General features: G+C 40.4%; 2 protein-coding genes across 2 annotated transcripts in view; both read right to left on the bottom strand.

The window, feature by feature from the left end:
- Window positions 1-4,669, bottom strand: part of LOC103458061 (mucin-2-like) — a 16,348-nt gene extending 11,679 nt beyond the window's left edge. The window contains exon 1 of the mRNA XM_008398609.1: window positions 4,618-4,669. Within this exon, the coding sequence (XP_008396831.1) occupies window positions 4,618-4,669 (52 nt within the window). The remainder of the gene's footprint in view (window positions 1-4,617) is intronic.
- Window positions 4,670-12,869: 8,200 nt separating this feature from the next.
- On the bottom strand, window positions 12,870-53,181 carry tnfrsf21 (tumor necrosis factor receptor superfamily, member 21). Its single transcript, XM_008398608.2, has 6 exons — window positions 52,844-53,181; window positions 42,367-43,063; window positions 37,217-37,795; window positions 24,883-25,148; window positions 16,888-17,158; window positions 12,870-15,284 (listed from the first exon to the last, which is right to left on the bottom strand). The coding sequence occupies exons 1-6, from the start codon at window positions 52,871-52,873 to the stop codon at window positions 15,055-15,057; spliced, it is 2,073 nt and encodes a 690-aa protein (XP_008396830.1). The 5' UTR covers window positions 52,874-53,181; the 3' UTR covers window positions 12,870-15,054.
- Window positions 53,182-63,087: the final 9,906 nt, after the last annotated feature.

Here is a 63,087-nt window from a genome sequence, read left to right as displayed (position 1 = left end):
CCCATAAAAGTCTTTTTATTTTTGTTTACGTATTTTGTAGCATCGTCTGTGGGTTTGTAATATAGTAAAGTAATAATCCCAGAGGTTTGGGGGCCATGGTGTGGAAAAATCTGGGAATCCCTGAACTAAATCAAATAAAAACGTATAATGCTGGGCCAAAGTTTTCTAATGAGCATTAGAAAACTAGACAAAGAGATTTATATCAACTCCGAACAAATTCTGTTAAAAAAAAAAAAAAGAGTTTACAGACTACTTATAAGAGTCAAATGTTAGACAGTGCAATAAAGAAAGCAAAACCTAAGAATTCTCCTGAGAAAAGGAGCATTTCATTTGTTTTATCGTTTTGATCTCTGTTGCTGGACGTATAAACTGGTTTYAGGAGGAAACAGATTACTGATTGGGTTTATCAAATGTGTGCCACATTCCAACTTACGTGTGCTCTGACACAATGGCTGATTTTTATCCTATCTGCTCTTCATTTGCATTACATTGGGTGAAGAGAAAAAAAAAGATTCACTGACTGACATTAAAATATGTTGAACATTTCTTGTTTCAGGTCATTTGGATTAACTGGAATTATTGTATTTGGCTAAGTATAAGAATAAGAAGACAGAAACAAAAATTACRGCGCATATCAAAAGTCATCTACTGTATGATTCCTTTAGCATTTGGGACAAAAGCTCTTWAAGCTTATGAATTGGATCAAACATTTCAGGTTACCTTCCACACTCTTCTTCAAACAGCTTGCTGGAATTTTGGCCAAATCCTCCAGAGGGAACTCCTGTAACCCAGAGGGTTTTCTAGGTCACCTGGCTCACACACCTTATTTGCTCTGCTCACATATTTCCTGTGGGACTGAGATCAGACATTTATGATGACCACTTCTGAACACGTCACTAGTTTGGTGATGTACAGGGAGTCATTCTGTGTTTAAATGACCCCCTTCCACTTGTAAAGTTACACAGTAAACGATTAAGAGCAATATTTTGGTATATTTATCCTGTCAGAGARCRAAAAAAAATATGAGTGTTTGTTTTTCAGTCATATTTTCACCATGTTATTCACACATTTTTAGATTTCAGAGTTTTGCATATTAGCTAATTTGCTAATTAGTGTTAATATTAATATTGGACCTAAATATTCRGTTAGCATGCTATCCTGCTAGCTACGTCTTTATTTAGTAAGATAAATAAAGTCTTAGGTAAATATTTAGCTTGAAAAATATATAATTTGGAAAAGAAATATTGAATTTGGATCTAAATATTTAGTTTGCAAACTAAGTCATTAACTAGCAAAATGTTCATTTTGGGAGCTATAAAATAAACATAAGCATGTGAATTAGTGGTTTAGGGATTCTTTAAAAARAACATCTCTCTAACATTCACTGCACAAACTTTGGAAGTATTGCACATTCTGTCTGCCTTTAAGCTGGCCTGAATGTCTGTMTGTCTGCACATCAGAGCCAGTTTAAATATCTCTGTAATTGTGAAGCTGCTGTTGCAAGAACAAATCTAACTGCTCCGGAGTGCAGCCTGGCAGAATTAAAATATTACACTCTGATCCACACCTGAGACTTTAAATCTGCTTAAACTGTAAAATCTCTGTTGTAGATGTGAGGACAGACATTTAAAATCAAGTTAACAAACAACTGGACTAAGTTCTTCATTTCATCAATGTAAGCGGACRGACTTTGTGCAGTGGATTGAGGTCAGCTGGATTGTGTCATCAGAAAATTCTCATTGTAAGACTTTTATGTGAGAGACGGGACTTGATGTTTGACAAAATGCAAACATCAAGTCATATTTGAACCACTTCTGTTCCAAGCTGCTCCAAGAAAAGAAGAACCAGTACTGAGGTACTAAGTTAACGCAACTAAACCTGCTTAGTTTCATCATTATGTGGAAGCTGGAACAATTTAAGATAATGGGTTTATTCAATTTTCTAGAAAAGTCAATTTGGGTTAAGAGTACCCTAACAAAAAAACAAACAAAAAAAAAGATCTAAAAGTTTTTCTAACTTTCTACTAAAAGCCGTATAAATACAGAAACAAGACCCAAAGCAGTTGTGAATATGAATTTTTATCAGTTTTCAGTTTAGCAACTACATAGTCCTTCCATTATTCAAATTTTAAACAGGCCTACAAAAATGCCTGTTTATGTCATCCWTGCCAGAAACGACGGCATGGATGTTTTCAATTCACATTTTCTTAAATTTTCAGCAACAAAAATAACCAAAGATCCCAAAGATGATCTGAGCTGAGACAACAGGTGTCTATCATGAATCATTTCCCAACAATATTTAATATTTATGTCATGMAATCTCATCCTAGTTYACGATTTTATTTGTAACAGKCTCAACAACAAGKTTATTTGCTTATGTCACCCAAACTTTCACAGGTTGTCTTAGTTATCCCCCTGATACTGTCAGTGAAGATATCAATGACATATCTTTATATTTTTGAATATTAAAAAGGTTTAAATTCTCGCTGCATAGTTTGGTTCGGTTTGCAGGTGTATTACAGCTAAAGGTAAATTAAACTGATTTCAAAACGATCTGAGAAAAGATCACAGAATACACTTGATAACATGACAAACAAGTGACAGAGAAAAGATAAAGAGTCACTTTTCTGAGAAGTATACCATCACCCGCAATACAAAAAGAAAAAAACATAGGTCAGACAGAGTGAAGAAAAGCAGTTTGACAAAGAACAAAAACGTCGCTTGGAGCAGAAAATAATGGGCCTTCTTACCACMACTCTCCTGCCGTCAGCGTTAGAGCAATATGCTGAATGCTGGCAAAAGAATGTCAAAGCATTAAAATCCAAGAACCACAGGGGGGAAAAAAAGTTTTTTAAAAATTTCCTCAACAACCACTAGCCACAAACTGTACAGGCACTGACTCAACRGGTTTAATCATTTCACTCAGTCTCTTAGTCTGGTTCTTTTGTTCAACACCGTGGGTKKWTGTAACACAAGTCTTAAAATCTGAAAGGTCAGCTATAGCATAATGGATTATATTAYCACATTTTCCTTTTTTTATTTTTTTAGTGGTTTTTTAGTGGTTAATTTGGTTTTAGTGGTTTAGTCTAGGTGGACTTCATGGAGGATTATCAATAGAACAGGGTGGAAGCGATTAGAGGTAACATGATGATGAGTTMCAGTCGCTACAGTGTGAAAACTGCTTCAAGTGAGAAAWATGTTAGCATCACCCAAATGATGCTAATGTGGGTTAATAATGTCTATCATGTTCAACTTGGTAATAAAAAAGAGGCCGACGCTGTGTAAAAAAAAAAAAAGCAATAGTCTCTGAACCTGAGCCAGACTTGCTACAGCTAATCACACACCAGATCAGGTCAGTGATTAGCTGACCTGATCTGGATCCATATGTAGTTATGCTGAGTGTGTCGTAACTTTCAGCAAAACTGAAGTTATAATCATGAAGAGAAATGATCTAGAGTCAGCACACAGCTTCAGTTATTACAGATAGAAACCAGAGATCAGGCTGAAATCTGGGAGCAGTGATGAACTCTGACCTGAACCCTCAGAGACACGTAAAGACGGTTATAAAATCAGCCTTTCACCACCTGACAAACATTTCTAATGCCATGTCAGGCTCAGCAGGTAGAAAATAACTTTAGAATAACAAAGCTTGTGCAGAAACAAGATGTCTCACTTTAACGTAACCTGTAGGTAGGACTGTATCCCAATCATTTTTTTGTTTGTTTCTTGATTTAGTAAAATTACTCACAGTATTTAGCCCTTTCCTGCATAGTGGTCACTGCAGTGGACGGCTATCAAAAACCATTTTATTGTGTTTCTTGTGGATTTTTCTGTTATAAATGCATACAGAACTCTGAAGTGGCACTAGTGCATCATACAATACACTATCAACTTCTGGTTGTCCACTGCTAGTGCCAGAAAATATTTGTTAAATCCAACATGGCAAACAACCGAAAAATCATGCCGACAAACTCCAGTTCCTTCCTCTACTGTAGAAGCTTTTGCAGGTAAAAATAAATTATTGTGATATCGAGAAACCCCTGCAGACTAACTCTACTGATGTATTTTCTGAATAACTTTGCATTTGGAGCACATTTCAACTGATGACCTGGAAAAACATCCTAGAATTTAATTATTGTATTTATTCTTTTTTACAATTTTTTAAAAAGAATTTCAAAAACACTTTGGAAAAAATCCTGACATAAATGATCATAATTCATGCATGACAGGGTTAGAGTATTCACAAATTTTACTCAAGCAGTCTATTTTATAAAACATTATTTAAGTTAGAGTAAGGAGTATGATGTAGTAAAACTATTCCTAAGAATATATTTGTCCCAAAATGTTATTAAAGTAAATCTGCCTCTGATCGTTTTATATGGATTTTACCACAGAAGTGCATAWAAAAAGGTTTTCTAAAAAACATAATTTGGCCATTATGTATAAAATCGGTAGATGTAGAAAGTGGTACCAGTCCATTTGTTGAGTCATTGACTCACTTTGATCACTTTGATGGATTATTTGATCTCAAAAAGCACATAGCAGTCTTTGTCTTTGTCTGGCTGCATATTCTACACACTTCTGTGATCTCAGGGATTATTAGATATGAGAAACTTACCTGCATTCTTGTTAAAGATCATTTTGGGRTTGTTGGTTCCACGCTGCATCATGWCTCGGCAAATCARGTAAATTAGTTTAGTTGAATAGAAAGTCGAGGATTTTTCTCCACTCACTTGTTGTAGAATGGTACCAGCAGGTTTGTACAAGTTTGTATCCTGTGGAGCTTTTTTATTGACATCACATACATTAACCAACAGAGCAATTGGATTATGCAACTTAATAATTGCTGCTAGTTACAACAGAGAACAAATTCTATTGTCCATCCAGCTGCTTTGTCTTGCATCATGTTTTTCACACTCAAAACAAAATAACTTATGACACAACATGTATATTCCTTCAAAGCTGAGACTCGGATCAGAATAACAGGACTGGGARGCAGGGAAAYCTGTCTTTAGTCATTTGGAAACTAAACACTCAAGTTACTTAAACATAACTAATAGATGTGAATACAGAACACCTCTGTCATTGTGGGAACAATTCATATACTGTCTTTTGTTCTGTGGCCTGACATTTACAGAGAAAAAAAACTTGTTTGGTAACTCGAACTTGAAACAAGTTCAAGTGTCTTGCTGAAGGACAYGAACAACTGTGATGTCACAGCATGTATGAGAGGAAAACCTGATTCTCAGAGGAAAAAAAGTGACCCTGATGGATCAGTCTACATCAAAATATTCTCACTTATTGCATAAAGCTGCAGTATGTCACTTCTACAAACATGTTTACAAAGTTGTTAAAACTGCCACTATGTYCAGAGAGCATAGCATGAGGCAGGTAATCTGTCCCCCTGTGGTTCCACTGCCATCTGCACAAATACGCCACTCTGTTAGAAACAACCRATCAGAGACAGGGGGAGGGCCTTAGCACTTCTCACAGCATGTGTCTTGCTCTCTGCTCGGCTACAGCTRGTTCCCCACATGAATGCTAATGCTAGTTAGCATAGCCACTSATGATGGCGGATAAAGGTTGTCACTTTGACCGGCGGAGGCTCTGCAGTCAGTAAGGAGGCGAGGCAACAGAATGTAGTTGAGGTGGGTTTATTTGGGAGCTCCAGGTCACCATTACACCGACACCCTTCACTCAGTGAAACAAAGAAGCTGACATTTATACCTGAGGCAAGTTCCAACACTTACACCAGGTAAAAAGACAAACAAGAAACAGACACTACTTACACAAACCTAGCAAATAAATGATCCAACAAATATTTACATGCATGCGAATTATTAAAACTAAACTAATCTAAGGTCAATCAAMAAGTAAATGTAACTAWATATAAATCCTCAGAGTATTACCCCTCTTAATGGAAGATRGTATGCTCCAGGAGCATTTGTCTCCCTTTCTGAGACACAYCCAGAAAGGGTCAAACAATTAACTCAAATTGAACCAATCTAAATCAGAAACAAACTGACATTTCTCCCCACATTCTCTGAACAGCAAAGATGGCCAGTGTCCCTAGCCAAAAATAATCACTAAATGTCACAATGTAACTGAAATAAAGAACTGATACAAAACACCGTTGGACTGTAAATAAATAATATAATAGCAATAATCAATATGGGATGGAACCCCTGGTCTCCATCACAAAGATTTGTCTGTAACGGTACGTTGTATCTCCGACGTTAGCACATTGACCAGCAGCAGTGTATACACCAGTRTGATTGGCAGCACTAAGACCCTCCTCCTGGCTCTGATTGGTTGTTCCTGACTTGGAGCGTCATGTTTCTCCWATGGGAGGAGGTGGAGAAGWGTTTTCATGAATTATCTCATGTTGTATTTTATGTCAAACAAAAAGGAAAAATATAATACCTGTAGCTTCAAAAACAATTAAAAAATGATTTAACATATTTCACAGCTCTGTGGCTGTTATAAAGCTCCGTGCTCACGAGAATAAAGAGAAATGTGTTTCATTAATTCCACTTTGTTTGTGTACTTCATCTTTATGCTACATTGTGAAYTATTAGTTCCCAAACCAGGAGCGTTAATGCAATTGTTTCGATTTGGTGAATTATTATTGAGCATCAAGAACTTTTTTAGTGTTGAAGTACTGAATTTATATACATTTATATATATGTATATATATCAGTGACGTGTGGTCAGGATGACAGAACCTCACCTGTCATCATGGAAAAATAACACATAATAATAAAATAATTTATAAAGATATTTTCACCCTGTGGTTTGTACTATAAAGTAGGCTACCTATTTTTAATTTAATTTAACCAAATCTGATCATTTTTTTCTTTAAAATCGCTGAATTTTTTGCATTTTCCCATTCAAATCGTCAGGAGTGAAGCCGGTGAGGCAGCAGCGAGCCGAGCCTCACCTGGGATTGCGCAACCTCTCGCTAACTGCACTGCCTGCCATTATATGACAGCATGTTCGTCCTGTCCGTACGCCGGAAATAAAATGGCAAAGAAACATTTAATATATGGACTGATTTTCCATAATTTCGCTCATGTACAGTGTTTTTTGGTCACTAACTGTGTGTGTATCATGTTTTGTGTGCGGAGGAGCGATCAGAAACGGCAGAGAACAGACTCAAGGTGTAGGCAGTTCTCTTGCCTCACCGCTGGGGGCGCTCATGATCCCAGATATAGTGACTGCACAACTGCAGAGTAAGACATACTGAGCTAGCCATGGAGCTAGCCACACAGTAAATAAGTAAAGTGCAGCGATATATTTGTTTTCTTCTCTCTTCCGACGTCAACATGAAAAACTACATTTCTACACTTAAACAGTTTTCTAAAGTGGATTTTCAATAGAAGCCGGAGATAATAACTAAAGGAAGACCAACACCAGAGCTGAAAGTTTTGCTTCGAAGATATCTTATTCCTGTTGCTGTGCATCATAATGTTGAATCAGGATTCTCCCAAATGTCCACAAATGTAAACAACTCTCATTACATAGCTCACAAAGCAGCATATTTCTGTCTGACACAGTGTCTGATGTACTAACAAATGAGGAAGAGAAAAAGAAAAAAAAACTCCTGTTTTTTTTTACTTTACTGACAATCCTTACAGTCAAAGATTTAATCAGTTTTTAAGTTTGTAAAATAACTATCAGTAAAATAAATCTCATCAGAAAAATCCCTAACTCTGGAATTTGTGTCATTAGGACATGTAATCTTTTTTTCTTTTTCTATGTTTGAGGCATAGGGAGGTTAAGGTTTTATGTAACTTGAACATGATAACCATTCTTCAGTTTAAATAAAAAGTGAGGATTATTGYGTGTCTCTAACAGGTTGGTCCTAGAACAGCATTTAAACGAAGCTGCTTCCTGTTCAGTAACTTTACTAAAACACACAGCAGTGGTTTTGTCCAGCCTGTTAGTACGGCAGGTAATAAAGGCAAACTGGCTTCACAYTGTGTGCACAATTATTCTGCAAGTTTTAATTTTGAGCACATCATCATTTTTATGCATATTTTCCAACTCCTAATTGTATAAACTTGAATGTTTACTGAATATAAACATGTCAGCTGATGTCTATTTGTTTAGTAAGGGATGGAGAGATTAACACTCTATGTCAAGATGTGCAGTATTATCAGTCAGCTTCTTTCCTCAGGCAAAATGGGCCAAAAAATGTATGTAAGTGACTCTGAAAAATCTAAAAAAAAAGTTTTTCAGAGGAATGCAGCACTCTTGAAATTGCTAAGATATCAAACCATCAAACGTTTTGCTGCAAATAGCCAACAGGGTCGCAGGAAATGTGATGAAAAATAAAAAGACATAACAGCTTCACGTTTGAGAAGAATCAAACGTGAAGCTGCCAGGAAGCCGTCATCTTCTGCACAGCAAATTTGGAAGTGTTCCATCAACTCCTACAGAGTTACATTTTACACTTTTAAGGTGTCTATTTAGGTCCACACTGGATGGTGTAGAAGTTACACTTTTGAATGTGTTATTTCTGATAGAGTTGATTCAACACTCACAGTAGTTGAAATCAAATACACTTCAGTGTTAACTTACCCAAAAACTAGTGTATATTGTCAAAMGTTACACTATAAATGTGTTAATCTAACACAGAACACTGTAAATAGAACAACATAGAAATCTGAGTTTTAAAATTCTACTGGCAGGGTATGCTGTGGTGGTGCAGGGGTTAAGCACTGCCCACATATGAAAGCTCTAGTTTTCAATGTGGCTGTTGTGGGTTCACTTCCCAGTCTTCCCCTTCCCCACCTTTCTGTCAATTTACTCTGGGAATTGAACCTGTGACCACTGGTATGAGGACTGAGGCCTCAGTACATGGGYTGTGCYTTGCCCCTGCACCAACACAGCACCCAACCTAGCTAGTTTAATATTTGTTGCCAAGTGACTGATGATGATGTTGGTGAAAAGCTTTACCCAGAATGCACCTGGAGAAAATAAGGACGATTAATTTGTAGTTTTGTGTGTCATAAAGTCAAATATAAGGGTGAAAATAAAGCCAGTCATGTGGCACAACATTTTATTCAATATTTTACACCCACTATGTCACTAAAATCAGTCAGTCTGGTGAAGTTTTTAGCAACCATGAGTCAACAATGGGGCCCCTACTATATAAGCTATCTAAATCAACACTAGGCTGAGTGTTAGAAGTCAGTAGTTAGAAGTCAACACTGGTCTGGACTATCTCTTTGGAACACTTAGGAATCTAACACTCACCAACACTCATGTTGCTGAATTAACAATGTATTCTTATCCTTCCACACTTTCACTGGAAATCTGACACTTCYGAATTTGCTGTATGGTGCTGTCGTATTCCAGAACTGCAACGTTCCCAGAGTTCCAGAAGTACAAGATGTTCAAGGCTCAGAGACATGGCCAAGGTGACGAAGGCTGAAACATCAAGACTGGGCCAAGACATCGGAAGACAGATTTTTCAAAGGTTTTATGGGCTGATGAGATGAGAGTGAATCTTGACGGACCAGATGGATGGATGAACCTGTGACTGGATTAGTAATGAGCACAGAGCCCCACTTCACATCAGACAGCAAGGTGGAGGCAGGGTACGGGTTGGTATCACTAAAGATGAGCTAGTTAGACCTTATCGAGTTGAAGATGGTTTCAAAATCAACTCCCAGRCCTACTGTCAGTTTTTAGAAGACACTTTCTTCAAACTGTGGTTCAGGAAAAAGTCTGCAKGATTTTTATGCAGGACAATGCTCTATCACATGCATCAAAGCACTCCMCTATGTGGCTATCCAGTRAAAGCCTTAAAGATGAAAGAATAATGAAGTGGCCCCTTCCTCACCAGACCTGAACCCCACTGAGAACCTGTGGGTCCTTCATAAATTGGAGATTTACAGTGAAGGGAATCAGTTCACATCTCTGAACAGARTCTGGGAGGCTGTGACTGATACTGCACAAAATGTTGATCATCAGCAGATCAAGAAACTGACTCCATGAATGTAGGTAGGGCTTAAAACCGTTATTGAAAAGAAGGGTGGTGATAATGGTCAGTGATTTATATTTTAAATGTCAGAAATGTTCATTTGTCAGTTTTGAGTTGTATGTTTATTATTCTCACACAGATGATAATAAACAAGTGAGATGGGAAAAATTTTCAGTTTTAATTCAGTTGCATAATAATTCTGAACACTAAAGTGGCCCAATAATTGTACGCACATTGATATTGTCCTAAGAAAGTCAAAATTTCACTATTAGTTTCTTAAATAATCAGTCATTTTGAATTGACAGAGAGCACTGCAGTTGTTCAAAGATATAATTAACCCTCAAAACTCCAACTTGTATAACAATGGTGCACACAGTTTATTTGTGGCTTCATGTCTGGAGAACATGCTAACATTCCTTAGCTTGGTTTCATCTGTCAACTGTAATAGAAAATTTCATTTTTAATCTTATTTCTATTTTTGAAGAAACTGATGATACTTTGTCTCATTTATTTACAGATTTGTTTTTGTATTTCTGCAAGGTGTGTTTTTCCATTAAATAAGTTTGCAGATAATGTTTAGATGTTTCTACAGCTGTGATAGCAGAAGAGACCTGAAGACATCTTTGGTAAAATGCTTGATCTGATAATTGTCTTAAAGGACCGATGTGTGGAATGTAGTTTGTACCTTATTTGACCTGAACCCATGACTGACAAAGAAGAATTATAAGTTTCTCCTGAAATCCTTAATAGCTCTCTTTCCTACCATAAAATCATCTCCTCTAAGAGGTGAGAGATAATTCATGAGCTGGGGGTCAGGCTGTCTGTCTGACAATAGAGATAACATCAGACGATATGAGGTCAAAGCTAGTTTACATAAGAGCTGAGTGTAACAGCAGCTTTAGCTTTAGCTATCTTTTACTAATGCATGACTTCCTGTCAGGAATGCTGCCCTGCATGTGTGAAACATGAGGATGTGGAGTTTACTGCAGTCTGATTACAGCTTACCGGACTTTACTGGCACGTATCAACCACTTCACACCATCCAGGGTCTACTCTTTCTCTTATTTTTGTTTACTTATTTTGCACTGACGTTAAAAATAACAGCAGAAAAACAATAAAACAAATAGTCATGCCGACTGGCATGTAATTTTACTCAATTTGTTCAAAAAGGAGCAGGTAGAAGATAAAAGATCTTCTGACTGCGTGCAGCTCTCACACTGATCAACATGCAATCATTTAAATCTCCTCACATCAGTTAAACCTTTCAAGTTTTCCCACATTAAATGATGCTTAAACATCACATTATTGTCATTGACTGTACACATATGTCAACAATAGCATATTTGGCCTTTGAGACACCCATCCTAATATATTTACCAATTAGTTTTGTTTTGTGCAGTTGTTTAAAGCTGGTTTGTTCTGATTTTACATATCATCACACTCCTAAAATAATGGGCTATGTATTTTCTTTCTTTTCTTTTTTTTTTTTAACCAAAAGGGAATTTTTTGCAATAAAATAAATATATATRTACTTTTATATTTAAAATTATTTCTACAAATTTCAATGTATTTTATTATTATACAAGCTAGCTCATAGCTATAAAATGGAATATATCTGTGTATATGAATCACTTTTCACATAACCTCTTTCACTAGACATTTGATTGGGTAGCTGGCTGTTGAATTGCTGCCATCTGCTGGTTGTTATGAGTCTTTTTTGACTCAGGTTAAGTCCAATAAAAGGTCACAAACAACCAATCAGAGCTAGGAGGAGGGGCTTAGCACTTTGCTGTCAGAACAAAAGGCAAGAGATATCCCAAATTATACCTGTTTGAGATATTTCCACTTACATTTTGACAAGTATATATACTCAMTCAGAGTAAGTGAGAAGGAGAGACGAGGGGAGGGAGCAGTGATGAGAGAGAGGCAGCTGGGAGGTTGAATGCTGGAGCAGAAGGACAGATTGATCAGGTAACAGGTTACAGGTGAGGTAGGAGAGCAGGAGGGAGGCATTAAAGGGGCAGTATTATGTAAAATAAATGTTTTTTAACCATTACGTCATGTCATAATGTTATTCTTTCACCAAAATCATACCTGGTGTTGCTTTGATTTTTTTCATGCTGGTTCGAGAAATCTTTTAATCTCCATGGCAACCATTCAGCTGTGTAAAACACCTAGGTGGACTAAGCTCCTTGGAGCTGCAGTTTCCAAGCTTTCACCTCACAGAAACCCCTCCCCCAAAACCCCCCAATTCAGCTCCTTCAGACTAGCCAGCAGCAATTAGCAAACACCTGGAACCTCATTATATGAGCTACTTCTCAGTGAAACTCTAATCTGCATAATACTGTATAATAATGCCTCTTTAATAACTGTAGGCTTGTATACATAATTGTATGGCTGTAAATGATAACCAACAAGTAAAACGTTTTCTATATCTTGGCACATATGCATGAAAGAAAAATCTACCTGAACTTATAAAAGAAACTATAGTGGAACAGGATTTATTGGCTTTGCCTGGTTTAATTCAGTCCTGTTGGTATTATTTTGATTCCTTTTAATTTTCACAAACTTTTCTCTGTCCTTCCAACTCTCATTTAAAATCTAAAAGGCTCAAATGTTTTAAGCCGTTTCTCTTTTCTGTAACTTGGTTCTGAGCAGCTGCACCTGCAGTCAGATTCCCAGCTGGCAGAATGAAATTCTCATTTAGCAGCCGACCAAATGCTGAAACGACTAAGGTTAGTTATTCTGTACTATTGTTCGTATTTGTGCTAAATTCTGTTCAGATGAGTTAGTTTAAATAACCCCAACACACATTACAAGACAAACAGAAGTATACCRTACTCCCAGGAATGTAAATGAAAAAATTCTGCACAAAAATCTGAAAAAGAAAAAAAAAATCAGCTTTATTTAGTTAATCTGAAGAGTAAACATACTGGTTACATTTGAGTTGTGAATTTGATTAAATCATCTCCTCAGACACGTCCACTCCACTTGTACCCCACAGGTCACTTCTACCCCACAGCGCAGTGTAGAGCCACTTCACACTTCCTCCCCGCCTTCATCCTGTCTGCAGTCCACAGCAGCGCCGTCTTCAGACACATCCATCCAAGCTGCAGTACCTGAAGCAGCCGTTCTCCTTCCATCATGTCCTAGTTCTCTACTGCCAGGCCAAAAGGCGAGAGTCCACACCACAGAGGTTCTGGCAGAACGTCGCCTCCTTGTTCCGTGATGCGTTGAAGACGGAGGGGGTTTATGAGGTTCAAGATGCTTTTGCAAACTGTTTAAGGTGAAAGGAATCGGTAGACTGCACTCTGTTCATTGGTGAGCTCAAGTAACAGACTTCAAGTAGAGTACAGAGTATGCATATGTTACAGCCCAGCCAGGGATGGAGGGGGTCAAAAACATACGAATGCCCAGGACAGAGAAACCCACATGCTACAATAACTAATAATAGTAAATCAAAGTGAGTATGGAAAACAAAACAAAACAAAAGCACATACAGAAATTACCATTAGTGCATGAGTATTACATTGGAATATCAAGAACATAAAACATCTAGAAAATTGGACTGAGTTATTTCCCTTGATGCTGCCAGGAAGCTCTGAAATGAAAAATGGATCAGGAACGCTTTCTCAGCGCTGCACTGGGGGGGGGGGCATTTCTTCTACTGGCAGGTGAACTAAAATAATGTTTAAGTATTGATATCCTCTGAGCTTTGTAGCAATTTGTCACCTTACAACCAGAACCTGTGATGCATTTTTCTGGGATTTTATGGTCGTTCTTTGCTTTTGCGGTTACTTTTCACATCTAAAAACTGAAAAGGTTCTGCCTGTTGGAAGGAGAGTGTGTCTCAAAATATAATTTGAAGTGGAGCTGGAGATGTTCGACTGGATGTAGGTCTGGACTTTGAGGAGTGTGGTAAATGTGACGGTCAGACAGCGATGAAGCGTAGGGAGGTGGGCTGTTGTGCCATCAGACCGTCAATTCCAGAAACCACACCAAGAAAACCTCGTAAAACACATGTGTGGTCCAAATGATCCCATCTGTTAAGACTGCCGGAGGAGGTAAAAAAAATCTGCCCACACGTGGCCGGGTCAGAAAATTCAACAGAACAGCAAACTATGCTTTTCAAATTTTGATTTGTATATTCTTCCATTCACCTCATAGCAATACCCTACTTTGAGTTTGGCCTTTAATATAAAATCCCATTGAAAGAACATAGGGTTTGTGGTAGCAATATGACCGAATGTGGAAAAGCCTGAGGTGCTTTATGAGGCACTGCAGTCCTTCAGTCTCGAGTCATTTTAATCGATGCACTTGGTGTCAGACTGTTGAAATGATGCTACTACCTGCTGGTGGTCACAAGCTACCAAAAACCACCCATCCCCCCTCAGGATCAGGCAGCAGGAAGGAAACAAAGCGAGGATCTGTGGAAGGGAACAGGTTTAGGCACACGACTCAGAAATCAGCCCAATCCGTTTGATTTACAAGAACCTTAATCAAAGAATAATACCAGTGTTGTTTAGAGTTATAGCTTATATACCATTGCCTGTTGTGTTAATAATAAATATGACTTTTACACTGAAATATTAGTAAAGGCAAGAAGAGCCTAAATGATTGGCACAAACAAGAAAAAACACCGGTATTGTCCTTTAAACAAGAAGGCGTTGGCCGTTTCAGATAAATAAAGTGCTAGTTGAGTGGAGTCTGTACATAATTCACGCCGTTTGGACTCAACTCTTTAAAACCCAGAAGGCCTTGGAGCCTCACGGTTAGCATCACCGGTGGTCCTGTGATGCGACAGAGGGGGGGGTTTATACAGAAGGAACGAAGGAGTGGTCAGAATTGACCGGACTCATCAGAGGGAGCAGACCAAAGGTAAATAACCTGCTGGAGCCGTGTTACACTAGTGGCTTCATGAGTCCAACTCCACCAGTTTGAAAAAATCAACTCAAACTAAGTCTCAACTACACCCCATCCCTTTGCCTTTGAACATCTGTGTGCTTTTTTTTTCTTCTCTTTTTTTTTCATTATTTATTTTTCCCTCTCCCCCTACCCTCTCCACTATAACAGGTCGGGCAGGTGGCTGTAGACGGAGTCCAGCAGCGTCTGGCTGGCCTCCTGGCTCTTCACTCCGGCGATCTCAAACATCCGGTCCAGCTTGTCCTCAGCGGTGGGGATCTCCTCGAGGACGTGCAGCTCCTCAGGGTTCAGGATGTGCAGCATGTCGTCGAAGATCGGCTGAAGGTCGCATGGGTCCAGGCGAACCTGCCGGAGAACCGTGTCTTTCTTCTCTGCAGGGGTCACAAGAAAAAGATTAAATTATATTATTCTTGTATTGAGTGCAACAGCTTTTGCAATTATACTTCACCTGAGAACTACCCAAACCTGTCATTCTGAAATTAGGTAGTGAAACATTTCTATTTCCAGCAGCATGTTCATTCAATAATGACTATTATCTTGAATAACATTAAAGACAACCTTAAAAAGTTTTAAACCTTCATTGCTTTATGTAAGTCACCGCTGACATTGTCTTGCTAGCTAACAAGCTGAATGCTTATTTATCGTCAGTTGGCTGGACGAAGTCGGTACCTTTCTTTGGAGGTATAAATCTTACATTACATTCATAATGTTCTTTATAAGAAATAAAGTTGAGTTGGTGAATCTTACAAAAATCCTGTTAAAACTCTGTGTGTTTTTTTCTGTTAGCAAATTAAGAAGATGAAACGTCCCCAAGGTGTAAACTTAGGTTTTGCTTCCCTCCAGTGGAGAGACACTATTATTATTGTTTTTACTTAAAAGTCTTCACTGACAATGAATAACAACTGGTTCAATTTGAACTTTAATCAAAATGCTGAGATGGTTTTGTTCAGTTTAGAAGTGTAATTTTGGACATTGATGGAATTATCTTTCACACCAGAGTCCGTAAAGCAACTTTCTGCTCTTGTTCTTTAGCTCTTATAGTAATTGGTATGATTTAATCTAATAAAAAACTTAAACAATTTCTCATCAATTGTGGAAACAAATTTAAAATAGTGTTGACAACATGCACAATCAGATTAGGTTTCTCATGAATATACAGATTGCAATAGCGAGAACAGACCACATGGGGGCACCCAAATATCTACTTATAACTGGAAGTCATGTTTTCCCACATTTCTTTCAACAGTCGTAACATTACAATAACAATGAGCCAACATTAATGAGAGTCTGAATCATTTGTTAAGTACTTAAAGAATCTGAAACAACTGAACTCCGAAAGCTCCGTTGTAATGAAGAATCTGTGCTTCCTACCATGACACCAGTCCACCACTGTAACTTTACATTATGTCTAAAATGTGAATTGTACAGTGTATCACATTACCTGAGTAGGTTACACACATGTTCAGAGCAGTGTGTAACCTRCTCACTGATGCTTGCAGCGTTTACAACAAAGTTACCCGGTGACACAGTTTCTGTGTCAGACTGACTCACAGGAGTGACTCTACAGGGAACACAGAAGATCTGTTCTATTATCTGGATACAAGCAGTAGGTAACGACTAAAACACGAGTCACAGGCAGACAGACTCATAAAGTGACACTTTCTTCTTCATTATTCTTTGTCTACTTCCATCGATTACATAAGAATTACAAATCCTCCTGGAGATGTTAAGGAGTCTTTGAATGTCAACAGCTTTTTGCTTATTTACAGAGCTGAGTTTTTTAGATCATTTTCAAATGAATACCAATTATTATGTCAATAAGAAAGTTCATGCTGACATTTTCAAACTATTTGAGCAAGTAAAGTAAGCAAACACTTCATCTTGTTGGGATCTCCACCTTTGGTTGAAGGCATACGCGACAAGTCAAACAACAGTTCGAAGTTCACTATGTGCTGACTGAACTTCACCTCTCACCTTTGGTAATGAAGGAGCCATTCCTGCTGAGGGCGGAGTCTTTGCTCGACGTGGAGTCGCAGCGGAGGAGCGGTTCTGATTCGTCGGCGAAGAAACCTTTAGTTCGGTCCATGGGCGATTGGACGGGTCCGATGCCGCCGGCTCGGTACATGTTGCCGCTGCTGTTGCTTCCACCACTGCTGGCCATGCTGCTGGGTGACTCCAGCAGCTTGTGGATGGGGCTGAGGCTTTGGCTTACATTCACAGTGGTCGTCAGCTGGTTGATGTCAAACTGAATGGAGAGAGTAGAGAGGAGGATTTTAACTATCAACCAATCCTCAATGGGTCTAAATAGTAGTAGTAATGATGATATAAAGAGACATTAATTTCAGGTCATGTTTTAAAAAGGGTTGAAATCATTCATTTGAAAAGTTAAAGAAATGATTCCAAAGAGCCTTTGGCTCCTGGCAACTTTGCATAATCAATCTACCCCGTTTTTCTCTCCTTTTTTATTCTATCTACAATTTCAAGGTGAAGAGAGTTGGGGTGAACTCCATCAGCCATTAAGAGGCAGGAAGTTCAACTCAGTTCATGTTTTGCAAAGATTTCAACCCCCTTCTCATTCTTATGTTCTATCTCGTAAACAAACCATTTAATTCCTAATATACCCCATCTCTTCATTTATAGACAGTGACAGATATCTTATGTTTAGCTACCAAGCAGATTATAAATTAAGTTAATTTGTTAATTCAGTACACATGTTTTAGGTAGCTAACATGTTCCAAAATTAGCCTAAACTCTGACCACTAGATGGCAGTAGATGACTATGTGTACAATATGAAGCAACAGGCCTTAGTGGTATATATACTTAAAGCCATATGATGCTTAGGGATAATAGTTTAAAATGGGATGTATATCAGTTTTGCATGTGTGTTTCTGTGAATAAATATAACTTGTTTTTGAAAAATATGGTAAAATCTTCACATGATTAAATTTAACGTATTTTTGCACACTTCCTATTTCCATGTGTTTAGGTTCTCATTCTTGTTTGAGACGGTTGAAGATGGAGATATGACTTCAGATTAAAAGAAGACCACTTAAAATAACTTCCTGCTGGCAGATGTCATCAGTCATAAAATAAAGGTTTGTGTTTTGAGGTTGCCTAAGAAATCACATGTTAAATATGTAACAACATTAGTATCCCCCAACTAAATTTGAGCAATTTTATGGTTCTTTATCTGTAATTCTTCCTCGTTCTTCTGTTCTTCCTACTTTCGCGCTTTTGTCTCTTTGTTTGGTTTTTCCTGTCTTCCCATCCTCCCTGTTCTCCCTCTCTTTCCCCTATCCTATCTCTCTCCCCCACTCCCCTCGCTCCCTCGTGTCTCTGTCTTTGGTGTGGTAATGAACCTGTGGTTTGAACCAGTAGGGACTGGTTTGGGGATGAGCTCATGAGAGAGCTTCTTGTTTTTCACTGCAAAGTCCCACTTGGGCTGAAAGGATATACCAGTAGAGGTCATTTTATCCCCGAGATAACGGATAGGACCCAGGACATAACAGGGTTTTTTTTCTTCAGTTGTTGAATCCAATCTGTTAGAAATGTTTGCTCACAACATGAAACAGAAACATAATGGCAGCTTTCCTCCTTTGTTCCCTAACATCTGGTTTGCAGTATTCTGACAGAACACACATGCTTTGTTTAGCTAGCTAAGGCATATTTACATCTATATGCAGAGTCCGGACAGCGATACCCTGAATGAATACAATTGGAAGTAATGTTTTTCTGAAAGCAGCTGTAGGAAAACAGAGAGATCCACAGGGAACCATAAACAGCATCTCCAGGGGACAGGAAGTCATGCTAGAATTTGCTAAGCTAATACTTCTGTGACACAGATCTGTTTCTCTTGTAGCTGCTGGTTAGCAAATATTTTTGGTTTCTGTTTCACAGTTTGGCCAACTGCTTATTTGGTTAAGTTGTGCTGAATGACACCATGGCTGTTTAGAGTAAAGTAGGTCAGTCCTAAGGTATTCAAATCAGTGTAGATAAAAACCCTCTAGAGTCATTTTCTTTTTTTCACCTTAGTACAAAATCCTGAGAGATGACAAAGGAAAATACAAAAAAAACCATTTCTCAGGGTACTCCAGCTTCTGCCTACAGACCAAAAGCAGCATGTTCCTTTAATGATCATTCTGTATGATCCTCATGTGCTAGTGAGCCTGCATAGCGGTTTGTAATGCGTGATCCTGTGTTGTCCTGTGATGAGCTGACAGCCTGTCCAGGGTTTACCCCACTTCTTGCCTTTTGGCCACAAGCACTTTTTAAGGATTAAAAAGGACAGACTGGCTCTAAAATGAAGCAGGCATCAGAAAAAAATGTCTGAAAATTGGTGAATTCCAAAGTTCTTTGATATTTCGATTCAATTCAATTAAATTCAATTCAAAAATACTATATTTATTATGAAGAAAATGCAAATGTTGCCGTAACTCGTATCAAGTATCTTCAATCATCGTCGTTATAGACGGTGATGCTGTGGCCAGGAAGTCTTGCTCCTGACCCGAAGTAGCCTCTGACTGAAGACTGTTGCTGTATAATGGTCACATGCTAGCAGCTGAATTTTCAGGTAGCAGGGATGGAAGACGTGGACAGTTCATGAGTCCAAGAATCCAAAAAACACAATTTTTACAAAATTATTGGTCCATGTTGTTTTGCAATCTCTACATCTTGTTCATTACAACCATGTGTCAACATCTCACAAAATCATGCCTGGACGATTCACTCAAAACCAACAGAAGGAAATATGCCTACTTCGCTTAAAATTTGCATTGCAACTGGATGGAGATAACGTACAAACTTAACAGAACCAACTAAATAGACAATCTATTTCTAGAGACGCACTAAAGTGTTTTTGAAATAAATGAAGAGCCAGAATTCACATATAGGTCCAAAGGAGGTTGTTGAGCCAGAAGGAAGAGAAAAGACAGATGGTATCAGATCTGCCTACCTCTGCAATTATCTGGTCTAACCCCAGAAAAGATGAGTTCGACCACTAAGGGAAAATCAGTCAAAGAGTACACGGCGTTCCCACAAAGGAACCCACAAGTCCTCAAGCTGACGGAGTAATAAAGCTGCTTCAAGCACTGATGACTGTGTGCAGAGCTGTTATCAAAGAAGAAAGGGCTTACTTTGAAGGCTTCAACATATAAATCATACTTTGGTGTTTAACCACATTTTGCTCGCAGTATGCGTTTTGGTGCTTCGTTTTCCATCAAAATGCTTTTCATGACTGAGTAAATCTACTTTAATCAACTAGATGAAGTAGCAGATTACAGTTTACGCATAACGTCAGACCACAGTGGCAAACAACAGAAGCTTTGTCCCCAGTGAAGCATGACGGGCCACCCAGGAAGAGTCTTTCGCAAATATCTATGTATTCCATCTGAGAGCCTCTTGTAAACCAATGGGAGTTCCGTTTCCATGCACCGCTATTCACACACAGTACATATTGAACTGCAGAGGACGACGAAGCAGATACGGGGTCACGGAGAGGAACGAGAACGGCGGCTCCAGAAAGCTCAGAGGCTTGTGTGTTCCTGTGCGTGTGGGCGAGAAAACCACCAGACTGAGTTGCTGACCGTTGTTTTCAGCGCAACGCGAGGGCCTGCTGGGGACAAGACACACACAACTCCCCAGCACACAGGCTGTTTAGATGTGCACACTCTGAGGGACTGTGCCAGCCAGGCTCATTTGGCAGAAGTGGCCGACTGCAGCAGAATGAAGGGTAGCGGGGAGAGATTCACTTTATCAGATCAAAAGATTAACTTGTCACTCCAAAAAAATGTTTTTTTTGCAGACTCAAGTGGAACTGGGCTCCCTCTGTGTTGTTCCATCTGTACGTTCAGCTTCTCAACTCTGAGGGTGAATTCACCACAGCCTTCTTTAGTCCACTTTAATCAAACTTCCAATTAATTTGGGGAGGTGTGAATGTGTAACTAAACTCTGATGCGGACCAAAAAACGAAAACAAAAACCCTGGTCCACCTACAAGCCTTGGTCTTGGTTTGGTTGACGTGCACACGAATACCAAGTGGACTAGAAACTTCCCCAAAACAGACTACATCGCAGGGCATTCTGGGTAAAACAACCCTGTGTGTCTAGCACCAGTGGGAGAAACGGCTAGTGATCTTTTGTCTTCTAGACAAGAGAGAAATCAACTGCTAAAATCTGATGACACTCTATTTTTGTTCGCATTTCATGAAGAAGAAAGTTGCTCTCAGTATGTGCTTCTTTAGAGTTTTTTGTCCCGTTTATTTCAGTGGTTCTTGATGCAGCGCCACCACAGGTGAGGAGGTGAACACGTTTTCCAAAGGGTTTGCATCATTTCACACAGTGCAGGCCATATCTCATGTCTCATGTACTCATTCCAACTCCCCACTTCATGTTGATCATTAACACCCTTTGCATATTTGCTGTTTGTTGTACTGTAGATCTTGTTCTTTGACAGATTGCCCTCTTCAGTATGTTTCCTGTAGAGTCGGTTTAAATGTCTTTAATCTGAAGTTTTAACTGTGATCTCATGAAGAATTTCCCCCTTCAGCTTGGGTTTGGATGCTCACTTACACACCCCAGCGGGACAAACACAATCACAGACATGTGATGGCGACAGCCCCCAATTGCATTTAAAAAGGTTCAAGAGGGACTTCTTCGAAAATGTTGTCTTTTTCTTTAGAAAGAAAAGCATGTGCTCTTTTGCTCTGGGGCTTGTTGGAGAAGGGACTGAAAGGCTGCTAATGGGAAGTAAGCCATAAACACTAAGCCATAAGCTATGTCACGAATTGCCTTTGTGTCTTTTCATGGTTAAAAGGCAAAATTGGATTGGAATGTTTTTGCCCTTTAGTGGTAGACTGTGAAAGATTGCTCAAAGGTGCAACGGGAGGTATTTTCGAGTTCCCACATGGTACTGAACACACATGATTTTTCTTTTAACCCTATTGATGATGGTGCCATGGTTTTGTAAGTGTCTGATTATAGAACCATGGCTCACAAACGACTTGATTGTGTGAATAAATCACAGGAACGATAACTGGAAGAGAACTGTGGACCTCCGCAAACCCGGTTCGTCCCTGGGTACAATTTGTAGATGCCTGATGGTGCCACATCTGTCTAATAGAACATTTTAGAGTTCCATTAGACAGTTTGAGCCCAGTTAGTCAGTTGATCCTTCATCGTGTCAGATTATAAAATCACAGAAAGGTAGCATGGTCATGATGCAGCAGAACACTGACAATCTCACATTGATTGCCAGAACACATAGACAATATACAACACTGCGTCAACTTCGCATACTTCTAATGCATGCCAGGACTCAATGTTCCACCAAATCACCTTAATAGAATGACAGTAACTTGTGTAATATAATGAATTAGACCCAATAATCTAACCTACGAACTCCAGCAAAAATGTTTATTTTCTTTCTGATTTTGAGTATCAGGGCAAATTTTAAATCGAGTTACTTTATAAAGGACATGGTGATAAAAGAAGAGGTCGTTCCGTTCTGTTTTGCAGCTCTGTGTGAACTTTGCCATGGTCTTCAACATGATGCTTTAATTTACTGCACTCTCACAAGAGCTTTTCTTTAATCAGTCATTCACCGTAGAAGTCGAAAGGCGCAACGCAATCTCTTTCAGACACATAATCCACAAAGGCTTTGCCTCACTTTACTAGTCAACTTTGATCTTATAAAACGGGGGATTTGTATGTGAAAACCCATTTTTTTCTTTCATCACTTAAACTATGTGCAAGAGCCACAAAAAAGAAATGCTTCCTCACAAAGATACAAACATTTAAACCCATGACTGTGATATTTTGTTGGTGGTCTAGCATAATAATGGACTGTAGGCTAACTAATGGATGCTAACCACAAACTTACTACAGGTTAAAACACCAAAGTCTCACCTCATAGTAATATTTAACTGTGTAACTATTTTTGTGACATCAGTCCATCAATGTTTCTGTTGACAGACGAAGTTAATAAAAAAATTTTTTTTAAAAAGAAGCTTTTAGGCTTTCCACCGAAGCATAGATTCTTGCTCATAACTATTTTAGCATCACTGCAGTGCTGTGAACACACAGCCTGGACGTTCTGCTCCACTCTCTCAGAATGCCTSCAGGCTTTCTGTGAGCAGAAACAGAAATGAGAGGAGGGAAGCGATTACATTCGTCTTCTGTCTGGCTTCAGCTCTCACGGTGAAGCAGGGACAAAAATAGAAACGTCAACCAGGAGGCTGACGCTCCATTTATTTATTTTTTTTTGCAGCAGGAAAACCACTGACACAATGACAAAGCAAAACCCGGCCTCAGATATCTCCGTTGTGTAARAAGACGCATTGACACGCTTCCCAAAAATGCAGCACAACTGATTCATTGTGAATTAAGAACTAACATGCAGTTCATCAAACGGTCATGATCTCGGTAACAGCCCATAAATTACGACCGTTTTATTTTTCTTGGATTAGCATAAGTAGGAGAAACATTTTTTTAAAACGTTACAAAGAAACAAATCTAAATGACTTTAGCATCAGTCATGGACTTTTATGCCACAGTTGGGTCACCTAAACAAAATCCTCTGATCCTCAGATGCAAAAGGGACCAAGGCTTCAATATAGATGAAATCTGATTTGTTGAATTATTTATATTCTATGATCCTGCTCGGCTTGTGCTACCATCGTTTCCTTAAAAGGAACACAAACATTGTTCATTTCTTGTGAAAGGGTCGGGGGTAGATGAAGGGCCATTTTTTAACATATGGGTTTCGGTCTGATGAATAAAACTAWTGATTTCCATCTTGTTGCTGTTTGTTTCTGGACGGGGAGAGGATGAGGTAGGTTAGTGGGGTGGTTGTTTTTTCTAAGTTTCAAAAGCATAGTGAAATGCATGTAATATATACAATATCAATAAATATCAGTTACCGCCCAAAAGAGCCATTTTGGTCATGGATATTGATATTGTCCCACACTTCCCYCTTGGTGCATCCTTAGTTTTCAGGAACKTATTATCTTCTTGCTTGGCATGGAATCTGATGTTAACGAAGTAGAGAAGTTTGTTTAGCTCTTCTCTTCTGATATATCACYGCGCAYCAGGCTTGGTTAAGTTCACAGTGAGAAAAGTAAAACCAGAATTAAGCTGACAGTTTCCCAATGTTGGTTTAAGACCCACACCACCTCATCGCCTTTTTGCCAGCCAGTTCCTTTCTATGCAGTTTTAATAACCTGAGCCTTCTGCAGGATTACTCTTTGTCTTGAGGTGATCGGATAATAATAAAGCAGAGATAAAAAAAACCACAAAAAAAACACATTAAGCACACCAGCACACTGTGGCTGGTGTGCTTAATGTGCAGCCCTGACCTTGGAGAGTTTGGTCAAGAGCACTGATTCAATACAAATTGYTGAAACAAGAGCAGAAGGACAGGAAAGGAAAGGAGAGAAGCTAAGTAAAYGGTGATGAATGATCCAAAATGACCATAAGGGATTGCAGTGCAAGGTCAAARCTCCTCGAGTTTTATTAAAGTATGCATGCAACAAGTCACGTCCTACCGGAACATGTGCACACAGAATCYGGAACCAAACTCATGTTAAAGACTCCCTTATCTCTCTTTATATTTTCCCCTAAACTTTGGAGAATGCTGCAACACAGGCTGCAATTAGCGCTGAAACATCAAATCATCTTCTGAAAGTGAAGTGGTACTTTAATGTGGGGAATGCAGCTGAGCCTCCGGGACCGGCTTCAGAGGGAAAAATCAGAGAAATCTTGCCTCCCAGATTAGATTTCAGTAAAACAGACATGTGGAGAACAGTGTGTACCAGAACATGTGCGCCTGATGTTGATAGAGCCCTTAATGGAAAAAACCTGATGCGAGCAAAGGTCACACATATTGTTTTTTGTTTTTTTTCTTCTGACATCCAGAACAAACTGGTTTGGAGCGTTTCGAGCAGGGGTGGAGGTGGAACGTGGACRGAATCATACCTGCGGGTTGTCCTCCATGACACAGCGGATCTTCTCCACCACGTCAATGCGGCGCAGCCGGTGCAGGGCGTTGATCAGCTTGGCCAGGTTGGCCCCGCTGTCTCGGATGGTCCAGTGCTGCAGCGCGGCGTACGCTCGCTCGTGATCGGAGGAGTAGCCATTTGAGAAGGCGGCCACCTCACGTTCAGTGGCATTGGCCAGAGACTGATAGATGTCCACCCACTGGTTGCCCACCTGGGCTGCCACCAGCTTCAGGATGTCCACCCCTGAGCAGAAACACATATAAATGGACACATGTTGAAAGAATGACCCATTAATGGATGTAAAAGTTCCTACAATGACAATTTATTAGATCTTAAATGTGCAAGAAATACATGGCTGCTCTCTGTAAATGACCTACAAAGATAGAACAGGACAGAAAGTGGATTTGTGACAGGAGTTTCAGAACCAGCTGCCCATTGAAAACATCTAAACTGGCACTCTACCATTTTGAAGGTCAGTGAACTGGTACAGAATTGTGTAATGTCTTCGTTGAGACTGAGGCTGCTTTGTGGAGCCTGGAACAACCAGCCAAGTGACATCACTCCATCTCAGCTTGGGCTGGGAGACAATTCACAAGTTTAGACAAGGGTACAAGACAGACACGCCGGGGTCAGAGTGAATTATGTAACTCCATGCAAGTCAGACTATATGTTTACATTATCTGAAGGTTGGTCTGCCAACTTTTCATAAAATGTGATAAAAATCACACAAGGAGTACAGCAAGGTCCCATCCTGGGGTCCCTTCTATTTGATATATACAAGTTCACTCTATTTYAGATTATAGCATATAATAAAATAGGTTATCATAACCATGCAGATTATATACAGCCTTGCATCTCAATGTCACCAGGTGACGATTAACCCTTTGAACCACTGAATAGATGCTTAGAACAAATAAATATGTGGATGTGCCAGAACTTTCTCCAGATGAACAGAAACAAAACTGAAGTTATTGTCTTTGGAGCAAAAGGGAGCAATCAGGAGTCCGATCTAGTGATCAGAATGAAATCTTGGCKTAGTGATGAACTCAGACCTCAACCTTCAGACTCACATAAAGACAGTCACAAAGTCGGCCTTCTATCACCAGAAGAACATTTTGTAGGATCAAAGGACTAATGTCTCAGCGAGAGCTAAAGAGATTCATCAATGTGTTTCACTTTAGTCACATTGATTACTGCAGCTGTGTCTTCACAGATCTGCATAAAAAGGGTAAATTACAAATTAAGTTGATCCAGAACGCTGCTGCTCRTGTTCTCACTAAAACTAGGAAAACAGCTCATCGCCCCAGTTCTAAAGTCCTTCCACCGGCTCCCTGGAKCTCAGAGAACAGACWTTAAAATACTTCTGCTGGTACATAAATTATCAAATCCGAATCAGAACCAAACATGGAGAACAACCATTAAGTTTTTATGCTCCTCTAATCTGGAGCAAACTTCCAGAAAACGACATAAATGCTGAAAACACAGAGTTCCTTTAAATCAAGCGTTGCCTTTGATTAGTAATAACTCAGACATCATTAATTTTAGTCTGTATTCCAACATTTCATTACTTTTCTTTATTATGCCTCTACCATGCTGTCATGTAAAGAGCACTTTGAATTGCCTGGTTGCTGAAACGTGCTACACAAATAAACTTGTCTTGGCACTTTAGTTAAATAAATCTCACAATCTGCAAGTTTGAAACGCTTACTCAACAACAATTCAATTCACTCTAACATTTTGAGGAAGTCATTTAACGCCAACTCTAACTCAGCTTTTGTTTTCAGGCATCAGCTATTTATTTTGAATTGCAACATGGACTAGGGTATCCTGGTGGATTGCTGGTAAAACTGAGATATTTCTTCWGCAGGTCATCCACACTCCAGTGCAAAATGCAACATTTTGCACCACAGAAGATGCAGCTTCAGCAGATAGCTGTCAAACCACTTTTTCTTGCTTTTACAAGAAAAAAAAAGGATCAATACTTTGATACACTGTTGTTTCAGTCGCAAAGAAAAAGACTGTGAGAACTGTTCAGCTGGACTTCTGAACATTTTGTGACATAGTAACCGGGATGAAAGCCTGACATTCTCAGAACCAAGTCAAGGTTTATCAATTCGAAGCGCTTTTCACAAGAATGTGTTCTTTCTTCCTCGAGATCTCAACACGCGGCGTTACGGGAACCAAGGTCCTTTAACGGCAGAAACATGAGCTCATTGTGCTCTGTCTACAGCGAGCACATTAGGTCAAAGGTCGTATGCGGGTGGACGAAAACAAACTGTTCACGTGCTACGTGTGTGATTATCTTTATTTAACGTAAGGAATGTCTCRTTTTGAAATGCGTGGCTTTGACAGAAAGGACAGTGTTGTATTTGCTCCGTTGTTGTTATTCAACCAACCAGCAATGCAGAAAGTGGCAGAAACTAGACATGTACAAGCATTTCCCCACCGTATGCAGAGGTTATCATTCCACTGCAATGATATCTAAGGTTCAGCTCTCAGCAGAGTCCATTAGCTGTGTGTCCTCCCTGTCTCCTTCTTCTCTTTTGCTATCTACATACTGTCAGATAAAAGCCGTCCGAGTCCAAAAACCCTGAACCCTTTCTCCATCTCCTCAGGTTGGAACTTCCTCAAAACCTGTCATCCTGGAAACACAAATTCTTGGTTATCTGAAGCTCCCTTTGTTTTATTTAAGTTTGATATCTGGGTGGTTAGTTATTAGCCAWGTTTACGGGGATTCTGTTAACCTTATTAAACAAAGACATATTTTCAGGTTAAGATTAAGACAGGTTAAGACATTTAAAGYTACAGGATGTCACTTTGATACAACATATTTTTTCACATATCTGTTAAAGCTGTAATTATGTCATGACTGAATGGCATGAGACAGATGCTGTGTCTCATGCCATAAAATTGAGCTCCTCTGTCTGTGTGCGGTCTGGTACAGGAACGGGCCATCGCTAAATCATCCGACCAGAGAATAAAATTGTCTAAACTGAAATTAATATGTTGCTGGACAAAACGCAGCCACACACACACACCCAACGTACTTGCATACCCTGAAAACAAACACGGTGTTTCTGGCAACCACCAAACCCAGAACTGACCATTAGATGGCCAGACAGCCCATCTCCACGGTGCATCGCACTTCCTGGTGCGGGGTTTGGATGTGGCTGCTCGCCTACGAGGAAGAAGAATTGCTGTGTATTCATTGAATACACATTTCATCCAGAAAGGCTCAACACGGCATGGCGTTCCTCCAGTTTTGATGAGCATCAAGTTGATCCCTGATTACCGTCTGCGGCAGCAAACATGCTAAGTGCAAAAATCCAGGATGTGGCGCTCAGACTAGAGAGGAGAGATTAGACTGCTGTAAGCTCGTAGTAGTGACTCAGGGTGTGACACATTTATGAGGAATCACATGTACGCCCTAACTGTATGAACAGAGAAATGAATTAACGCAAAAATCAARAGGGAAGTCTTTATGTACATGTGAGGTATGTACGTTTAGAGAGGCAACCAAAATATACATCCAAGACTGTTTTTCTTCAGCTCAAATCTAACTTTAGCATTAAGATTTAACCCAGGTTTGAGCTGTCATGGTCTTTTATGTGGCAAAACAAAAATATTCCAAGAAAAGGCCATGGGTGGCAACAGGTTGTTTGTTCCTGGCTGTTTTTACACCTGATACTCGTTGGACTCGCTTCGGTTGGGGACCAGAACTGAACTGATTTCGGCTGCTGCAGTTCGTTTTCACACTGCACTGCGTCAAATGAGCCAAAGACTTTTWAAAAAGCTGTTCCACCTCCTGGCCTGTGGCGGCGCTGCACCAAAAACTACTGAAAAAAATGACCTCAGAACCTCTGAAGAAGACAGAGTGCAACTTCGTTCTTCACAAAATGTAAACAAAAATGGAGTGGCATCAGATTTTAGTGGTTGTAGGATTTCTCTTTTGATTTTGGTAAAAGATCACGAGCTATTTCTTGCAATAGCGCTAGGCTAGCTAGTTTGTTTTGGTTGTATTTACCCAGAATGCTTTGCGCTATAGTCTGCTTCTTGTTTTTGGTTTGGTCTCCGGTCCACTCGGCATTCACAAGCGCTTTCGACCCGTGCCGGAGTTTACTTTAACCAAACCGAGGTTTGTACCAGAGTTTACGTTTTTGGTCCGCATTATAGTTCGACTGGACAATCACACCTCCCCAAACAAAGTGGACTTTCTAGGCAAACAAACTAAAGTTCGAGTAGATTTGACTTGATTCTTAAGACATCATATGCCAGTTATATCTTGCCAAACTGAAGACCCACATTAACCTATAATTTCTTACAACTCAGATGTAAGCAAAGTTCACTTAATCTGATCCCAAAATGCTCAAAAAGATTTTAGAAGAATCACYTTAAAACCAAATGAAATCACAACCATTCCAAATATAAAAATAAATTAATACACGTTTTTCAAACTGGGACCTAAACAGATTTAGGTCCCAAACTGGYTAAACTATTCTTGAGTTGATTTACAAGAATTCAACAATATTATTCATATCCGTTTTATTTGACCTGAATAAGCAGTGTATCTCTGTCCCAGATGGCTTCAAGCTAAAGCACACACAGCAACACACACTCCACTACTTCTGCTCCAGATGATACTGCTGATATTTCATCGGGTCAGAGGAGCTTGCGTGCCGGCCTTTTGGGCAGAGAGCCTGTCGAGTCATATCTGCCTCACTGGCCTCCACACACTGCGGCAAAAAAGAAATCCCCCCCGCTCCGCATACTTCACTAGCTACAGCAAGCTGGACTCATTTAAATGACCTATATAAGTCACGTGAAAATTCAGTGTGTCAGAGAGCAGATGTGTTAGTCTGGTAAGTAGGAAAACTGAGTTTAGTTGAGGCTTGTGCTGAATAATGTGTTTGTGCGTTTGCTGTATGGAGAATCTGCCATTWAAAGTGACATATGGATGCCTAAATGAGACAACCTGAGTGATCCAATAGTGCGTYGATGAAGCAAATATGACTTTCGCATGACAAGCGCTTAATGAGACAGATCTCGTCATATTTGTTGCACTGAAWAACACATAGGTCTCAAGACCAACGCTTGACTCATAAATGTGCAAAAATGCTATTCATCCTACTTGGCGGTACACATTTTTTGACTTGTGTTAGTAGCATCCGTTGTTTTCTTTCACAGTGGCATGAGCAGAWAAGATGTTTCAGATTATTGTGATAGAAGATACATCAAATCTCACGGGAGGTCTGGAAGAAAAACAGGTCGTCAAGGGCAAAGTGGACACAGAAACCTAACAGCAACAGCAAAAATGTCAGTGTGAGAGTCACTAAATGTGTTTCTATCAGTGTTGTTTAGAAGCATTTTGAAGTATCGCATTAGGAAAGCTTGATGGAAACAACAGAATTTGAAAAGACCTTCTCAATTTTGCAACAAAGTTTTTTGCGCTGGCATTTGGTGGYTTTTGGCTTTTCCGGAAGAGAAAATACATTTTGATGTAGCAACRTTTACCTCACATGACCTAACAGCTGTTTCCGCTGTGGGAGAGCATTAAAATGTATTTTTTACATCTCMGAACAGCAAGTAACCACACCAATATTAGTTGACACGTCATAACAGTTACAACTTTCCTGATAGCAACACATTCCATGCTAGCCTGGTTTTATTTTAGCCTCTCACTAACTTTTGCCCGTGGTGTATGTAATGCATCAGTTTGCATCAGTTTGATGACAAGAAGCTTTCTGGAAATCGCCTATGCTGCAAACAACTGTCCTCCACCGCAAGGAGAGAAGAGTCAACCTGAACGAATTCATTTTATATTAGGAATCATGGCCATCCACTTCCTCCACTGCCATTGCTTAAACTACAGGTAGACTACAATTCTATAACAGGGATGAAAATCAACGTCGTCGTTCTCAACTCCTTCTGTTCTTTGACTGGTCCAGTTGGAATTCTACCAGATGTGAAGTGAGATTAAAATTTAGCAGAACTGCGTATGGAAGGCAATGACCAGGCTAAGTCCATGCTAACCTACTTCCTGTTTATTACAGCCACGCATAATCTAAACATCTGACATGTTTAGATGTCAGATGTTTAGATCTTTGCGTAGCATAGCATTTGGTCTAAACCAGTAGGTGGAAACATGCCTAGTTTTTGTTTCGCAAAATTTTAACAATATTAGCATTTTAGCTTAGCATGAGGTTAGCATGAGGTAGAAACTTTGATTGGGCATGCTAAAATTTGCATGCCCAATCAAAGTCTCTACTTCATGCTAACCATGTCAAGCTAAATCACTAATGTAACAATCTATGTATTTAGTAATTACTTATATCACCATTTTTGTATAGTTGCGACKACTTTTTAAACGTATTAACAAACTTTTATCCAGAAATAATGTGTTTTTTTAAGTACATTTTAACTTTTCAAAAACCACACTGACATAAACAGACCCAAAACGATGCCTCAGCTCCGTACCCCGTACTAGTCTGCAGCAGGACTTAAAGCAGGGCGGTGTGTGCGTCAGCATATTAACAAACACCATTCAGTTGAATTATTCACGACATAGTCCTTTCCCGTTAATTTAGGAACACACAAAACTAAATTGATGAAATGTGTGTGCAGCTGTGTGGTAGCACAGCAGGCGCTGCGAAACTCCAACCAGGCAACAACCCCCTCAAATTCTGCTCTTCGCAATCAGTCCCAGGCTACCCCAGCCCACCCTGATACTGCACACAGCCGCGTAGTCAAACACATGGCTCCCCGCTGGCTTTGGATGTGGAACTTGGCATTATTAAAGGTGTGGATGTTTAACGAGGAAGAATGGTGGGCAGGTACAATGTTGTTTTTCTTCACGTTTCCCTCCGTATCTTTCTTTGGAACTGTATGCCGTAAATAACACAGCTCAAGACCACACCCACCGGATCTTCTCCTAAGGGTATGACGGTGCCTTTGTGCTGAGTTTTACTTCCAGGATTAATCTGCTCCCTCGAACACCGCTGGTGTTTTTCATAAAGTACGATGTGAAATACGTTCTCTAGCAAAGACCCAGAAGGAATAGTTAATTCGGGACCAATGTTTACACACCCAGGGTTCTGGCGAAACTATAATGGGCATGAGAAGGAATAACAGGTGAAAGACACTTCACCCGCCTCGCCTGCTGGTGGTGGTTAGAGGATCCGGTGATGCTGGTTGTACGGGAGCCTCCCTTCTGTCAAACTGTCCACGGGCAGCTGTGGCTAAACAGWAGCTTACCACCATCGGTGTGTGAATGTGTATGAATGGGTCAATGAGCTTTGGAGTCCTATGAACTTGATAAAATGCTATACCAGAACTGAGCAGTTTCCCATTTGGTGTTTAAACACATCCTACTTTCCAGAAACACACTCAGGTGAGGYTGTTGTACTACACCTGAGTGTAGTGGTTGCTAGAAAACTACATGGTTCCCGTGACAACATAGAGTGACACAAACGTCAAACAACAGCACGTACTATATGATCATCAGTATCTGTAGTTACACTACAATTGCCATTGGCCACTTAAACCAGCCTTTATTTGGCTTTGCATTTTCAGAATTTCCACTCACACCCAACACACCCAAATTATTATTTTTATCACTTTTTTTCATTCATGTTAGCAAGATAGCCAGGGCTGTTACAAGTTCAGTAGGTTATCAAATTCGCCAAAGATAATTTGTGCAGTGTTCATCACAATGTCTAAAAAAGTTTGGAAATCAAGGATAGTTGTCAAATATAATCAATTTGTTGCAAAATGTSATTTTTGTTCAAATCAAAAACCCATAAGCACTAACCCTTCAGTAAAGCAGATAACGAGTTAATCGARCAAAAACATTTATAAACGTGACTTGGAATATAATTTCAAAATCTAACTTTATACGACAACCTTTTTAATCAACCATCAACCAAACAGATTCTGCATTAGATGGCTACCCTTGTCCAGTTGCKATGGAGCCTCAAGATATAACTGAGGAGAATCAAATGACAACATTAATGTTCTTTTTTATTACTATATAGCTACAATAAGGAAGGTACACAGAGGAAATTAACATATAATAGTAGATTTTAGTTGAGGGAAAATGCTCAAAAGTTTCAGGGCTTGTAAACTTCTTGAATGTAACCTTTATGAGACATTTTTGTGATTCCTTTTGTGTGACGGCTCCACCCTCATCACAGCAACACAAACCTGGCCCAGGGCCCCGGAAAGCCCTGCCTGGACTTACTGTGGAGGAGTAGCATTTTTCACCATTTCCTGGCCGGCTCTGAGCRAATGCCAAGCGGTGCATGTGTGTGATCCATGCTTGAACATTTCCCCTTCTTTTCGCCTTTATTGCCCGACTGCTTTAACTGCTCTAGTAAAGGTGGATTACAACCTTCAAGGGGAGCCAGCCACGCACCTTGGAAGGATTAAGAAGCAGTTTCGTTTTATGTTCCAGAGAGTAAATAGCAGCGTAAACTAGCTGTTTGAGTTGCATGTGCATACATATAGCTCCACATAAGTGCATGCATATGGGTAAGGCATTACTCATCATGAGAGAACACACATCGGGAAAACACACATGAGCGCAATAAAGAGAAAGGTTGAGGTGGAAAACAATTCTTCCAAAGCTTTTCTTTTGCTAATACTCAGCTTTCATTGAGACACAAACACATTTCATCGGGTCACACTTTCAATATTATGATCGATACTATGCAAGGGTTTTAGTACTTGTTGATATTTTTGCTGATTTTTTTTCCCACTTTACACAACATATTTTATCACTATTGGAAAAAGGTAGACTAACATAAATTGTTGCTTGATTGAGAAGTGAAATGGAAAACGTGTATTAAATAGTTTTTTWAAATAAAAATCTCAAAAGTGATTCAGACATTAGTCAACTTCCTTTTATTCTATTGCCGTGTCCACACCCAGCCACATCTACATTTGAGAAAATTCTGTATTTATTCACTTTCTTGCTTTGACATGATTCCCAATTCCCGTGTTTTAGTAACTTTATTACTAAAACACGTGCTAAAATGCTACTTAAAAGTAGTTAAACCTGCATATCTTTCGACACAAATGAGCCTCCTGGCACCGTGTTTAATTCCTAACAGGAAGATGTTGTTTTGAAGCACTCTGATTGGCTAGTGTAGGTTTTAGCTTTGTGCTACGCTGCCCCCTATGGGTTCAGCATGTATAAAACAATGCTCAGGGCGGATTCGTGCAACTGAAAACTTTTCTGAAGCCGGTCCCATGTGTAYGATCTTATTTCTTTAAACAATGTCGCAGAGATATTCATTTTTATAAAGACCTGGCCAAGTGTGTCAAAGCCATAATAACTAAATAAAGTCAGTGCAGCCAATATTCTGCCACCTAGTTAGGAAGAGAAGGCTGCATGTGTAGACTTTAATCTCAGTGTGAGAAGAAAGCTAAAGGACAGTCAGCATAATGAAGACCAAGGAACACATCACAGAAGATCCAAAAGAAAATAAAAGAGTATATTGCCGCTCTACCCAGAAATGGCTGAGCTGGACTAGCAAGCTGAGGAAAGCAGGAAAAGAAAGCATTAATCAGAGAAGCAACCAAGGCAACAATGGTAACTCTGGAGGACCAGCAGTTTCTATACAAAGTGGAACATGCCTTACAAAACTTGGAGTTCATATTATGGGGAGTTTTTGAATTAATTTGAACAAATTTTAAAGAGTATGTGACTTTCCTTCTGCTTCGAACATATGCACTACTTTGTCCATCACATAAAATGTGAGGACGGTAAAATTTGTGGTTTGTGTATATATTTTAACAGTGCACTGTAGAAGSAACTCTAAACCATCGAACACAATCAGCACAGCAGAACAAGACCGGAACCGAAGTTCTATTATCACTGTGTTTGGTTGTTTTTTTTGTTTGTTAGTTTGTTTTCTGTTTTTTTTTTTTTTCAAATTTCATACATCTTCTTGCAAAGCAAAACTACAGCAAGGAAACATATTATCATTGACATACATCAATAACACTCACACTGACACACACCACCGTACTGTTTGGTGTACTGTCATCATTGATTTCCCTCCATATATCTCTTTGTTGTTCCGTAAGAGACCCGATCGACCCAATAATGTGCCTTGCCAACCAAACAACTACCCTGGTTCAGCTGAAACCAGATTATTCCAGTTCTCTGTGGGCTGTCACTGAGGGAGCACAGTGTGAGAGAGGCGGGTGGCTCAGCTTCATCTCATCATCTTCATCAACAAATACACACACACACACACACGTACACGCACGCATCCATACACACTAACTTTCAAAGGGGAAACCTGAGTGTATTAACCGAGAGGTGTCCCCTTAGTTTTGGGTCACCTCTCTTTGTCTAAGAGGGAAACTGAGACCTMGGCRSTGGAGGAAGCATGTTCCCCACCTGTTGATAGAATGTAACAGATGTAAATACATTTTAGAAGAGAAACAGTGAGTGTAACTGGAAAAGGAAAGAAGGAAAGAATGGTGTGCAACAGAAAAAMCAGACAAAAATAGAGCAATGGCAACAGAATATTGGAGGCTATRAGAAGGAGACCAAATAGGAAATGAGAATCAGTAGAACTGGGAAGACTTTATAAAAGAAAAAAGTAAGAGGACCGATATGAAGGTGATGGAAGCAGAAAAGAAAGTTCATGCTGAGGTGAAATTTGAGAACTRAGATCTGGAAGTGAACCTGAGTGTAGACTAGCGGTTCTCAACGTGGGYGGTACCGCCCCCSAGGGGGCGTTCAGAGGTCGGCAGAGGGCGCTGGCGGACATTTTTRCAAAAGGGGGGCRCTGGGATGCCTTTKGGGGGYGTTTAGTTGAAGGWAAACKTWACACCTTAAATGCACAACAATGCCAGTTTAGACTTTGAGCAACTTGGTAAAACTGTATTTTGTAACATTAAATCATGCTTGGCTGCAACTGTATCATGGCAGCTCTTCTTCTATTCAGTGTTTGTTAGCTTCTGTTAGCTTCTTGGCGCAGCTCCGTTCTCCTGCTACTGGTAGCTAAAATAACGATACCCTCACTGTGTATCCCTGAAAAATGAACCCATTTAAATAAAGAAATCCCTCCATGGGTGATACCACGATAGAGAGCGTTCATTTTATAGCGTTAACACCGGAGCTGTAAGTGGTCCGGTATGAAACGGGGGTGATAGAACAACGGTACCACAGCACTTTTAAATTTCAATAACCAGAATGCAGAAATTGTTTCCATTGTTTTAAAAGGTTTATGTCAGTCTGCCTTTTCCCCATCGATACGCTTCCCGTCCGCAATGCACCTTAGGGGCTTAAAAAAAAAAAAAAARAAGCGCACATTGCGCAAAACTCTGAAACAGGAGAAGCGGACAAAAAACGGAGCGACGAACTAGATGTGAATTATGGCATAAAAACAGAGAATCCGATGCTGAATAGTGAAAAAATCAACACATGGTGTGAAACACATCATGACTATTATGTGATGGTGAGTGAAAATTACTGATGGTGAGCGTGAATAAATGATAAAATAAATCTAGCAACAGGAAAGCAACTAAAGTGGACATAGCATTAAACTAGGAGAGGATAATACTAATCAAAATAAACTAAATGGAAATGAATGAAGAACAAAATGCAAGAATAAACTAAGAAACTAAAGTAAATACAGAGGAATAAACTGGTATGGCAAGACCTTTCGAGCAATAATTAATACAGAGGACTGTATGGCAAGAATAAACAGACACTATTTCCAGATTAAAGGTAAAATAATATTGTTGAAGTGCCATGGGTTTGTTGAGACCTGGATAAAGGCTAAGGGGGCGCTGGCCCGAAAAAGGTTGAGAAACACTGGTGTAGACGTTGAGAGAGGACAGCAACAGAAGGGTGGTACAACAGGGTCATGTCCTCATTTGTGTAACCACCGCCCTGTACAACATGTGCTCAGGGGTACAATTGATTGGATTAGAAGCTAACAGCMGTTCAACACATCAACAGATGGTTCCACATCAGCAGACGCATGTCATGACCCTTGAGTGGAACCGCAAATGTGCAACAAGAATTCAATATTTATTCATGAAAGCTAAAACTGTGAAGCTGATTAAGGCATCAYTGGTGAKATTCTGTGAACGTCCCAACAGTGGAGTGGTTGATACTTGTTAGACATGTTCCTATCCATCATCAGCACCAACTATGTGAAAGGGAACTACTTGTACCTGTTCCGTGTTTGSCAYACATATACATAAATATTTACACATGGCTAAAAAGTAACCCATCATAGTTAAAGCAGTAGGCTAAATGCTAAAACTCAAAGAAAAAGTCACAAGCTTACCTTGGCCATTGGAGTAGTAGTAGATCCACTTCTCTCTGGCCTGTGTTGGAGTCCCAGATGTCTTCTTGTGAATTGCCTTCTCCACGATGCTGCTTGGGTCCTGCATTGGGCCCTTCTTCAGCACCCGAGAGCTCCTCTTGACGCTGCACACCACGATCACGACCAGCACCAGCAGGAGCAGCAGAACTATCATCCAGGGCAGGTGCTCGTTGATGTCAAAATGATCGTGCATGGTCGGCCTTGGTGACCCCCTGCGGTTGGGCCTGTAGTAGTTGGAGGCTTCACCCGCATTCCCCGAGTTAACTACGTTACTGATGCCTGTTCCAACCCTAACTACTTCTGGKCCTACTGGATCCTCCATTCTTGGTTTATTTGCCCCAGGCTCAGGATCAGCATCAGACTCGCCCAATTCTTGCTTGAGATCCATGGCTTGCTTTCGAGCCACCGACAAGGGAGTCCATGACACTTCCTGATTTGGTGGGGTGGGGACGCCAGAATGGGTAAGCATAAACTCTGCTCCTCCGTCTTCCCCGCCTGCAGCTTTCCTCAGTTGAATGGCTGCTGACTGGCTCAAGGGATCTGTGATGTTTGACAATGGATTTGATGGAGACAAAGATATGGTAAAAAAAAAGATGAGGAAAAGGAACACAGAGCTGGTACATAAGAGATAAGAAGCAACAGAGACACAGACATAGGGAATTAAATTCACTCAATTTGAGATATGCTCACCCTGATCATGAAAACAGAAGGTATTACAGGAGGAAATCCTCATCCACAAAAACAATCTGGGACACTAGCATGGTAACCAGTGGTAGCTTCTTTTCTCCTTTATCTGTGTGCGGCATTTACTTAGGAAGAGCCTAGTACTTCTGAGGTGTTGAAATGGTTAGCAMCATATTTTATAAAAACTAACCAAAAAAATGAAACGATCAATAGGGGAAGAGTGCTGGTGCTGGATAGAACTCACTCTTGGTTATAATCGATTGCTCGCATGGATCAGGGTTCCATAGTGATATCTTATGTTTTAATAGATTAGGTTAAGCATATGTCCAAATGAGTGAATTTAATTAGATTTTGTTTTACCCGTTACAATAAATGATAATTGAAATTGGCCAAAATGGAGAGACACTCTTCGATCATGCCAGATGATATTAAGTTTAGTAACTCAGCAATTGCCTAATTCTCTGCAAGTAAGCAAGAGAAGTTTGGGGATATCAATTAACTGACATGACTGTAGAGCAGTGGTCTCAAACTCCAAGAGTTGTGTCATTCAACTTTTCAGCCCAGCTGGTACCAATATTAGCTCATTAGCAAAGCTCTGTAGAGCTCGGCTTCATGCTAGTGACACAGTTCAGCCATTTAATTCTAGTGTGTAGAACATCTTCACTCCAGTCCAGTAGGTGGCAGTAAATCCACCTTAAGTAACTTTGCCAACCACAGATAAAACTTAAAAGAAGAGAGASATCTAGAGGTTGCAGGACACCAGCCCTTGAGGACTGGAGTTTGAGACCACAGCTATGGAGAAATATTTGATAATCAGGAAAAGGTGTCACTCTAAAGGTTAATAAAAATACTCAGGTAGGGTGTTGTGCTTAAGCGACATTTGATTGGTATAAAGCGACCCTTAGCAGCAATTGAGAAAGAAGAACATTTCCCAATCTCCTATTGTCCAGTTTTGGGGAGCCTGAATATTTTTTTTTGCCCCTGGTTCCTAATATTAGCYGGTGCAAGTTGTAACTTGCTTCAAAAGGTCTACATATTGTATGTTCAGAGATGGTTGCACATAGCTTGGTTTCAATAGTGGTCATTTAAACTACTGCTATCTTTCTGCTATTTTAAACCAGTTTTGCTCATCGCCTCCTCAAAGCAGCAAACTATGCCACACTGAGTCAATTGAAACCTCTTTTTTCTTCGTTCTGATGTTCGAATTGAGGTGCGTCAATACATTGAGTTCCGTTAGTGTGGCAGGACCATCACTGCAGAGTAAAAAAATGAAAAAAAAAAAAAGATAACTGTAATGCCAATGAGATTGTCCCCAGAAGTTAAATTTGGAGATGACAAAACACAGGCGTCACACAAAATGTGAACCATCAAGCTGAGCTGGGTTCCCTGGACTGTAAGGACCCTTAATCTCTGCCTGCCGACATTTCACAGTCAGCGCTGGATGCATCAGTTGGGTGGGGGGCAGTTAGGGTGATGTGTTGCACCCAACACCAACAACAGCTGCAGAGTTAGTGTTCTCCAGGCATGGAAAAGAAAAAGTGGTTTGTCAATGTCAKAGCGTCACTTCCTGACATYGATTATCGATGCGATCTCCAGCACCTCCCTGCTGCTTTCTGTGCTTCAGCACCCCTAATGATGATGGGATCTGAGTTGCATAATCTCTAAATTGTCATTCAGATGTGTAATAATCCTATTTATCCTCTCATCAGCAGAACATTGCCCAGGTGTGACTCTAATCCCGAAATTAAAACTAACATTTTGACCAGAACTCTAAAGCAGGGAGAGAAACYGCTCAGTGACAAACACAGGGACACAGAAGGTGTTGGGGCATTTCAGAGTCTTTGGCTTTATACAGACACGCTTCTGAATATGTAGCTGGCAAATGTATGACAGGCTATGTGGCTTGATTATCTTCCTAAYCAAAAATTGTAAGAAAAAAATGGATATCAAYTCRATCAAAAGAAGTTGTTGAAGTGAAAACCAGTGTGGCAGATGTCCCATAAYGGAGAACTTTGCATTAATTGTGCCAGCAGTGTAAAATTAAGTAATTTCTATTTATTGGACAACTGCATGGCTCCAGATTTATGAGTCTCAAAGGTCAAAGCTAAGAGCTTTTAGTCCAAATTGAGTCTACTGACACTAATCCTATTAGTTTTCAGGGCTAACCACATAAATATGTCAATAAAAAATACCTTTGGCTTGGTATTACTGTATTGCTATTATTATTATTATCATGAGTTATATGTTATGCTGCAGGCATTTATAGTTGACAGGCAGAAGCGTACATGCTGAGCATGAGCATATGTCTAAATGTGACTGAAAGTGTCGTGTTTAACAGTTTGACTCCAAGTGGACTAGAGAAAATTCATTTAAAAAGTGCATCTAATGCAAGTTTTTAAAAATTATGGAAGTTAGTTGCATAATCATTCTATAGTGTAAAAAGATCAGTTTGGATATATATTTAAGCAGTAAATCAATCTAATAAACTCATCCATGATGGGTTGAACAAACAAATCTCATCACCAATTTAATTTGGAGCGGTCAAAGCGCATATCTTTTTCGTTCTTACTTTTCTTTAATCTGCCACTGTGAAAATTACAGTTGATTTTTCAGAATTAAACTTTAAGCCGTCATCATGCATACATTGGTTTTTAATTTTACTSGAGCTGATTATTTACACAGACAGGACATTGGAGGCACCAATCATGTTTCGACTTTTACTTGTTCTAACACTATTTTAAGCTACAAAAGATTCACTGATAAGCTAATTGTTTTTAGCAMAACATTGCCAGACTCCAATCAGATTGGGKKTTTTTTAATATTGCTAACCCCCAGAGGGTCAAGAGAAGCAGCTTTGTCGTCCGTCAGTGTTGTTTGCGAATGTTGATTGTGCGTCAGATTTAYAGGTGTACYAGAAACACAATACAAAGGTTCCTACACTGGGCTTTTGTACGTAAACGACCAAATTTCATTAAAATAATTGTTAAATTCCATGTATTTAATGAATTGAAATCACCAAGTTAAAGTCTCGGCTCTAGCTTAAATAAAACCTGAGGGGCCTGGAAAAGCCTGCAGCCCACACTGTCTAAGGTGGACATAACAATCAATGCAACATCTCTGCTGAACATTTCTGGTTGCTAGGAGATGTGTGATGTAACCTCCAATTATCCAAGTTATAGAAAAAAAAAGGAACACAAACTGACTTCCTCTACGGAAACTTTACAACTCAATCTAATCTTCCTCTCCTTCCAGAATGAGGGTGACCACCCACCCCTTCCTCTACCGTCGGTAAATAGCAGGGGTAAGCTAACAGCCCCAACCACTCGCCCACCCCCCACCATGGTTCTAACAGCTCAGACGGTGTCAAATTAACTGGCTCAAAGGCCATCGATCCCCTGCCAACACAAACAGCAGTGACAGTATTATGGCTGTGGGGGGTTTAGTGGAGGAGAGGTATGCTAGCTATGGATGGTTGATTCTGAGAAATGACTGCTTGGCTGGCTCAAACGAGCATGACGTAAGAACGGGTAAGGACATGACGAGTCAGGCAAACAAACGGGAAAATGTAGGGGAACTACCGAGGGTTTTTTCTCTGCCAACAGGAGAAAAAGAAAAGAAGARAGATGAAACAAGAGGACAGAAATAACCTTGAGTCCCCTTGAAAATGCAATCATTCCTGGCATACAGGGGCAGCCTGCTGTTTCCGTGCCAACAGATATCCCACCTATGAGAATTCTAGCCTGGACGAGACGGGGGGGCATTTGTGCAGTGAGGATGCGGCACTTCAAAAAAATACATAACCTGCAGCCATGTAACAGTTTCAACAACGTTTCCACATTTCTTCATGTGCACCCACAGGCCTAAATGTGCTTTGCTGGGATTTTATGTAATAAACCAACACAAATTAGCTCATACAGAATTTTAWACTTTTTTTACTAACAAAAATGTGACATATATTTCTATGAAGCCCTACCTAAGTCAAGACTTTGTGAAGTCAGCTTTAATTCCAGCAACARCTGTCGGCACTTGCCGGAATGTCGCTACCGGTTCACAGTTGGACACGGAAGGTTTTTCTTTTCAAAATAGCTTCATGTCAGCCAACAATTATGTAGAGAATACGCAAGCATCTATTTCCAAGTCTCGTCGCAGTTTTTTCAGTTTTAGGTTTAGACTTTAACTGGGCCATTTTAACATATGAAGAGGCTTTGATCTAAAACACTCCACTGTATGTTTGTGATTATTTTCTTAGTGGTAAGTGAACCTTAAAACGTCCACTTCTTCAAACAAGTTTTCTTAGCAAATGCAGTCTCTTATGTTTCATGTCATTCCTCCTCTAGGGATTTGATTTTACTGAGACAAAAAAACAGGAAGTTCATCTGAATGGGAATTCTTCTCAACAAAAGAGAAGTGCATTATGGCTGCCTCACCTTTATGTTTATGTCCATTCAACAATGGGGAGACCGATGACATCATCGTCTCCTGAACAAACACAGCCTGTGCAGGCCCCAGTGGAGTGGTCGGGGGGACAGATGGCAAAGTGGCAGAAGGGGGTCCACACACGTTATCCATCTGTCTTGTCCCTGGTGTCAACAGCAGCCTTGCCAGAGCTTTGCAGTCTGTGTGATTTGTGCAACTCATGGCACTGGATTTCACCTGAGAAAACGTGCCCTTCATGCACGGCTTACAGAGAACGTCTTCCTTTTCATTGCCGCGCCTTTTCACCCGGGTCCCCGGCGGGCACAGGGAGTGGGGCTTGCACTCCAGACCGCCGCCCTTCAACAGGAATGTGTTGGGCGGACAGGTGCAGACTCTGTCCTGGGTGGCCGTGCACGGCGCCTTCTCGATGAAGCMCGCGGGACACGGAGCCCGACAGCGGTGGCATTGCTGGACGCCGTTCTCGCCCCGTGTGAAGGTGCCACTGGGGCAGGGGCTGCACTCCCTCACTGTTGTCGGAGAGCAGTGGATGGAGACGTAGGTGCCAGCTGGGCACTTGTCACAGACCAGCTGGGTGCCAGAGTCCTGGTCTGTGTGCTGATAGTGGCGTGGAGAGAGGAGGGGCTGGTCGTCTGCGGTGGATGTGGTCAAAGCTCGGGCTGAGATGTCAGCCACCACCGTGCACAGGAGCTGAGAGGAGAACAGGAAACAGCAGGTAAGTTGGTTTAGAATAGCGATTCTCAACGTGGGCGGTACCGCCCCCCAGGGGGCGTTAAGAGGACGGCAGGGGGCGCTGGCGGAAATTTTTCCAAAAGGGGGGCGCTGGGATGCTTTTGGGGGGCGTTTGGTCGAAGGTAAACTTTACACCTTAAATGCACAACAATACCAGTTTAGACTTTGAGCAACTTGGTAAAACTGTATTGTGTAACATTAAATCATGCTTGGCTGCAACTGTATCAATGGCAGCTCATCTTCTATTCAGTGTTTGTTAGCTTCTCTTAGCTTTTTGGCGCAGCTCCGCTCCTGCTACTGGTAGCTTCACCGCATCAGGTAAAGCTACCAGCTACCATCAGCTGGTTACACCGGCTGATGACGTTACTGTGATTCACTTTGTCTGGTACTTTTGTACATATGTTTTGGCAGTTCTGTGATCATGTCAAAGCAGAAACTTATATTAAAAAGTGCTTTATTTCCGTTTGAAAGTTGCCCGCTTCCATGGAAGGACAACAGAAAATCCCTCTTATAGACATGTATAAAATCACCATACCCTCACTTTGTATCCCTCTGAAAAATGAACCCATTTAAATAAATGGGTTCCATCGTGGTAATACCACGATAGAGGGCGTTCATTTTATAGCATTAACACCRGTGCTGTAAGTGGTCCGGTATGAAACGGATGATAGAACAACGGTACCACAGCACTTTTAAATTTCAATAATCAGAATACCGAAAATGTCTCCGTTGTCTTAAAAAGGTTTATGTCAGTCTGCCTTTTCCCCATAGATACGCCCTGCACCTTAGGGGGTTAAAAAAATAAAAAATAAAAAAAGACGCGCATATTACGCAAAACTCTAAAACAGGTGAAGCGGGACATAAAACAGAGCGGCGAACTAGATGTGAATTATGGCATAAAAACAGAGAATCCGAAGCTGAACAATGGAAAATCAACACATGATGTGAAACACATGACGATTAGGAGGCGCAGCAGGTCTATATAAAGATATAATCCATGTTTCTGTCTCATATTTCTATGGCATTAAAAGGACCTGAAACTTTTGTTTTTCCACTGAAAGCTCTAGTTTGAACAATAAATGCCATGTGGGTGACGTTTTATGGATGATACTCTGATGTCCCATTCTCCTGAAGGCAGCACAGAGCTGCACCACCAGAAACCAACAGAAACACCGAAGAGAAGAAAAACTATGATTAATGTAGTTAAAGTTCTATCCATGTTTTAATGTTGCAGAGCTCAGTCATTCTGCAAATAGTTCAAAGTTTAAACTGGCATGTTGAACATCTTTTATCTGGTCAGTTTGTGGAACATTTACAACTAGAAAATGGCACAAAATAAGAATATTTTTTCCACTCTGACTGGCTGCTGTTAGGCCTACCAATTTTAACTTGAATGTTCATTGCATTTTTCATAGACACCTGTGGAAATAATTTCTATTCACATGGCTTTTTTGTTCTCTGGGAAATTATTTTTGATGATAAATACAGAAAGAAGAATAAAAATCAAAACATCTACAATAGTGATAGTAATATTAATAATAAAATAATGGTCAGTGCAAAGTATCCTACAAATTCTTTGGTGGGGGGCGGTGAGRGACCTGGATAAAGGCTGGGGGGGCGCTGGCCCAAAAAAGTTGAGAAACACTGATTTAGAATATGAATTATTTTCATCTTGCTTTGGCAGGAACTTCTGACATCTGCTTTCTCTGTTCGGGTGGTAGTTGAAGACATTAGTGTCAAAGTTACTAACATCACTTTTTGGTCCTGATTTGTCTTAAGTGGCTGCACATGTAAAAACTGAAAGGTGTTAAGTTACAGTTATATCCTGAAGCCTTTGCCATCGTAGAATTCCTCATAATGAAACTCATTGACTCATCCTGAGACTCAACCAGCACAGAGTTTGTGGGTTTTTTGTCACAGCTGATGATTCATCCCCTAGTGTAAGCTGTAGTTGTTGCTTTGCCTCCACAGAATGCCCTCTCACCTCTGCTTGGAAGTTGTCAGCTKCCTAGATTTGGTGGAATGACACACACCTCTGGSTTCAACATCACAGACAGACTGAGTCATGCATGTGTMACACTACCTGGAACACGAAAGGCACAGATCTTCCACTCTAGAGAAACTTAGTGCAACGTTTCATAGCTTTTTTTAAGTTTTAACTCTCAAACTAAAGATGGTAAAARCTGCTCCACACGGTAAAGCTGTGTGGTTTAAAGAGTGTAATGCTTTCTGAAACAAATGGATCATACAACCTGAACTACACCAGTAGAAACTGTCGTGTAATGTATACGTACATAGCATGAGTCAGTTAACCAAAGTGCCTTTCATAGTCGTAAACTGAGGGTCGGACTTTCTGTYTTAGGATTTGCTGCAGGTATTCCAGTATTCTGTTTCTCCTAAATCTTTTTAGTTTGGGAACTTTGTRGTGGTGCAGTTCATGGCACTGCTCCCCTGGTGAAAGAAGATCCTGGGTTCTTCTTTGTGTGGATTCTGCATGCTTAACCATACATGTTGTCTATGGCTGTTGRTCCTTTGAGTCGATGGGCTGCTTTGTGATAGACTGGTGTACCCGATGCAACCCTGGATTGTTGAGCAGATATTGAAAATGGTTGGATGTTTCAGTTGTACACCATCCGACAGGACAGAACCTTCTAAAGAATCCCACTTTTGTCTCGCCAGTCCCCTGAATATGTCCCCAAAGATCATCGGATGTTTTTTTAGCACATGTGCAATGGGACAGGGTGTTCTTTTGAGTCACTAGTGATTTTAGACTTGGAACTCTCCCATGATGCTATTCTTGCTGCTGAACACTGACATTAACTGAGTAAAGCGAGGCCTGTAGTGCTTTAGGTGTTTGTCTTTTATGAATTCCAGGATAAATCGTTGCTCTCCTATTGTCCAATCCAATCAAATTTGACACTGTATGTTGACAGCACGCTCTGATGTTTATGGATGAGGTTCTGGGAATGAACACAATGGACTGAATGGATGTTGTGGTGATAAAAGGGCAGCAGACTGGTAGATGAAGGGACAACCCTATCAGCTCTGAAGGTATTACTGGTGTTTCTGTAATTCCTAATGGAGTGATGTTGTTAGGCCCGCCCAATAATCGGAACGTTCATTATTCATACATGTTTTTAACATGTATGGATAATGGCTCTGACTCTGGTTTACTAGAGTCCCAAAGCTTTCAAAATGGCTTTTCAACCCCTTCCAGGCTGAGAAGTGACTGTTTCACATAGGCTCCGGTTGGTCAGCATAGCTAAAATTTCTTTAATATAAATAAAATCATATTTGGTAAAGTGCATATTTAGTCTTCGAAGCTTATAGTTGTTTTACAATGACAGTTGTTTCCCATAGTTTTAAGTCTTTTTTAATCTGTTAAAGGGCACATACCTTCCTTAACCCTTTTTAGCCAATTTGTATACCAGTCCATGTTACTTGGACACTAAGCCTTCACTAGAAATATTTTACACTCACATGGGAGGTGAAAGGAYAAATCTGAGGTATGATTGGAAATATTTTTTAAAAAGTTATTTCCAAAAAATCAGTCCTTATAGTAATTACAGAAACACCAGTAATACCTTCAGAGCTGACAGGGTTGTCCCTTCATCCACCAGTCTGCTGCCCTTTTATCACCACAACATCCATTCAGTCCATTGTGTTCATTCCCAGAACCTCATCCATAAACATCAGAGCGTGCTGTCAACATACAGTGTCCAACTCTGTTGCGTCACTGATATCAATGCGTTCATTCACATCCATGTTCAAAGAGAAAAACTTCTGGCAGGGAGCACGTGTCATGGGAAAATGAGAACATTCTGCTGGTTCCAGGGAACAATGGACAATCTGCCCCAGCTCTCTGCTGGTTTAGTCTTCAGAATGACCTCAGCTTGACCCTTACTGTTGTGGACTTATTTACCAATCAGTGTGAGTTTTGAACAAAAACCTGAAATAAAGGATAAGTGTTCTATGTTGGAAAAGGTACTAAATACCCAAATGTTATTCGAAGGTCAATGGGTAAATGTGGAATAATTCTGATTTTTTTTTTCCAGTACAAAGATATGCTGTTGATCCAAAAATGTACACGCCTGTGTTACATTGGTGTCATCAAAACTGTCATAAAGAAACACATATTTAAATTTTAAGTACRCACTACGCACATGATATTCTTGCAAATCCGTCAGCATTGTGTCAGGTTCTTAGCAGCCATTTTGTTCCATTTCAAACTTAATCGTCCTGTATTTTCTGTAAATAAAGTTGGCAGACTTCACGGTGCCATGGTCACTGCTGTCACCATAAATCTCCATAACCAAACCGCTAATTTTTCCATGTAGAAATATATTGATAAATTACCAAAGAATGTGAATTTACAATAATAAGGCAATTTCATTTTTAGRTACAGTGTATGTCTCAGACAGCAAGGATATGCTRTYTGTACCYTTYTYTTGACTGATACYTTATAACAGTGATGCTCCTCTGCAAACTGTCCATAGAGGATATCAGAACAAACCTTCAGGGAGAGCAGAACTTTGACTACAGTTCATCAAATCAGCAAAGCATTCACTTAAGGGTGTGCAGACTTGTGCAATCAGGCTCCTGGAGTGTTTTTATGTTCTATATTTTCAGATTTCAGCCCCAGAAGAAAATACTCAATAGTTATTTTAAGACTGAGACTGTAGGGTTAAAAGGCTACTGATTGGTACAGGTCAGGACTGCATCTTTTGGGCTTTCTAAGCAGACAGATTCCAGACGCCTCAGCACTTTTTAACCATATGGTGCTAAGCACTGTGACAGCTGCTACTCAGCATGTTAAGGGAGCAGTGTGATGGGCTAATGGCAGCTAAATACCTGCTCCTAATTGGCTGCTTGTTCATAACTGTGTCTCCTTCCTTGTGTGGTCAACAACTCCCCTGCCGTTATCTAGACTAAAATCAGCCCTGCCATTTAGAAAAAAAAAAAATGCAAAGCCATCAAAGACACAAAGCAGATGAGGAAACAAAGTGCAGTACTAGCATTTTCAGACTACACACACACACATTTAGAAAAATGCACACACACAGCATGGAGTTACTGTCTGGAGCCAGTGTAGCAGCCACCTCTGCTGATCAGCACTACATTAATCCATTTCAGTCCTTCTGCTGCCAGGGTTGGGCCTTTCCTGCCAACTCCTCCTCAATCCGCCTGCACCACTAAATACGTGATCAGTCTGGGGCACAGGACGGCCAACCAATCAGAGACCATGATTCAAGGTGGGTTAAGCCTGGGGACAGGGCAATTTTATTTACCCCGACCTCAACCATCCCCTCTGCATACAAAATTGACATGCATGAGTTATCCTAAAGTCTCTGAGYCCCAAGTCCAAACTCGTTCTGTCACAGATTCAAAAGAAAATGCAGAAGTATAGTAAAATTAAACGAATCTCTGTGAGGTCTATAGTTTTTTGTGACTCCGCAACAGTGGGAATTCAGATAAATTCAACAAGTACCTGCATATTGTTTGTGTGAGCGCATAATGGTAAGTATATTGAAAATATTTCTCAAAAAATGGTCAAACTGAAAACATTGTGTTTCAGTAAGTGCTACCTCCCACCAGCAGGTGGCAGTAGCTCTTATGGGCTCGAAAGGCAAAGTTTTTCCACTACCCGTGGTAAAACCCAGCATAAAAGTAACAGCTGCTCTTTGTTTTCTAATGTTCCCTAAGGGCGTTTTCACACCCAACTGTCCGGTAGCCTGTGGGGGCGCTGCAACAAGAACCAATGAAGGAAACGACATAAACATTTCTCAAGAAGAACTGAATGGAACATCCTTCTTCACGACATGCAAACAAAAATTAATTTGTAGGATTTCTCTTTTTTCTTTCTCAAATGACCACAATCCATTTCTTCCGCTAGCGCTATGTACACACATTTGTTTTGGTTGTATTCACCCAAAATGCCCTGCGCTATAGTCCACTTCCTGCTTTTGGTGCCGTCTCCCGTCCAGTAGGCGTTCACACAACACAAACTACGCCAGAGTTTATTTCAACCGTGCTGAGCTATAAGTTTGTATGTGGAGAGAGTTTGGTCCACATCTGAGTTCGATTAAGCATTCACACCTCCAAAATGAACCAGAGAAATGGACTGGAGTTGGATTAAAGTGGACTAAACAGGGGTGGGATGAATGCACACCCCACCCCAAAAACAGCCTTAGAGAACCAGAAACTGAACACCTGTAAAAATGTTGAAAGGACATAACTCTAACTGTTCTCTGTTTATTGACTTCTGAAGGCAGTTGGTTGTACTGACTTTTAGTTAAGGCTACCAGTGTGAATACGAATGCATCCCACACTATTAGAGCTGGACTTGTAAAGAAAAAAAAATCAAAAATCATCTATTATTTCACAGTGAWGTCGTATTTTCTGTTGATSTATCTTATAATTTCCTAATAAAATGCCTTGAGGTTTTTTAGGTGTAAAGTGACAAGCTGTCATACGGAAGCCTCTTTAGGTTTCCTGTCAGGACKTCCTCATGAAACAAAAACAGCCACAGGTTCACTCAAAGCCTGTCAATAAGGCAGGAATTCTCAACCTCCAGCAGCTGTTACAGTGTGATTCATCCAGCGACATGTCCAGCTCTCCATCTAATCGCATGTGAGCATCGGATGCCAGGGCAACACATGATTTAAACATAACCCCAATTGCTTCAACTTCCTTGTTTTTTTTTCTCTGACAGTATAAAATAGTCTGAACATTTCCGGCATGTGATGGTCTGCCAAAGCAGTACGCATACTTCATCACGCAATGTTTGTTTTGTCATTCTGTCAAAAAATGCTGAATCGTGTCCTGCATTTGATTAGAATCGGGGCCACAGCTTCTTGGCTGGAGCACAAACCCTGTGGAAGTTAAGGACAAGTAAATCCAACCAGCCGACACATTAGATGAAGAACAGACAGCCGCGAATATGAGCGTCTTAACATTTCCAAACATTGTCCTAAAATAAACCGCTTGCAGACGCCCATCACCACAACCAGCCTGCCACTGACAAGATGTTTGTCTGTAAGGCGTTTGATATGGTTTCAGTCTTCTGACCTCTTTGATACRAATTTTAAGTCAGCATTAATGCATGTTTCCCAACCTCCACTGAAATCCCATGGAGGTGTACACCCGGGATCCATTCTTGGTCATCCTATCTTTCCATATTACCTCCTTCAATTATTTTCTGTAAAAAATAACCGTTTTTTTTTGTTTGTTGTTTTCTTATTTTATTTTTATGCAGACAACTATCAGGTTTATCTTCTGCTGAAGCACATTGCTCTATCAAGCTGTCTCTTGGATTGCATTGTTGACAATCTGAGACAGATGGTGCTATCACAAACAAGAAAACACGATAACAAATTTGGGTGTGACGTTTCTTATTTTTACAGACTCACATTTCCAGAATTCTCAGTCCTTTTGAGACACTGAAAAAAATCACTGGGTAACTTACAGTACACGTTTATGGCGATCTGAAGATGCCATGGTTTAATGGACGGACGGACGGATGGATCTTTATAGCATTTTCCCACATTTATTCATACCAGGAACACACCAGAATATAGTACACCCCCAGTATTCACAGGGATTAGGGCTACAATAATAGATAAAATGCTAAAAACTTTGTGTTTTAATAATTCAGACACCAAATATACCTTAATCTGAATATAGAATATTATAGATATGCTCTGTGGAAGATACATTCCACAGAATATGAACAGAGCCAATGATCCAGCTTTAACAAACAGTTCAAGAATGAAATTCCTACAAAAAGCTGCTACTTCTGTTGTTACTGCTACTTCATTAACAATATATGCCGAGTCACGTTAAGTACTGCAAGTGGCTGTTTAAAACAAGTGAGTTACATAAAGACGAGTGTGCATGCCATGGGTGGAACGGCTCTGGCAGACACTAGGATGTCATTACTGTTAAATTAAAGCATGGCTCACTACACAACCAGTCAAATCAAAATCACATCAAAAGTACACACATAAGTACTTCCACTAATACACACATACACGTTTGCCTGGCACCTGTTGCAGTGTGTCCCCGTGCTATCGTCCAGCACAGCTGAGAGAAAGAGGCTCTGTTTAGACTCATTCACACTGGATTTATCACTGACAATAACTGGCGACGATTATCTGTGGAGATGTTTCCACTTCTCTGCTAATGACGGAAGCTGGGAGCTCTGCCAGCTGAGCTGTGTTCTTCCTTTGTGGTGAAAAATGACGTCTGAACTGTTAACTTTGATTGTCCGGGATTTCTTTGTTGAAAAATTTCATACACTTTGAGTATGTTGGAATTAAAGTCACTGCATTAAGAGGGTTTTTAAGCATAAAATTAAAGATTATAGACAAACCGAAAACTCAATTTAGAGTCAGAATTTAGCACTGGCTGTTTCCTGATTGGCTTTTTCAAATTTTGTGACATTGACAACTAGCCTGGTTATTGTAGCCATTTGATTGTCATCTCCCATCAGTTCTTTGTCTGGGATTAGTCCCATTGAGCTGGATTTCTCAGGCTTTCTGCACCAGTTTTTTAATTGTAGTCTGCTAGTTTGGCAACAGCAATGATGGAAGTGGACAAAGCAATTCAGTCTGGAGACAGGCACCAGCCCCACTGTTAGCCTGAAAGGTAACGCGACTATAAAAAATCAATGGAGGGATTTCTAAACACCACAATAAATAACCCATCAAAACACAAAGCTTAACTTCTACTCATTTTGTTATGCCACATCTGTATTTATTGGGATTTCATGTGACACACTAAGGTAGTCTGTTTTGTAACATGATGGTCATTTCACAATGGAGTCAATGTGTTCAGGGCGGACCGAGTATTAATTTTGAAAATCGCATGTAATTCTCCATCCACTTCATCCATTATGTCCTATATTGTGTTGATCTGTCACATAAGATCCCAATAAACAGGTAAATGGGTGTGAAAGCTTCTGCAGAGCAAATGCACATCTTTTGCCTTTAATCCATTGTAAATTACTGTCACAGATTCGTCATCAACATATGTTTACCAGTAATGTCTGTCGATGCATATTCAACACATACCAAAGATGACCATGGCAACRCATCTAGATTTGAGAATAGCATAATCAGTACTTAGATGCACATTTGTTTTACGATGTATATTCAAATACTAACCTAACAGAATCTGTTTAACAAGAACGACAAATAATGTATTTTTATATAATGAATATATTCAGAAAGTAAGGCTATCTATCACCTACAATTATGATTGGATGTCATTCAATCTATCAATCTATGAACTTATTTAGAATGACTAAAATTATAATGATTTTCTTTTTTTTATTATTCCAATGAATCCAACAAATTCTAGATCTGGACAATAAACAGTAAACATATTTTTGCAGCCCTTTCTGGACTGATTCTGGGTAACAATAGAATGCTGGCTGCCCTTTCTTTGTCACCAACTGCAAACTTTTTTCCCCTTTTGTTCTGTTCACCCATTGTTAAATTTCCACCTAAGAATACTTTTTACTTACAATAAAATAAAATAATATCTTTTTGCCCATTTATCTCTCTTTTTTAAGCCATTTGACAGTCATTTCAGTCAACTGATTTCAAGTTGATTCAGAAATTTTTCACAAAAACATGCGCTGCCCCTTTAAATGGAGAACCTGCCGAAGCAGCCCCTTAGAATAAACAATGAAAAGCAGTCCGTGGAGAGAGTTGGGTGGATATGTGATGCACTCACCACGGCGGACACATGGATGACAGACATCATCCTGAATCAGAGAGCACGGATGAGAGTCGAGCAAACGTCCTTGTCCAAGTTGTCTGCTTGAGTAACACTTCTCATCTCTAGATGTTACTGATCATCATCACCATGGTTCTCCTCAGCACACCGGAGGAGAGGGAGCTGGTCGGGGCTCTGGGCTGCTCAGTTTTATACTCTGTGTCTCCGGGTGGAGCGGGCTGAGGGCTCGATTCACTCAGGACGCTGCGCTTAATTCCCATAGCGATGATGGATGCCGCCTCGCCCCTGCCGGTTCAGTCGGTGTGCAGTGCGGCTCGCTGCCCGCTGCAGACCTCCACAGACAGCGCAGCGCTGACGTAAAGCAGGTGGGCGGGACTTAGCGGGTCGTCTCGCCAATGGCAACTCCGCGAGGGGCATGCACGTGCGCCGAACCGCAATTGTGAATCGAGGAGGGAGGAGAAGACAATCCCCCGGTGAGATCTGTAATGTCATGTCCTCAGTGTGAGGAGACTGTGGGATGAGAGACTGACACTGTGTAACAGTCTGAGGCCAGGAACTTGTAATAAATACTTGTCCCAATCCCATTAGTCCCATTCGGCTTGTTCCACTGGTAGTCAAGGCTCACGCTGTTCAACAAATCAAAATCCACCCTCTTTAATTCTGAAAAAAGAGATATAGCCTATGTACGTACCATTTGTAATGTTACACGGTCACACTTTTAAAAAATTAACATAATATTTTTGATTATTTAGCCTGTCATGAAGAGAAAAGAAAGGATGTTCATTTTTCAAAGTCATATTGACCTAGCATTGATTGTCAGTAAGCTAACTTGTATGTTAGCTAAATATTTGACTTGGGTTAGCTAAATATTAGCTAACCCAAGTTAGCTAATAACTTGGGTTAGCTATTAGCTAACCCAAGTCAAATTTGGGTTAGCTAAACCCAATATTAGCTAACCCAAGTCAAAATTKATATTAGCTACATATTTAGTTAGCATGCTAAATATTTAGTTTGAAAACTAAATACTTAGTTTTAAAAATAAATGTTTAGTTTGGAACATAAATAATTTATTTGTAYATTAAATATTTAATTGTGGAACTAAATATTTAGTTACCAAAAAAGTCAAACTGGTTGGAGACAGTTTCTTGACTGACTGAKGAACACAATGAACACCTTAYAGCTAGAGTAATCTACTTCTCTACAGCGAAACTATTTTTGCATGGTCACAACTATCACATTTTCCTCTAATAACAAAAAAAGTGGCAGCAAAGCATTTATTTTATTTCCACTAAAGCTGATTCCGATTCTATATCCAGCTTTAACAATTGCTTCAACCTAACCTTGCAAGGACTCAGGCAACTCTGTCCTTCCCCCTGTAGCTAATGTTAGGTGGATAGGCTGCATCCTCACACTCCATTCATTAGGCTTTGCTGAGTCCTATCAATCATACAATCATATTCAGAAAGACTTGTGTTTCCATTAAATCAGACTGATAATATTCCCTAAATCATCAATTAGGAATTTATTATGAAAGCTGAAGCAATTTTAGAAAATGCTTACTAACATARAAACACACATGCATGAATAATTTAACAGGTCTGTTGACTGCATGCTTTAAATCTCCTGTTTACAAATAGCCTGCAAATCTCTATTTGCTGCAGAAAGGGGGTCATCTCTATCCTTTGATAGGATTTTTATGTGTAACACCCATGCAGTGAGCTGCTTCTATGCACTGAGAGCCCAAAGTCATTTAGACTGTGACAWWTATGAAGAGATAACAGGATTTTTGTSTCTTGATCTATCACAAGACAGCTTCATCGTGTTAACCTGATATCTTGTGGTGTCAGAAGTCCCTTCACCTTATCATGCAACAGATCGGTTCTCAGATTGGGGCTGACTGGGTAAGGCTCTGTGTGCCATTAAGTTGGCATTGTATAACCTGCAACGTGCGAGTGGTTTAATTGGAACACTGTTCAGTTTCTCTCTGCCKTATATTTATCRCCAGCTTTTCAAYTACAATCATRCATGAATAGAAATTGTATTTTCTCCYAAATTTGATCAAGGAGATCAMAAATCATTTCAAAAGTCAAGCAGTGACTTTTGAARTGAGACATGTGATTGGGTATTCTGCTTTGAATCAAGTCCATATGTGATAATAAATTCATAACAGATCGGTTYAGTTTTATCTCAGGGCACGACTGGCATTAATGTCTTCAAGAAATGCCCTTCAGTCTTCCACGCCCTTCGTCTTTCTCCATAGAGTTTGTATGTTCTTCCCTTTGCATGCATGGGTTTCTCAGACAGTCACATCCAAAGACACGTGTTAAGTTAACTGGTTACTCRAAATTTCCSTTAATTTTGAGAAACCATTTGTTTCTCCTTTTGTCTTTATGTTGTCCTGTGATGAACCCCGCCTCTCRTCCAAAGACATGCGCCGCCCCCTCATGATTCTGCCAGGACAATGGATGCATATTCCAGAGAATATTTCTAGTCTTTTTAACCCTTGTATGTTGAAATGGGGTCCAACCGACCCCACACACTTAAAACCTGTTTMATTTTCCATAGACCTCTACATTTGCCTCAGTCCTCACACGCACAAGGTTTAAGTAATTCATTGAGCAAAGATAACACAAGCTAGCCTACAAGGCAGACAAGAGGTACGTTTAGATCAGTGGTTCTTTGCCTTTTTTGAGGTACCGAACCCATCAGATTCATTTGCGCATTAAATGAACCCTTCTGCAGTGATAAATAAAATGATTTTTTTTTAATTCAAGACATATGGGTGACCCAACTAGAGTCTAGTTGGGATCCAACTAGAGTCTAGTTGGGTCACTTTAAGAAGATCACCAAGTCTTCTTAAAAGGTAGAGTCTCTGAGAACAGTTCTTCAACATATAGTCAGTGTTTTCAGCAAAGTTGAGCTGACTGTCCAGGAACGACCCAAGGTATTTAAAATATGCCACAGTTTCAACAGGTTGGTAATCGAGAGAAACTGGAACCACTTTAAGGTTTTATTTAGGTCATTTAATTAGCTCTATATTCTTAAGAGAATGAAAAATTAATAATAAATAAGACTTTGTGGTATTCTGATTTAGTAATGTAATTATATTAATTGTGTTACCACCCCCACGCCACTAGAGGCAGTAGCAAGCCCGAAAAGATGCAACTCTGGAGCAGATTTAGAAGTACACCGAAAGCTGTGAGCTTTSCTGAAGTAATTAAAGACACAAGTTCAAATCCATGCTGAGAGTGAAGCTCCTTCAATCAGKGCTCCTCCGCAGCACTGATTGGCTAAGCAATGTAACGTGATCCTCTGCAGCAAGTGACGGCAAAGCGGGGCGTCATCACGACTTTACACAAGTGTGTCTTTACCTCCGCGGCCGAGGCTCCGCCGAACCCCTGAGACCAACTCATCGAACTCCTGGGGTTCGATCGAACCCAGGTTAAGAACCATTGGTGTAGAACTTGTGAAACAAAAAAATAAACAGTTTGCTGTCCACTATTTAACAGAATAATTTAAGAATTTCCCATGACTTTAGCCTGCATGTCAGGTCAGGCTAAAGTCATGACCTGACATGCATGTTATGCATGTCATGACCTTCGCTATTCCGCTTGATTCAAATCTCGCTTACAGCACAGTCTGGGCTTTCTCCATTTGACTTGGTTTTCCTCCAGTAGATTTTTTACCAGGCTAATCAGCGAACAGAAGAAGAAGCTTTGAATGATGATTTTCTGCGCTCTTTTAGAATTGTAGTCCACCTGCAGTGTAAGCAGTGACAGCAGAGGAAATGAAGGAAGTTGTTCAGTTGGTCACGCTTCCCAATATTGAATTAACATCAGCAGCCATCTTGTTTGGGTTGGAAATGGCACATTACAAAAGTCACAGACAAACATTAGCAATTAGGTAACATTTGAAATATTAACATAGTCCACGTCTCCAGCAAGTTGTTTCTCGATAGYCGAGAGCTCAGTGCAGAGCCTCTTTAGGCAACATATAGATCAAGGAACTGGTTTTTACCAGGCTAAGTCTGAAGTGGTCAGGTCTGGTCCTCCAGGACCGGTGTCCATGTTTTAGTTGTGTTCCTGGTCTTACAATACTGATTTATTCCTCAGCCTGCCGCCTAGGAAGGCGAGAGCTACTGACCCATTTATGGAAATCAAGTTAGCTAAAGCACACAGGYACCTAAAACATACAGAACACTGGCACTGGAGAACTGGAGTGCCTCTGTGTAAGGTGATTCTTGCATTCACAACCACCTGTTGGCAGCCATGTCTTTTTTGGACTAATCCCTCAATCTGAATCTGAGACACCAACTGTCGGACATCCAGTGTCCCATATGTTTGAGCTGAGCAAACACTCCAGCTTTTTGCCAGGCAGGCGCTCAGTCATCTGCTCAGCCAAAACCGCCGTCCGTACGCTTCGGGCCCTGCTGTCGCGCATCCAAACATAAGGGGAGGGAGGGCATCGACTTGTTAGCCCCAGTCCGGCACGCGACCTGCGTGCACGCAATCTGGCGAGCTCATAGTCTCTCTCAGCCGCTTCTGCAAATAGCAGTAGCGGATAAAAGGGTAGAGCACCATCTGCCCCGCACGTGGAGCAGAAAGGCATGGATACAAACTGAGGAAGGGCCTGATTGGGAGGGAGAAGAGATAATGGGATGAAAGATGCTACTCTGATTTAACTGCAGGGGGACGAGCTGAGATTAAGTGGGTCACTGACTCAGCATTTAGAAAGGAAAATCCATGGTGAGTGGAAAGTTAAGGCTGAATCATCTATGCCTGAAATACATGACTGTATATGAATATATGAGCCGTGCCAGAGAGTGTTTTTGTCGTTGCTGCTCACTCGTGCCGCAGAGCAGTGCTGAGGTGCTTGTCGGCTCTGCCGGGCTGGGTATGGCTGCGGGGGCCACACATAGCCTCGTGCTGCAGTTACTGGGTGAAGTTGCCTTTTATAGAATTGGAGTTAAAACAGCCTATTATGTGGGGAAGAGGGGATCCGCATGTGGAGATGTAAAGAGGGAGCACCAGTCTGAGCGAGAGGCAGGGAGAGAGAGCTTCCCGTCACGGGGGCATTTGTGCACGAGTTTTCCTTTTTATGAGCGGCTCTTAAACCAGATATGCTACAAAAGCTTCCACAGTGGTCTAACACTCTTTCACTCTCTCTCTCTGATACACACACACTCAAAAACCCAAACCCAACAAGCTTCCATCCAAGTATTTACTATCAGCAGCCCACCCTGATACAAACAAGCACCTTGGCAAACATTTAAATCAATGCTGCTGTAATTCCCTCTGAAGGATAATTCCAGTTTATTACAGYCTAGGTCTATTATTTTCAAAGCTTAATCAACATCTGTAAAAAGAAGTCAGGCAGAGAAAAGAACACAAATAGCAAACCAAATTTTAAAGGATTAAGAAAAAAACGGTTGCATTCTAGCCTACTAATACTGTAAAAACATCAGTATGATGATTGGACTGGTCTGTTTGGTGTGTCCTTGTGGCTTTGTCACAGAATAACAGCTGTGTTTCCATTAGAAATGTGCTCAAAACATTGTCAGTATTAAACTTATGTTGAAAAATCAGAATTTCACAATTGTGGCATTTTCATTTAATAAGAAATGAAAATCACACATGAATATATAACAYAGCTTCAGCTATTSCAGGTAGAAACTAGAGATCAAGTCCTAAATCTGGAAGTAGTGATGGACTCAGACCTGAACCTTCAGAGACACATAAAGACAGTTACAAAGTCGGCCTTCTATCACCTGAAGAACATTTCCAATTTTCAAAGACTAAGATTCGAGCAAGATCTAGAGAAACTCAACCATGTGTTTATAGTCGCATTGATTACAGAGGCTCAGATTCTCTGTAGAACAAGAGCCTAGTTTTATATCTGTTACACTAATAAACTTGACTGACTCAACTGCAGTATTTGGTAGTTATTTGATGTAGTTTCTTTTCAAACTGCCTGACTTGGGTCAAATTTGGTCAGTGCTGATGCTTCTCAAAATCGTTTACTGATATTTTGGGACATTGCTCCTGAAAGAACTGATAGGAACTGAAATCAGGACTTTGACTAAACTTGGTATGATAAGGGTTCTTGACCAAATGTTGCCTTTAGGGAAAAAAGGCAAGAWGAAGAAAGATGAAACMCAGGTTTGACAGCATTATGCCTGCTTTGCATCTGGAGGAACAGGTAAGCTAGTATGAGTYGATGGGAAGATGGATGAAGCAACATACAGGACAATCMTGGGAGAAAACTTGTCAGAGGCCGCAGAAGATTTGATTGCCTGTACCTGTGTTTGCATGACTCACCCAGTTTTTCTTGTAAAAACCTCATTGTTCACCCCTATCCTTGGTGCATGGCTTACTGTAAGGCGTATTTACAGTTCATTGTTCTTGATTTTACGAGAACAATAAAGTTTTCCTGTAAAAACGTAATTGTTCACCTCGTGCCTTTGGTGCATGGCTTACTGTAAAGCCTATTGATGATGCRTGAGATGACAGGTGGCTGCCAGTAGGTGGTGAGTTCCTGTACTCCTAAAGCAAGTACACCTTAATTGGAAAGACTTTTATTGACTCTGGAAAGCTTGTGGAAACCCAAAGGAAGGAGGCCAACATGGAACACAGCAGATGTTTTACGGCTTCAATGTATTTATAATCCATGATTGTTAATATCTAAACTACCATTCACCTCCTGCTTTTGTGTGTGCAGGTGGGGAACCTCTTGTGCGAAGCATTCTGTTTCCATTTCCTTCTGCTTGTGAGTGTTCGCCTGACTTCAAAGCGACCACCCAGGATGAGAGTAAAAGAGGTTTTGTTAAAAGTGYTAACCGAGTGCTGTTGATTTGTTTTCAACCCCCTGCTCCCTCACGAGCAACCCACTTTTCATCCAGATGACGAAAAGTAATGCTCAAAGGCAGCGTTTTGGAATTTTGAGGTTTTCTTTGGCAGCTGATGGAACAAAGTCAAACTCAAGTGTTCCTCCCAGGAGGTCTGYGATGTCTGAAAAGAGGCATAATGTGTTTATACCCACATCAACAAGGAGGTGATTGCTGCTCCGCTGGGTTCACCATATCGGTGTAAGCCTAAATTACAACCTAACAACCTCTTTGTAATGTTCCAGCCACTGACTGATGAATGGATGGACACAGATTAGGAGTCAGTGGGTGGTGGTGGTTTCCCACCCTCAGGATAGTTCTGAGCAATTATCCTTCCACACATGGCCCAACTGGTGTTTTCGGGAACGGGAAGTTGTTTGTTTATGCAGTCCCACTAAATTATGTACTCCATCACATGCTACRGTGACTCTCAAAAGTCTATACATCCTTGCTAAAATGCCACATTTTTATGGTGTTAAAATGAAGGCACATTGAATAATACAATGCGACATGTACAACTCAGCTGAATAGCAAATAACTCAACAAAATAAAACGGCTGCAATAAGGCAGGTGCAGCACGCCAGCTGCAATCAGAAAGGTTTTACTCAAAATTGCTTTTGAACTTATAACAGTGGCCTCAAATGCCAGTCCTTATARGCTGGTGTCCTGCAGTTTTAGAATGTTTGYAACATTTGTTACATGTTCAGCTTTCAAACTGCACTGCATAAAACAATCCAAACCCTTTGAAATACCTGCTTACCCCCGCGGCTGTGCTGCCGCTGTCATGTTTTAGGGTAGGCTTCTGACCCACATGCAGAATCAGACCCGGGAAGCAACGGTAAGTTAAGAATTTATTAACAAAACGTACAATCMCAGGTGTCTTGYAGGTGATTCTTTGGATTGGGCTCGGGGTTCGTCTGGAAGCTGAGAGACAGTTCAATGACCGTGCRAGGGGTGGACAGAATGCCTGATAGGACAGCAGGAGAAATTAGCTTCTCAACAGGGGAGGAGGAAGGAGTAGGATGGATCYGGTCAACCAATCAGGAGGTCCGAGGCAAGTTTCTCCAGCAGRAATGAACTGTGGGCTGGAGCGGGCAGGCAGGTGAGGTTCAGAGCTGCAGGTGGGATTACGGGTTTGGAGGTCTGGTTTATTCCTGGAAATGAGAGACAGAGAACGAGTGAGGGAAGCAGACAACAAGCTGAGGTTTTATCAAGAAGGTCACAAATAACTAGAGTTTCTAAGGAGAAGGTCTGGCAAGCTAGAGACTACCATGAAGGAGTAATCATCCAACAGACAGGTGAGGTCTGGAAGCTCCTTAAATCCTGTCTGACTGATGATCCCAACAAGCTGCAGGTGTGCAGCTCTGCTCCAGGCCGCTCCCAGCAGGGAGTCAATGGGGAGAGACACTTTCATAAATCCAGATCCTGACAGCCGCTGCACCAAGAAGTACTACAGGAAGTGACACAAAAATCACAGAAGAAAATATAAGCGCAACTTCCTCCTTCACAAAACGTAAACAAAAATGGAATAGCGTCAGTTTTTAGTAGTTGCGGATTTCTCATATGCCTTTGGTAAAAGACCACAGGCCATTTCTCTATATAGTGCTAGACACTAGTGTTTGTTTTGGCTGTATTTACCCAGAATGCTCTGTGCTACAATCCATTTCCTGCTTTTGGAGCTGTCTCCGGTCCATTTGTATCTACACATCCATTCAAACCGAGTTAATGTTCCCTTCAGTCAAACTGAGATCGAGGTTTTTAGGCAGGGCAGAGTTAGCTTTTTTTGGCCTGCATGCGGGTTTGATTACACATTCACACCTCTCCAAACAAACCAGAGATKCTAGACAAATAAACTACAGTTCAATAAAAGTGGACTAAACAGGACTTGTGTGAATGCACCGAAAACTTTGAGGCTCAGAAACAGAACAGCTGCGTGTTAAGTGTTCTCTGTCTATGAAGGCAGCTGGTTGACTGAACTGTATAGTAGTGAAGCAGTTTCACCATTAAATTTCAGAGTTTAGGACAAGGGACGCATCTACAAATTACAGAAATCTGACCTGTRAAGACTGCAGTTTCAGACCAATGGCTTGTAATATCTTATTGTTGTTTTGACAAAAACAACTATTATATTCCAGAGCAGGAYACCTCACTGTGGACATGGTCATAGTGAAGCTCAGAGTGGTTTTGGCCAGAAATATGCCTCTTCTGATTCAAGTTTAGTTTCAAAGTTTTGGAAGAGTTTAGCCAGGCCTGGACATTTTCTTTGTCTCACAACCTTACTCCCTTATCCAAAGCACTTGCAATAAAAGACTGATACTTCACAATTCACTTCACAGTTAATTGCTTCTTAGTGTTAGTGTATGACAGGAAGTACCCCAAAAAATACACAGCAGCTAAAAATGACATGCATGACATAATAATGCAGTGTAGCTACAAATAGCACATTTCATTGAGCAATGACATGGTTTCAATGTACATGTGACTAGATTTAGACCAAATACAGATGTGACTCACTGTTATTCAAACCCAGTAAGTTTTATACAGAAMTTGAGTGTTTAGGACAGGTCATAAGTCCATCATTAAACCCGATGGTGCACTCACACCTGCTGCTAAAGGTAAATCTTGTAGAAATCCAAATTTGACATCTGACTGCATTGAACATAATGCCTTAATCTCTGTTTCCTTTCATCTATTTCCTCCATAAACTTTGAATTCCGCAGCCCAGTGTTTTATTACCGTTTCCTCCTGAGCAGACTGGAATAAAAAAAGAGTACACTGACCTCTTCTGGACGAAAACTGCCCCAGCAGATCAAATGAGCCACCAAAATGTTGCTTTGTTTAGAGACGCTCTTCATTCTGATAGATAAAGCATACTGAAGAATGTGCAACGTGCCTTTAAAACACATGAAGAACCACACAAAACAAAGAAGTGAATCACATCATTTGAAGGTAAACGTTATTTGGACAAATCCACTAAAACAAGTCGGACAAATCAGCTTTCATCCTCATTTCAGCTCATTTTTTAAAAATGGATGACTATATTTCTTGTTTATGAAGACATCTCTAACCAATACTGTTACACTGTAGTAACACTCTATTCAATGTATTGAAGACACRTTTAAATTTGATTAATATGTGAGATGGTGAGATTCATTAAAGATCCTCCTTCAGAACTGCTGCAGGAACAGATCTATCTCTCAGCTCTCTTAGAGACTCCTTACAGCTGTCATATTTGTATCTTTAAAGACACAAACACAGAGCAAATTTAGTGAAAATGGAGCAATTGCAGTAAAACAAAAACTTAACAGGGGTAAATAAACAGGTAGACTGACGGACCATGAATAATCGTTAATAATAA

The sequence above is a fragment of the Poecilia reticulata genome, linkage group LG21 (genome assembly GCF_000633615.1).
Source record: "Poecilia reticulata strain Guanapo linkage group LG21, Guppy_female_1.0+MT, whole genome shotgun sequence".
Lineage (NCBI taxonomy): Eukaryota > Metazoa > Chordata > Actinopteri > Cyprinodontiformes > Poeciliidae > Poecilia > Poecilia reticulata.
The sequence above is the reverse complement of the archived record's forward strand: the minus strand, read 5'-3'. Positions and strand labels throughout refer to the sequence as shown.